The following is a 72,089-nucleotide window of genomic DNA, read 5'->3' on the forward strand; positions in this document are numbered from 1 at the left end:
CCATCTTCTGGCAGTGCTTCACTGCTTGAGGTATGAAAATTTGTTGAAAAGGAAGTATAGGGTCAATATACTGTTAAAGGTATTACAGGAGTGAAATGTTAAAACGCTGCAGTGGTATGTTGGAAACATTTAATTTTGATAGGCATGATGTATAGCTAGGGAAGTAAGCGTGCTCAAATAATTATGCTGTCTTTGAAAGACTAGGCAATTTAAAAGTAGATTATCCAATGAGGTTGAAGTAGTAGTTATCAAATTTTCAGGAAGTAATTAAACAAGCAGAGGTTCTCTCTTTTTTACTGGCTGTTTCTGGGTTGCATAGGGGTTATGAAGAGCGACAAGAAAAATGACAGAGCAGGATAAACAACACATCAAAATCTCCTTGAAGAAAACTTTTTATTTCCTCCATGGCTTTCTGACTTACAAATAAGTAAGATAGGTTTTTGCAATGTTTTTGCTACAGGTCTCTGACAAAACGTTGCCCTGTGGAAAACAACGGCCAGTGTGGATTATTATTTTTTTTTAATACCTCGCAATGAAATCTGCATTGCCCCCATAAGACCAGTTCCCTGCTTAGGGTTTTTTTTCTTCTTCTTTCCCTCCCCCCCCCCAGCCCCCAGGGCTTTTGTTCAGCACCAGGCCCTGCTGGTTGGTTGCCATCTGGCACACGGCCTTTCCTTTCCAAACGTCTGTCCGCAATCCTTTCCCCAGCTGCTGTCAGCACTGCCTGAGCCCTCGCACAGCCCCACGCTGTTCACAGTGAGCCCAGTTCTGCAGCTCCATCACACATTCAACATGCAGGTTACCACCGGGTTTTTTTCCCAGCAGGACTCCTGGGCCTTGCACCAGCTGGGACTTCGCCTGGGGCTGGCAGTGAGATGGTGGACAGGATGCATGGTCCAGCACAGCGATGCAGCAAAGTGACCCAAACACATCAGAAACACAGAGGTAGGGGTGTGCCTTTAGCCCCACCTATCCCCCGTTTCACTTAGATTGCGCAGGAGTGGACAAAACTGCCTCATTTTTTTATGACTGACAAACCAAAATACTCTGTGGAATATTCCAATGCCCATGGAAAGGTAACTCTTTGACTCCATTTCTTACTTTTCTTTTATCTACTGAAAATATGTTTTTTCCTAAAAAAAAAAAATAAATAAATAAAACCAATGTTATGCTTATTGTTATTATTTATATTTTCTCAGTCCCATGTGGGCTCAGGGTTTCATCATGCTGAAACAGAACCCAGTTCAAGGTGGAACTTCAAGGTCCCCAAACTACACAGTTATGAAATTGAAGCAATAAAGAAAAAAAAAATAAAATTGTAAGTCCAATTAAATATTGGAGACCAAAACTTTACCTCATAAATCCTAAAGCTGTTATTGTGCTCTACCCACAGTTATGGCTTTTGGGATTTGTCCCCACAGGCAGGTTTTAGCAGCCAAAAAGAAGTCACGCAATATTTAATAGCTTTGAATATTCTTATGTAGTTAACCAAGGATTCAGTGCTTGAGTATCTAGATGCCACATCAGAGCAATGTTTTCTGACTTCAGGGAGAGGAAAAAAGCTCTAACCTAACTGCTGTATGCATTCTGGAGCATCTCTACCAACACAGTGCACTGCCATACTTCTTTGCAGAAGTAGAAAAGTTCTGCAGTTTTTCCTTCTTGTCATCACTTCCATGCCAGTGCCTTCTGGTAGTGAGGGTAAAATGCCATCTATTGCAGGACAGAAAAGAGCCAAATTCAGGTTTGCCAGAATGACTGAATACTTTGAACTATGGCTGAGTTTTGGATTCTGTAACAGGATAGAAAGCACTGAACAATAAATCTAATTCAAGGGTGAGATTTGGCACACCGACAGTTCTTTGGAAGAGTTCGTGTAACTCATATATATTGCTTTTAAGTCAGATAGAGCTGAAATCTAATGCTCTTCAAAATGCAGCATAAATGTAACAGTGTTTATGAATTCGTAACAGTGAAGTAGCTAATTTTTGGCTCTAAGGCAATGTTCACTTTACTGTCTTAATAATAATAGTAATAATAATAATAAAAGCCACACACAAATAAAACATGTTATTTAACATGTTATTTAAAAGCAACTCCATTTCAGCTGTGTCCTGTTTTGTGCAAATGCCATCTCATCTTCAAAGGTAGATTCCCGAATTCGTGTACTTTGAGCTGCCCTTTAGGGAGGATGATAAATACACTAAAGCTCAACATACAGCTGTGCAATTGTCTCTGTGTTACTGCCTTTTCATTCTTTTTCATTCACATTTGCAAGGTTGCCAAACTAAGAAGCGCTGCCCAAGCAACAGAATATGGTAATTCACAGCTGGGTTCAGCAGTGCTGGGCAGGGCGCTCAGTTTGGGCAAGTGGAGCAGCTGTGCTGCCTGCAGAACAGCTCATGTCCCTGCACCTTCCCTCATGGTCTAGTGTGACAGGACTGTGCTCACCAGCCTAATTGTGTTCCAATTTTTGGTAACAGCTATCTTTTAAAAAAGGAAGAATCTGAGAATTTAGGTGCCAAGATTTTGGTTTGTTTTGAGATTTTTGAACCACACAGCTTGTGGTAGCTCCTCTTCCATACCTTGCAAACGGTTACATCTTATTAAAAGCTAATAAGATTAAACTTTTTTAAAAATTCTAATTAGTTCTGTATTCATATATCGAAACTGCTTTTCCAAAACATTATTTTCTGCAGTTGGAAATCTGAGATGTCATGAAGTCATGACCAAAGAAGAAAGTGAGAGCTCTTCCAGAATTGCACTATGTTTTAGGAGTGCACTACACCAAATGGTGTTAATGATACTGAAGAGGTTCTTTTCAACATCTCCATTCCTGGTAACCTGCATATCAAGAATATTACACCACGATTCCAAAGGCACTTCTGACTTGCAGCCACAATGCATAGATGTCAACAGGAGAGGTATCAGAATAAACACTCTTTGTTGTTAGAGGTATGGAGATCTGCACATCAATTCAATCTTAACAGACTGATTTTGTCTGTAATGGAGATAGCTGAACCGATCTGAGTGCTCTGCTTATGAAGGCAGCAGCCTGCTGGCTTTGCTGCAAGTGCTGCTGGAATCAATGTCCATAAGGTGGCTGACGTGACAGGGTGGGATTGCTGCTAATGGTTTCGCGGCTGGTGGGAGAAGCTGTCCTTGACGTCCTGGAGAGGGGTTACTCGGAGCTCATCGGGAAGTTCTCATCCAATTGGCTCAGCAAAACGGTAGGGAGAGGAGAATACTGCGCACTATTAAATTGAAGCAGTTAATTGCAGTTGTTATTAGTTACTGTGAGGGTTAAAGGAAGAATGTGTTTAGGGCATCCCCCAGTACCACTTTCTCACACCGGAGTGCACGATGCTGAGTTCGTCGCACTGGCATGGCATTGCTTCACAGTACCAGCACAAAGGGTTGTGGTACGTGTCAGCCTGCACGTTTGGGGAGGTGCTGGGCGTGATTGCACAGACAGGGAGAAGAACTTGCCGGTGATTACAAGAGACACCGAGCAGTCCTCTCTAGACATTCGTTGTCGATCCTTTACCGTACTTGCTCAGAAATAGACGGCTTTGGAGATGCCTCCGGACGATAAAGCTATAACCGATTTCGGGAACCTACATACCTTTCCAGCTTCCCCGCATGTCACTTTGCTCTTGTTTTGGGGGAGAAGTGCCCCTCTGTACTCTCCCAGGAAAATAACCCAGAAGCCAGGGAAGTTCCTCTGCTCTTCCTATAGCTCTTTTTTTACTCCTTTTTCAGGGGATGAGGGAGGCCGCCCTCAGCTAACGGGGGTCAACCTCCCGCCGCCGGAGGAGCCTCCCCGACGGCACAGAGCAGCCCCGGGCGGGCGCCGCGCTCCTCGCGTCCCCCGAGCTCTGGTTTTCTTCTCCCTGAAATGCTGTGTACACAAAAGGCTCGCTTCTGCCTTTCAATTAGGTAACCAAGATTTATTTACTTTTGCTCTTTCTCCCGTCCGTACACATCTTTAGCGTTTGCAGCCCCTGTCAGCTTTGGTCTCGGGTTCCTTTTCTCCTCGAGAAGTTATTTATTTGTGTTTCTCAGGAGACGTCTTTAAATCAAACGCCCGTGTCAGGAGGACTCCGTCCCGCCCGGCTCTTAAAGCGGGCCGTCGGCTCTCCGCGGTGCTGTGGGGCCGGATTAGGGCGAGCTGTCGGGACGCACCGTGTCCTGCGGGGGCCGACTGAGTGAGACCCCCCTGCTCGGCCGGGCCGTAGCTCTCAGGGTGCCTCCCAGGTCTCTCCTGCCTGACCCCCCAGGACACCGCACTGACGGGCGGCTGGGGAGCCTCGGTTGGGGGTGGGCGGCTGCTTGGCAGCGAGTCGGGGGCAGGACGAGCCCGGCTGCAGTACAGCCCTCAGGAAAGGCAGGAAAAAAAAAAAAAAAAAAAAAAAAAAAAAAAGGAGAGAGAGAAAGGAAGGAAGGAAGGGAATTGTTAGAAGGCGAGGGTTTCCCCGCGGTCTGGGGTTTGAGATGCGATGAGGGCGCTCAGGGGCGGAGGGAAGCTGCCTGGCATCAGTGGGTTGCGGGCCTCCCCCAGCAGCCAAAAACATGTGTGTGCGTGCAGGCTGCTGTGCCTTACACCCAACCTCGTGCCGTTGTTGGTGACTGAGGCGCCTTACCGGAGGAGCCCGGGATCCCCGAGTGCATCAGTCCCGAAATAAGGGAGAACAGCAGCATCGCTCCCGGCCACCAAAGGTACATCCTTTTCGGTCAATAGTATTTTTTTTTCCCACTTCCCATCGGTGTTTGCTAAAGGGCACGGAGCTGCGTGCAAGTCCCACAGCCGGAGGAGACGCGAAGCGCCTCTTCTAGCGGGCGCTGCTCCCCATCCCCTCCATCCTGCGGGGTGGGGGAACGGAAGGGGCTCGAAGTGCGGAGGGGGGGGGTGGGGGGAAGAAACAGGCGGATTCGCTATTTTCCTTGACGAACGGTTCAGAACAGTTATTATTAATGCATGAGCGGGCACCTGCTCGGCACCCTGCCCTCTTCTTGAGCGGTACTTTTACTGCCCGTAAGCAGCGAACCAGGGCCGGTAATAGGATCAGGAAGACAGGCGTTAGGCGGAATGCCGCAGCGGCACCACGCGTAAAGGCGCGCTCCCAACAAACGCCTTCGGCAGAGAGGCTGTAAAACGTTTTATGGGTAATGAGAAAGGCAAGTGTTTGGCACGAAGGGAGGGGGGCAGGGTCCCAGCACCCGCTACTGGACGGGGCCGCGCTCATTGCTGAATGCTGGCATGGGGGCTTCGGCCCGCCGAATGACCTCTGAAAGCAAGCTAGTAACTTTTACAGAGGAAAAAGAAATATTTAAAGTCAAGAGCTCCTCAAGTAGCTGAAAATTAACTTCTGACAACACGCGAGATTTTTCCCTCCCCACCGTATCAAAGAAACGTCTGTACGTTAATTTCACCCTGAAAGATTTGAGAAATAACAGCACCCCAGGGCAAATTTTCAGCTTCAGAAGGACCCTTTGAGCCAAAGCAGGCGCAGAGAGCACGCCCAAAGCCGCACTGATTTTGCGGCGGTGTTCGCACGCCCGTCTTATACAGAAGCGCAGAACCCTGAGCTCTTCCGACGAGATTTTAACGAGGAAATGGAATTTCCCGCTCTGGAGCTGTGCCTTCGGGTAGCAGGGGCATGACGGCTGGAAGCTGCCACTTTGCCGAGCGCTATTCAGCTGCAAGGGTTGGGTTGGGGTCACGGTGCCAACGAGCGGAGCGAGGCCGGGGCTGCCACAAACGGCGGCTCCCTTCCTTCCGTCCTCCGTGCTTCTTTTCTTCTTTTTTTTTTTTTTTTTTTTTTTTTTTCTTTCTTTCTTTCTCCCTTCGGTGTGCTGCTGAGAACAGAATTTCTCGAAGCGGGCCCCTTGGCGTTATCACTGCTTAATGCGAACGTTCCTTTCAAGAAGAAAGCAGCAGAGGCAAGGCGCTTGCCGCTAGTTCATTGTTACCGTGGACACGGTTCCAAGCGGTTCTATTTTTATCGATACAAAAGAAAACGCTGAAAATTGAGGTAAGGATTGGATTAGCTCCGTGTCTGCCACCGCAGTGCAATGTGCGCTGCGCGATGTGTACGAGCGGAGCTGCCGCTTTCTCAGAGCTGACCTTGAAAAAGAGAAGAGCATGGTGAGACGGGCACCGCTCCATCGGACTAAAGCAGATCTTTACATGTTTAAAGCCCTTCGTCAAGGTTATGGCGTTATTCCAAATGGTAAAACGCGGCTATTTCGCTTCTCACTGCCGCAAGAAAATAGACACCTCCACTTTTCCTTCTCTAGAATAACGTTTTAAAAGAACCTAAAGCATCACAACGTTTTTTATTTTTATTTTGCTTTCCCGATTCAACGCTGAGAGTTTACAAACGATCAAGTGTTGGAAAACCTATCGGAAACAGTGTGGCCACATTACGACAAAGCAGTAACCTGGCGCTTGCAAAACGGTGACAGTTGCAAAGTTGATTTTTTTTTTCTTTTTTCTTTTCCCCCCTTCTCCTTTGTTTCCTATCCTTTAAAAATAAACCTTTCGAAAAATAAAACAAATAATAATCCCAAATGCTTCCGCAGTAACTGCTAGTCCCCTTTCTCTATTGCAAGAAGCCCTGTCCGCTAATAGGAAGCTCATTTAATTATTTTCATTCTAATCTCTTTAATCCCCCCCCCCCCCCGCCCCCCTCTGCTAAGAGTAAATGACGCTAATGGGACCCATGTGGAGGAGCCCCGGGGTGGCGGCGCAGCTCCTCCCGGCCCCGTGCCCGGGCAGGTGGAGCCGGCGGGGCGGAGCTCGCCTCGGTCAGAGGCTTTATAATAAATAAAATACTGCCATACTTTGTCGGTTGTTATTTTTTTTTTCTGATCTTCTCCCTCACCCCCGCCGCTGACCACTGTCTGCTCTGGGCTGGTTCCGTTTGTCGGGAAGGAGAAATGGAAAACTTCCCTCCCCACCGACGCATCTCGGGATCCGTGCTGGCGAAGCGGCCTCGGAGCCGCAGGAACGCAGCGGCAGCGCTCCGCTCGGTGCCCTCGGGTGTTGGCGTCCTTGTTCGAATGCGGTACCTGCCCGCTGTTATAAACATCCCTCAGTACACAGCCAATCAATCACGCTGGCAAGCAAGCAGGTCGGGAGCCGAGAGTATATACAAGGCATAAATACAGAGATGTGAAACCCCCGTCAGCATTGTCGTATTTACACATAATTTTTCTAAGGCTCTCTCTAAGAAAAACCATATCCAGGGTATCGGAAGTTATGAAATCAAGATTAAAAAGTAGCAGACAGCGCTAAGGAAGTTTAGTTATTCTAATACTAGTGAGGGAAATGCAAGGAAGAGGAGGAGAAAAAAATGCCTGAAGCTGAAGACTTTTAAAAAAAATCCTATTACACTTACAGCCAGGAACACAAATTGGAGACTATGTGGCTGAAAAACATGAAAACCAGTCGTTTAAAAATACGATGCGATAGATATATCTGGAAAAAACATGAGTTTACCAGATTTTCCAGTCAGCAGAGCATTCTTTATGTTGCAGTCATTTCTAGTCTTACTTTAATTTGAAACATATTTACATCCAGGGATAGGTCCTTGCAACTGTGCTGTGTTTTTTAACAATCTCTTGATAACAAGAGCTCTGTGCAGCAGGGGGTCTGTGCCCCTCGCTGTGACACTGAAGCTTTGCTGGTGGAAGGACATGTGTGAACAGGGTGGAATCCCTACAATGAAGTATGCTGCAGATCCTGGGCATCCCAGTAATGTGGAGAGAAGGGTGACATATCAAAGTAGGGCAAAATTAAGTTCCAGGACTTAAAAGAGAAAGGTGTACATTATGTTGTGGTAATGTAGGAGTTTCACTGAAATAGAGAAATGGTTTGTGCTGCAGAATAGCAGGTTTGCTTTCCTGTGTTGCAGGATCCTGAACTATGCCCTGGTAGGCTCTGGGCTTTGGCCTGGTGGAAGAGAATGATCTCAGAAGGCAGGGGCTGTGTTTCAGCATGAGTTGTCAGCGCATGTGCCAAAACAGCTTGTAAAGCTGGGGAGCACAGTGTTCTTGCTCAAGAGAGGCCTTGTGACCACATCCTCTCTATGGAGTACCTCTCAGGCACATTTTTTTCTTGCGCTGCAATTGTTGTGTATGTTTTCCAATCAAGAATAAATTTGATGCTAAACTCACTTTCACTCTATTGTTTGTTGGTGTTAAATTGTATAAGAGGCCAAAACCAAACACTACTGATGTCAGCAGAGGAGTTTTTGAGGCTGCCCTGCAAGCTAGCTTGGTCCAATTGGCATAAATAGTATAGAAAGTTGGTTTTGTTGGCCTCTGAGAGATTTAAAATGATGTGTTTCAATATGTGTATTGCCAGCACAACAGGGATTGGATTATTCAGTTGCTTACGTTTCAGATGCCTCTCATCCTCCCCATTAAGAACTGTGTTTAAAATGGATTGGATTACTCACTTGCTTAAAGGATATTTCATGTTATATAGCCATTTCTACTTGTCATCATATAAGTGAGTGCTTCATCTATCAGAACTTCATCCTGCGAACTTGATGCGTGGTTTTCTGTAGGAATGGATTACGGAGCCCTTTGACAGAAACATGTTCTGATCTGTGGTGGATAACACTGACACAAAAAAGGGATAGATGCCTTAACAGACAATTTGCCACTGAAATAGTACATAAAATAAATAACAATGCTTAAATAGTTGATGAAGAGTCTAGAAATATTTAATAACTTTGACGTAAGTGGTATTTTTTGTAAGCACCATAGTCACCACAGCACCAGTTCCACGCTTTAATCTTCTGGGGTGGTAATAGTAAGGAGACTTCCATCTGCTCTCATCAGTGGATTAATTCAGGTTCATGTTAAGTTCACAGTCTTTTTTCTCAAAAACTATTGGCAACTGTAGGAATGGTATTTTAATGTTGTGAGAACATTGTGAAAGCTCACACTCTTTTCCGTTCTAAAGATTCACCATCATTCACTCCAATGATAAATGGTTGTTAAGAAAGATACAAACAAAGCAAGCCCTTGGAGTTAATTCTTTAAGCTACACATTGTGTTTTTTGATTTTGAGAGAAAAGCAATAGTTGGTAGATGCCAGCATTGCAAACAAAGTGAAGTGTTTGTCCAGTGACCCAGTACAAAGTTCTTACTTCAGGAAGAACCCTCAGCTCCCTTCAGAAAGCTAGGACAACTGAATACACACATGTTAATGGCCAAGTTTGGCTTATTTCTGTGTGCTTTCCGCTAGCACATACTTTTTTTTCTGGAAATGCATAAAAATCTCAACAAACCAACAACCTTGGTTTCTCCACATTTTGAGCATAACCTCTGAGTTTTGTGATACTGCTACAGACAAATCTCTGCCTGGAAGGTCTTCCAAGGACAATATTAATTGCCTTTCAAAGTCTTTAAGTGCCAACCAGAGCAATCCTACAAAGACCACATATGCGGATTTGTCAGCCACCTTCTCCTTTTTTATCAGCCTACAGACAGACAAACCATCCTCGGTGAGATCATGTGGTATGCCTGTACCCTAAGAATTAGAGGAGAAATTAAAAGGGCACCTTAATGACTACTTAAGAAAATTAGATGGTGGTTTGCTAACAGTGAGATGCCTTTTCATTCAGACCAGTATTCTGCTACTGCCAGTACACATGGAGGTCTTCTCTTTATTTTACAGACCTCCTACATATTATGGGCATCAAATTGTACTGTATCATTTTTCTATACACATTTGAAATGTACTATATGTCTTTTCTCTGAGGTTAAATGACTTTTGACTAAAATTACTTGTACTAAATAACAGCCTACTTCTAGTAAACATAAATTTCCAGTTTTGTTTCTCTTTATGGAGAGTAGGCTACCCAAAAAGATTTGAGGATGCTGCTACAGAGCAATTGATAACAGGGACATTCATCAACTCAGGCAGTGTGCTAAGCTGGGATGTGGATCTGGAGGTGAGGCATTAAAGACACTCCTAAGCTCTTGCTTCTTCTGAACTGTACTGACAGTCTGTCTCTAATTCTCATTTGCTTTTAACAGTGGTGGGGTCAGAATTTTACTAGGGTGTGTCTTGTTAAATGCACTGCAAGGATAATGTAGATAAGCCTCCTCAAGTGCTATATCTCAGTGATCTGTTTAGTCACTAAAGGATCCCATATTCTATATAAGACTGCTTAGATCAATTATGTAGTGAACAGCTTCCAGAGCAGTCTAGAGATTGTAAACCAGCATTAGCAGAACTGACTTGGGGATGAATTTGGAATGGGAGTGAGACTGAATTTATTGACATAAGGCTGTATGTTTGGCAACATGGGCTTCCTTTCCTATGTACAATAGGAACAACTGTTTATACTTAGAAAATATCAACACTCACTGAGAACACATTTTAACTGCTGTTATTTAGCTAGTGTTAAGAAATTCCTGAGAACACTTTAAAATGTAAAAATAACAGGCTTACACATGCTAATCTGTGGAAGGGAAGGCTGGGATACAGAGAAAGCCAAATTCTGGGCAGCTGTGGAGAGGAGTAGCTTTGCTGGAATGCTGTTAGCTCTGGCAAGAGAGAGGATGAGCTGTGAGCAGGACTGGGACCAGGTATTCTCTAGAAACTACTCTTCATTCTTTCTCAGTCTGTGCATAAGCAAAGAAAACCTAGATTTATCATTTAAAGATAATTTCTTGCTTTAGGCTCTCTGCTTCTCTAAATGTGTCTTTAGGCCCAGTCTTGATTTATATAAACTTAATATTACTGTGCAATACTTATTTAAAGAATTCTCAATATGTTTCAGTCTTCACCTTTTTAAATGAAATCTACTTCATATAGAAAGTCTAACTACTTGCTACTTAGATTTCCAAATTAGGCCTTTAAGTGCTGTGATTTTCAGTATATATTATGCAGTGCAATGTACATTGGCAACAATTCATACCAAGAAAAGGAAGTAATATATTAATAAATTCATATTAAGAAAAGCTGAAAAGGAAGTCTTAACAAAAGCTGATTACTAACCATGTGACATGCATTTTATTACATGTCTAAATGCTATACATAGGAAAAAGATTCAAATGTTTGTTACCATATTTCTAGGTAAGAAAATCTTTTGTATTTACTATGTTTTACTACTATGTCAGGAAAAGAAAAAAAACAACAAAAATTCAAGAATATATAGAACACATTTTGGTATTACAAATCAGAAATGGTACTGTCAGAGTTTAGACAGCATGCAACATTAGCAAATAAATTTATTGCATTTATTTTATTATTCATCAATTTATCAATTTATTCCTAATTGGAACTGATAAATAGAAGTTATATTTATAGGGAAAAATGCAGGACCTCAACTGTCAGTGAGTAGTATGCAAAGTGAGACGCACTTCTCCTTGGCAGATCTTAGTAGCAGTTCAGTGATAACCTGGCTTGTTTTATCATGCAGGTGATTAATGCTGCAGAAGGTAACCAAGTGAGCCTATTTAAATCTTCTCCAGTAATAAAAATATGTTTCTATTTAATTGTGTTACCCACACTGCAGTAATTATTCTGTGTTCTTGATGTGAAGACAGAGAAACAGTAGTAGTGAAAATATTTTTTCTAATATGTATGAAATAGCTTACATGGAAGTCATATGAAGGACACCTGAGGCACTGTGCCCAGAAGAAACATCTTCTCCCTGATGTGGCAGAGTAGCACCAAGTCTCTTTCACCAGCTAAACCTCCGTGATACCTACTGAGTTAGTGGATAGAACAGCTCTATACATAGGTCCACAGGACTGAATGAAAAGGGCTGAGTGCTGCTGGCAGTAAATTATCTGACTGCGGAAAGTCTTGTGCACTGCAGGCAGATTGGTGTTTGCTTGGAAGGGGAAGGCCTGCTTTTGGCATTTTCAGTTTTTGTATATTTGATGTTTGAGAAGAACATAGTGCTGTAGCTATAGTCCAGCTGATCATATTCCCACGGGTAAGGGGAAGAAGAAAATCATAAATCATTTTCAGTCTCTACGTTTCAAAAGACTTTTTTTCTGATGCCATGATTACATATTGCAGATATTGTGAGCAGATTAGCTTTTGGCTATTAGCATACACATGTACACAGATCTGTCTGCCTTGAGCCCAGCAGTGCATCCCTTGCAGCTCAGCAGCCTCTTAGCATGAGCAGGCCTTGGAGAATGAGAGCCTCAGGCTTTAACATAGTTGAAAATGGGACAGGTTGTGTGGATGGTCTTTCTCCAGGAAAAAACAAACAAACAAACAACAATACAACTTAACTGAACAAAACGTTTTTTGCTTTTTTTTTTTTTTCTTTTTAAATAACTCCTCAGCTCCCTGGATTACGAGTTTTTCCAGAAGGTTAATAACAAAGGCTATGCCTTCTTGGAAAACTGAAGTTTACCCTGCTATTCACTGTCAAATGCAGCCATTGAAATAATGAATGAGGTTCACTTCCTCAGAATGTGTAAATGTCCTGACTCAGAGTTAAGCTGTCAACAGCTGAAAGACAGTCCCATTGACATGTACCTGGCAATAGTTACTCAGGTTTATTTTTTCCTGGAAAGCTGTTTTGGGCGACAGAGTGGCGTCCGGGTTTCCCAAGTTGTTGTGCTGACAAACTGCAGCGGTGGTAAAGGCAGGGAGTCTGACAAAATCTCATTAATCATTTTAAATTAAATCCAACATTCCTCTCCTACACTGCCAAGAAGAAAGCTAACTTTTACAAATGAATACCCTCTATGAAAAGAACCAATATCCTGACTGTATTGCTTTCAGACAAATATTCCCAATTTCTGTCATGTGCACAATAGGTATTATTTTTAAACTTTAAAATAATGAGCTTGTTGGATGGCTAGAAAACAGAGAAGTGCTTTTTGCATGTTTTCTGTAATAGATGTTATGTGTGAACATTTCTGATAATTAGACTGGCTTCATTTTTTCAATGAATTGCAGCTTTTTGCTTTTCAATAACAAATACAGAAAAAAGAAAGTTGCTTCTTGATGGAATAAAATTGCACAGAGGGAATGGAAGTGTTCTGTTAAATATTTTATAATCTAAGCAACCTTTGATAAGAAATAGATGAATAAGAAAGAAAAATTGCAGATTCATGAAGACCTCTATCAACAAAAGCACTGAAGTGATGAAGGAGCAATATGGTCCCTGCAGCCTTTTACATATACATTCATTTGTATAACTAATGCTAGCTATCTGGTTATGGTGTAACTATAAACGCTATATGTTGTCTTAACATCTGATAAATAATATGAAAAGATCACATAAAATTTGATCTTACTAAAATCACTATTATATGTAGGTTATAACAGATTGTATATTATTTCTCTTTAAGACAAAACAAAACCATAATGTGCCTATGGGAGACACAGGAAAACCCCTAGTCTGTCCTTTGTCCATTTTAATAGCTTTAGAGATTAGTGATAGATTTTACAATGGCAGAGGACGAACCATCTACCCTAATGTTTATTACTCTCAGCATTTACATGAAAAATGTGAAAAGAAAGAATAACCCTTATCTTAAATTCTCATTTGTGATACAATACAAGGCAAGTAAATTGGACTTTTCTAAACAATTAACATCATTATTTTAACATGAGAAAGTTACTGCACTTCAATCTTTGCTTAAGTACTAAAAATAATTTAATACTTATTTTGAGAAAATAGAATTAGAAAAATATCAGATTGCACAGCCTTACACAGAGAACAAAAGTACTGCCACTTCAAAAAAGAACTATTCCTTCTCTTAAGGCTTATGTAATAGATGTTACTAAATTCCGGTATACTGCAGAGGAAATAGTCACATCTATTTGCTCATCTATTGGAAGTTTATTTTTCTAAACCTTTTTTTGAAGCTGTTTTAAATATATTATTTTCCAGTGTAGATTCGTTACACTCGAGGGAATAGGAAGGAGAGGTTGAAGAGAACAAATTTAATTTATTTTTCCCTAGTGAGAATTTCTTGCCCACTTCAAAACTGACAAAATTGTCTCTAGCCTACAACAATTTGGGCTCTCATTTGCTGAACAAGCTTTGTTTTATTTTGAGTAGTCAAACCAGTATAAATCAGTTTGGAGGGTGAGTGGAAACTATTCAAGTTTTAGAAACATGAGAAAACATAGAATGTCAGAAACTGATTATAACTAAGCCACATGAATATGCAATATACATCCTATTCTTTAAACAAATGAAGTCTCAGAATTTAATTCAGCCAAAAATGAGCTGTATAGTGTGACATTTGACACGGACTATGGTATATTACTTTCCTCTATATGAACAAAGAACAGTTGTCCTTTTGTCACTATACTAAACTATACTAAACTATACTAAAGTCAGCAAAATTTTAGAAATGGCCATTCAGAATACAAGTTTGGTATTCTAAGAGCAGAATAACTAGAATTTGTAGGAGGATGGGCTGCAGCCTCTTTCTTCAGAATGAAGTTATCCCATAGTTTCCTGAGGAACGCAGAGTACTGATACAAGCTGGTAAGATGCATGGCCAAAACTCAAAGGACATGCAATAGTGGAATCACACAGTACCTTGGGAGCATGATCATGCTCATGTAACTAAATCTGGGATCCTCTACCTAAATCTTCCAAAATGCTTGATCAAGTGACTATCGTCACAGCACACCAATGAACAGATTTAGTAACACCTGGATCAATGAAGTATCTATCACTATTTTCTTTTAAAACATACATGGAGAAAGTAGCAGTGCACTGAAAAAGAAATTGCCCAAAACTTCCATTATAGAGTACTTATGGAGCATGAGTAAGATAACTTTATGTTTGCCATTGGTGATATGCTTAATTTTTACATGCACCCTCCCATCCCTTTTAAAACAAAGCAGAAAACTGTCTAACTTTATGAAAAGTTGTGATCCTTAAAAATGAAAAAATTGCTTACTTACCACTGTACAGAACGACTCAAACCTCAAAAGAAAAAAGAACAGATGAAATGTTTATTGTCAGTTTTGGTTTATTGGATATTTCTAAAAGAATTCACACATGGCACGTTGAGTTAGATGCTTTCTATCCACTCTGAGTTGCTAATATAATGTATAACATGAGTTGGGTGCTAATCAATTAACACTATTCAAAATTTCTTGTGAAGATCAGAAGCTGTTATTTATAGGAGTAATTTCTTTTTTTTCCCTTCTGGATTTACAGAAACTTTAAGCATATTCTCCTGTTTCTAATTTATCTTCTTGGCTGTTACATGGGCCTTGAAGCTTTCTAAACCTTGTTAATAGATGTATTCAACTACTCCAGAAAGAGCACATTCTGCCCGCCTGGAGGCTTTGTTCTGTTTTAGGATAGGAACTGAGAGTCACTAGAAATTAAGAGAAATGTAGATTAATGAATTGTACTCTCATATCAGTGTAAAATCAAAACCACTATCTCTGATGTCAACGGAGGGGCCAGGAAAAAGAGAATTAAGACTCTGAGCTGCATTTGTGGTCCCAGAAGAAAACTTTTCCTGATAAGATTGTAACTTGTTGAAACTTCAGAATTCATGGAATTCCTATTTGTATGTATGTAACATCTGAAGAGTGTATTTTAGGAAGTGGTATTCTGCAGCCTTCATGTAAAAGTAGGAGCACATGCTTACCCTTCTTGTTTTCTTTTTTTTAACAACTTTTTTTTTTTTTTTTTAAACAGGACTAGAGACCTTTGCCTAAGGCAATGTTTAATATTATGCTTTTAACATTTTGTGTTTGACATTAATTGATGACTAATGATTAAGGAATGTATCCTTGAGCCTTCTGAAATATATGAAAGGACCCAGAATGAAGTGATGAGAGCTTACCCTGAGAGAGGGAAGCAATACTGTAAAACTTCACAGGAAGATTGCTGCAATACTGCTGGCTCCCGACTTTGGTTGTGTATGCCACACAAATACAAATTATGTTTAAATTTGATTAGAGGTAATTTACTTAAAAAATACAATTCTTTCTGGGTGCATTTTTGCATGTGGATGAGAGTGATGAGTATAACTGTTTTTACTAAATACTTGAGGTACCAGCAGTAGCTCTGTTTTTTCCCCCGTTATTTATGTAGCCCTTATGTAGACTGAAATTAGTATACTGTCAGTCATCATTCTTCTCACATCTGAAACAAATGTAATATCCATTCAGTGCCAAAAAGAAAGCAGCAGTGTAGGCAAAGTATATGTCTATGAGTATGAGCTGCATTCAGTTTCTGGCTCTGCCATAAGCTTCTTACACTAAAAACAAACAACAACCACCTCTACAGAGGCTTGTAAAACACAACTAAGAACATCTTCCTACCTCATCTCATGGTGTGGTATGTAAAAATGATATATCTATTAGTTATTATGATAAAAACAGATGCTAGAGATAGCTGAGTATTATATAAACAAATATAATCAGGAAGAGATTAAGGAATGGCTCTTATTTCAACTACATATAATGTCAGTTTATGAGAAGTACTGCAGTATGAACTAAAACAAGGCAAATGCTTAATAACTTCCTGCACTTGCACTGCAAATGCACGGCTAATATTCTGCATGTTTCAGAGAATATAAGACACAACCTGATTGAAACTGTTTTTCAAGTATTTTCGAAAGTTTAGAACTATTTAAAATCTAGCTACAGAAGATATTTAGGAAGAGTCTGAGTTGGCCAAAACAGTCTGAAACAGCTCCAGTCTTGTACAGTCACCATTCTAAGCTCACTCGGTCACAGCTCTTAGCAGCTTTAACAATGACTCATCTGCTATAAATTTACCTGGCCGTTTCCATCACTGACACTTCCACACTGCGGGAGATGGTTGAAAGCAGCAACGTTAGCTTCCCTACACTGCTTTTCCTGTTTAAGTTTTCTTTGCTTACAGGGCTGAATAGCTGATGGTAGCTGTTCTATACCACCATTAACTACTGCCAGCAAAATAAGTTTTCTATCTCTGTGCAACATGCACATTTTCCCTAGGCTATGCCTATGTGACCAATATGGTTATTCAAGTTAGTCATACAGTATTAAATATTAACTTAGATACTTTACAAGTGTTCTGCCATCTCTCAGGAAAAAAAAAAAAAAAAAAAAAAAAACCCACCAAAAAAACCCCCAGACTTTATCACAGTATTGAGATCTATGTTTCTCTAACTTATGTATCTGAGGTAATTAGCACTGTAAAAAAAAAAAGTTTAATGCAAAAGAAGGAAATACACTTTTAAGAGAGAGGAGCAATTTTAGTTAAAATATTTTACAATAAAATAATTATGATTATAAATCTCTTTAGTTAAATATATACACATTACACAGTATCTTAAAAAGAATGAAATAATTAAAGTTTCAAGCAAATCTAATGCACAAATCCACCACTTTGTCAGCTTAGACTGTAATGTCAGTTTTAACATTTGTAATTAGTTGTGTCAGACTAATGGCACTATTCTGTGCAAAATTAAAAAAATTATGAAAAACAAATCTCCAAATCCTTCCATTCCCACAGTAAATAGATAGAAAAGGTAGTTTACACATACATACACTTACACACAAACTTTGATTGCATACAGAGGTTAGAATGACCAGCACTAAAATAACCCCCATCTCTACAAAATAATCTATTTCTTGAAACTATGTAGTTTTTGAAAATTACAAACTGTGCTAGCAAATTGTGCGTTTAGGCAGCCACGTGGCCAATAAGGTAGATGTTGTCATAAAGGTGCCCTACAAAATCTTCACTAATATTCTGTGCAGCTCGTCGTGTATTCCGGATGAATTCTCTCTTTGACATTTTGTTCTTCACGTGAGGGCTGGTTAGATCAATGGAAAGAAGAATCAAAGAGTAACACAGTACATAAACTGCATCTAGACAAAAGAGAATAAAATAAAATAAAGGGAATTATGATCATTAAAAATATTGTTGCCTGACCAAAACTCTTATGCAGTCTTCAGCATTTGGGCCTAACATTGCATATATAAAAATATATTAGAATTCAAAGGAATATCCCACTGTCATAAAATTTAATATAACCATTTTCAAAGTAATAGAATCAGCACATTGCTAAATAAACTTTTACAAATCTCTCAATATTCCTACATCCAAAAGTCACTGATATCATTATACACATTCATTTAAATGGAATCCTAAAGTCTTTGTAATCTAAAGCCAACATCCTCCTAAGTTTATTTTTAATATGTAAGCAGTCCCACTGCTAAAAATTGGCTCCCTACTACCAGTTAGAAATGCTTTTTAATTTCAGTGAGGTCCAAAATTCCCTCTCCTTTCTGTGGGACTATCCATAGGGCAAAATATTAAATGTGCAGGTCTTTGCAGAAGGGATTTTAGAGATACTACAGAGTTTAAGCACAGAAAAAAAGTGAAGGAAAACTAACATGAAAATACCTCCACCCTTATCAACTAGGTCAAAGAAAATAAACTTTATGTTATTTATTTACCCATTTTCAACCCAAATGAGATGACGACTGACTACTCAACAAAGATTGAAGGATGCTATTAAGCCATGTTTGTACTTTGAGAAATATTTGTTTAGGTGCTGATTGTAAATCTATTGTGAACTGTAACATCATCCAAACATACATAGAAATACAGAGAGTGATTCATTGAACAAAAGCTCTTTTTGCTTACCAGGGCTAAGGCCAAGCTCTCTCATCAAATCAGGGTTACAAGCACAGAATCTGTGAGAGAACTTCGTTATGAGAGTCTCAAGATATTCCCCACGCTCCTCGGGGGCATGAATATGTCTGAAGAACTCTCTCAGTGCATTTGGCAAGAACTGATTTCTAAAGTTGTGCAGCGTCACAAGGTCATCCAAAACATCTCGCCTGGTAGAAGAAAATCTCAGGTAATTAGAAAAGTAACTTTTTTTTTAAAGCCTGTTTGATCATGAAAATGTAGGTTTAAAAATCAAAATAGAAGGTTTAGAATTGTTTTGGAGCTTCAGAGTGTTTTATTCTATTGTTTCATTTCTGTAGAATAACACAAAGAACAAATACACATCCATCAGACACTTGCAATAATAGCCATAGAAATTTCTTTAGAATAGAATAGAATAGGAATTTCTTTGCATGTGTATTCACTTACAGTACACATAAAGGCTAACAGAATTTAATTATCTGACGAAATCATTAAAAATGCAGTAAAGGGAATATATTTGTGCATACTGTACATATTCTGGTGCCTAAGTAAAAACTATTACAGCAGCATCTTGTTAAAAAAAGGTTTCAGTTAGATAAAATTTGCTCACAAAACCTCTTGAAAGGTTAAGTCCATCAGGGTACAGTTCTACCAAGTGTTTTCCACTGAACACAGGAACAACGAAGTGATTCAAACTAGCCTGTATAAACAGATGTGCAGAAGACATCTGAAGTAAATTTGGAAACAGAATATTTTGGTATGTTGATCCTTCCTATTATATATTTCAATACCATATGGAGTGTTTTAATGTCTAGAAATCTAATTTTTACTTCTGCCTGATTTCATTTTATGAAGGGAAGAATGATAGCAATAGAGGTTGCTAAATGTAATCATTAATTTGCAGTGTCATCTGGTAAATGGCTTCCTGTTTTTTCTATTGTTCTAAAACATGATGATCTGAAGTTTTACAGCATAGATCTCTCTGTGATGGTGACACCAAAAAATGACTGCTTTTACTTGTTTAGCAGTGAAGACTGAGGGGAACGAGATGCATGATAGGATTCCTGCTATAAGTGCTGCTGTTCACCTGCTCTTCCTATTTAAGTATAGGTATTACTTTCCTCCTCTATAAAATTTGTTTGAATTCGTAGTTTGTACTCCTCTTTCCTGATAATACTGCACCACCCAAAGCTGAAGATATCCTGATAGGCAAAAGAAAACACTCTGGGGAAAGGAAAACACTCTGGTACAGCAGGGGCAATGTACCCTGCTGCTTTCAGCCAGAGGGTGCTCTACTACCTCTTAGGGAGTGAGCACATCTCCTATTTGAGAAACAACGGAAAATCAAATAGTGGTTAGAGAATTGATCATGAGTTAAAAAGCTGCAATCACTTGGTAGAACAACTGCTTTTTCCTATAACATTCATACTACATATGAAAAAAAGGAAGACCACATTAAAAAAAAAAAAAGCAATAAAATATATATGAAATCTGAACATCATACAGTAGAGACTATCCTGTGCAGCTTAAATGCATGCTATACTTTCTAAACAATTTATAAGAAGAATTACAAAAATAGTGAAATAGTAAACTGTCTGAGAGTCATTGGTTATATGTAGTATTTTCAGAGGTTCCTGTATGATCAAAATTCTGGAACTAAGGAACTGTTCAGATTTAGCACCAGCATTACTTAGTTGCATTTCCATGTACTTTTACGTCAATAATATTACAAGCAAAATAACTATTGTCAGGGTTGCTGTGCATTGAAAACAAATAGTGGCTTTCTCCTCACAAGAAATTCAAGTTACCTTTCATCGAGATAGATTCTCAGCTTCTTCCAATTTAGTGTTCTTGTGCAAAAGATAAACTTAGCTATTTCCTTTGGCGAATCATCTAGTATGCCCTTGGACATAAAGTAGTTGACTCCCTGAGATAAAAAGATACATATGCATAAATATGTTTCATCTTCATACTATGGAACAAGCACTTTACTTAGCAACACAAGAAAATTATCCCACTAATTACTCACATTTTATTCTAGCAGAATAATTTCACTTCCTCTCAATCACATTTCAACATGCACAATACAATCTAAAATTACAAATCAAATGCAAAGGAACCTAGTTCGTTGTTATGGTTGAGATTTTACATATACTTTGAGTAGGACACTTAAAATTATGAATCTCACACAAGCACGGTAGTTCAACAGTATTTCAATTACAGTGTTTTAATATTGTATAATTTTTTTTTAACCATACATTTTAACCATAGATTTTAATTTCAGAACTTTAAAAGATAAGAAAATCTTAGCCATAATACGTTTTGTCTTTAATATCATTGACTAAAACATTAATGTTCACACATGTATGTGATGCATCACATTCAAATAGATGCATTAAATGCATTTGTTTAAATGTGTAATACTGCAAATAAACACAAGCACGCAGATTTCAAAGCGTAGGTAAATATAAACATATAAAGAGACATAAAAATATGCGTAGACGAAAATAAGAACGTTTCATTATATAAAAATGCTTTAAGAAAGACAGAACTAGTGTGTATATTTTATATTCATTTTATAATTTGTAGAATTTTCCACAGTTTGCCAAGCATACATTTCTTATGGAATACACATGCTGAATTTCATAGAAAACAGCAGCGAAGAATCACATGCTATTGTTAAAAGGTTGGTTTTTTTTTTTCCTAAAGTAAATACAAATCTGAAGGTTCCATACACTTAGGGGGAAAAAAAGAAAAACTAGCAATATTAGCCTCTGATTTTAGGAAGAATTCTAATTTGAGACAGTAGTGAAATGTATTGCATTATAAGCTTGCATTTAGGTCCAATTTAGATGATATTTAAGTCTGTCCGTAGTTAGGATGGGCAACATAAGGTTGAGTACTTTGTTGAATTAGAGCTAAACATGAAATTAAATCAAAATGAGTATAAACTGCTTATTAATTCCTCAAACACTTCGGTGGCAGTTTGCACATGACTACCAGCAGGACATCAGGGCTTCATCAGTTCTTTTTACTTTCAGCTTATCTATGCCTCCTTTAAGGAAATCCTGCCTCAATGAGTCTTCAGTATTTGCTTCAGTAATGAGCATTTGCTTAAGGTAGTACAAACTGAGGCCTATCAAGGGAGTGTCAGTAGCACTTCTAAAAGCATATTTCTGCTGCAATTATTTAATAAATGCATTTGCAACATATCTGGAAAATACCTGCCATTTCATAGCTGAAGCAAAATGAAAATAATGTCTGCTTTAAGATAGATGGTAGGTTGGTTTCTCTGTGCCAGTAAATGTCAAAAGTTATTTCTTTAGTACATTACAACTCAAGAAAGGATCTTCACCAGATATGCCACTGAGTCTCTGCAAAATGGCTGTGTTCCCTGTCTCTAACTCCCAATCTTTCCCCACCACACAACAGTTGACCATATATCTCCTAGTGAATACAGTCTCTTTATTCATTCTCCTTATCACTTTCACAAATAAACAGGGCGTAAATATACTTCAACACGCATCATTTTGAAGTTGCTATTTATTTCTTCCTAAGCAATGACAAATACTTTGCAACAATATAAATCTGATTTATTTTATAGTTCTTAAGTTTTAAAAATTAAATTTATTTTTAAGATTTAAGGCATGTCATCTAATCTATTTTTTGTAACTCCATAAGCATCTTCGGATTCCTCTCAGAATCCATGTTTCAAATAAATCACATCTGGTAGCTAACGTGGTTGCTTGTGACAGGTACATTAACTGAAATAAGTAGTTCTATGAACTATTAAATCCTATGCTAAGATTATTTTTCAGTCATCTGGTGATTCTCTTAGGCAGCATTTGCCTGAATTCATCTAGGCAGATCTGTGCCACTACCTATGAGGTCTGAAGAGGTGTTTTAAACACTTACGAAGTACAGCAGGATGAGCTGGCTTAGTTGACGAGTAATTAGGTGAAGAGCACAAGGGTGAAGATTTCCAGTAGCTCTCTGTGGAATTTAGTTGGCATTATAATGCTCTTAGCATTAGAGATTTAGGAAAGATGCCTTAAAGATACCTTGCCTTCCACCCAAGCCAAGAGTGCCACTGCTGAACTTCAGACATTTGTAGTTTCTTTTGTCCTTTTTATTTAGATATGCACACAAAACAAAATAACCGCATTCTAAGTTGGTGACAGAACTTTCTGAAATCACGTTATCTTTTCCCACACATATTTCATCTTTTTAGTATTTAAATGGAATTGGATGCCAAATCAGAATTAGGACACCACTAAGCTTTTTACCTAATGCATGTTTAAAAATACTACAGCAAAATATGTGCCAAATAAATTAGCCAATAAAGACAAATTTCACTTAAAACTTGAAATTTGTCAAACACCAAAAACTACAACTGCTCAATTTGGTCAACTTAAGTAATTTTAAAAGGCAAAACATTCTTAAAGCCTAGGAAATATGGGAATTCAAGTTTAAACACTAGGTCAAATATACAGATAATTTCTGCAGGTCCGTGATTATTGTTCTATGATGTATATAGGGCATCAATTTGTAATCAGAGCTCCTAGGTAATACTAACATGATTAGTAAACAATTAATTATAATAAGATATATGCAGTATTAATCATCACTTTTTAATCATCTTTTTTTAATCATCATTTTTTAGAGAAATACAGTGTCAACACGTTTCATGGTGCTTCTTCCAGAACAAAATATACAGTATCAATTTGATATTTTCTAATAGGTATTTATAAGATCGTTTTCCTAAGTTATGAAGTCATACGCTGACCATGTTATTTGTTGACAAATGTGAACACAGTGAAGAACATGCATGTTGAATGTCATTGTTTTCACTGTATGCCTTTTAAATGCATTCTCAGTGATACACACTTGTGATGCAATCTTTTATTTCCAGAAATATTTTTCATGTCATGCAGCTTCCATAATTGGTAATTTGGAAAACTGAATTTTTTGACTTTACAGTACAGTTTCCAAAAGGTTTCAGCTGTTGGGTCCATTCCACTTTTTCACACACTTAGAATGGAAGTTGGAATCATATAAAGAACTTCCTGCCCCTGTCACTTACTTTAACATTCTTAGGACAAATAACATAGTGCATGTCAGCTTTGGCTTGCTCAGTAGATCACTATGAAAGAGAATAAGTGTTCCAGAAATTTGGCTAACAAAACACAGAACAGTAAACATTCCATCATCTACAGACTACTTATAATTAAAAGCCAAGTAACAGTGCTTTATCTAAGCCACTACAAATTATACAATAACCAAGGACTGAAAATTATAGCAAAACTAAGGGCATCTGCTAATGAATGAGACAATTCCCATAAATCTGGAAAGTCAGATGTAGTGGAAATGCCATCATGGCTTGATGAGCATCTGGTAGGAAGGGAGGCTCAGGTGTATGCAATGCACCTGAGTGACTAGAAGGGGTGGAGCCAGGATCCACCCCTTCCCAGACCACGTTTAAGGGTTGGCAGCGGAGGCAAGGGGATCTCTCTGGAGATCCCTGTGTACCTGATGCTTTTTAAAGGTAAGTAGCTTCTTTCCTTTATTTCTGTGCCTGCTGCTGTTGTATTTGAGCAAATCCTCACTTATTACAGTGTGGGATCTTGCTGCTCTGCTGTCATTGTCGCACTTTCCATTGCATTACACTAGTCATACTGTGAGCACTGTCTCTGCTTACTGCTCTTTACAGTTGTTATACTATGTATGGGAAATCCTGATCTCATTGAAGTCTGAGTATTCTTGTACTGTCCAGATTCCAATAGATCCATACAAATAAATGCTATTAAACAATCTGTAAGAAATACTATTGCTAAAAATGAAATAAAAATTAGATCTTTTCTGACTGAAGTATTCTTTTCCACTTTCCATTCCAAACATAACTCCATAGCATAGACCCATGTAATTAACTTGACAGTGTATTTTGCAGGAAACTGGAAACTGTATACAGAACAGTGGAAAATAACTTCTGGTTGCTTACAAACTATGTCATAAGCATATATGATGTAGAATAAGCACTTCATAAGAAACATTTCACATATGTTATATGCTCTTCCAAATAAAATACAGCAGAGATAATGTTGGCAGGCTCAACAAAATATTCATATTCAAGTTTTAATACTAACTCTAAACTAGACCCTCTCCCAAACAAAAACCAATTTCCAAAATTTTGGCTACAGTGGTTCTGGTTCTGCCATTATGATAAAACATAACAACAAACAAAAAATCAGAAACCAAACATGCACTGGAAAACTTTCAGATCATATGTAATGTGATTATGCACATCTTTTTTTCAGCAGAATGTGAGCACCTGGTAAGAATTATACAAGCTCATGCACATAGTCAATACATAAATTTACAGCTGATATCACAACACCATGCACACAACAATGGCTAACCAGAGAATCCTACCACAAAGCGTGTAGATGCTCTTCCCTACCCCGTGAGCCACCGCTAGCTCTGGAGCTGTTGCTGTGGAGCCTGGTTACCCATTTTCATGACATGGGCGCTGTCCTTTGGAGAATCTTGCTCCTGTGGCTGTAAGTATTCCTATTTTTATAGTATTTGATCAGGTCTGTTATCAAATGTAAAGCAGAGTTTGGCAGGAAATTTCAAGACATAATTTGTAATAGTGGAATGTCAAATATTCCAGTCACAGTGTCCTTGTAATAATAGTTTGCCAACATCACAGTTGTAACAAGAAAAGCACTGATATCTATGAATTCTCCTGAAACTCAGGCCATGAATAATTCCTACCAGGCTATGGTGCTTCACAGGGAGAGAGGAACAGAAGGCATAGGAGATACCCTGAGCTTCTCATCTCTCAGCAGGCCTGATGCAGGCTGTTTGTACTGCTACTGTACAACATAACCATGATGAAGCCCTAAGAAGCATGTTTGTATAACAAATTTAATACTTAATTTAGGTATACTACAAGATAGCTTTAGTTTGCTTATCTTTGTTTTCTTGAAAAATGCTGACGCTTTCATTCAATGCCTTTTGTGAAGGATCCAAATGCTTTACACCTATTGTAATTACTCTAAGTTAGGTAAGGCTGTTGCCAACTGAAACTTGATATATTCTTGAGATACATTTTTATTTGGAAAGCTTTACAGTTATTACTAAACTCATTAAAATCCTGATGAAAATCAGTGCTAATCACTTAAGTGGCAGGTGCTAAGGTCTCAGCACTACATAACAAAGTTCAAAGCACAGCTCTGTGAAATTATAGAGTACTTATTTATGACTAATAGGAGTAATGGATTTCTTTATCAAACAAAATATGAGACAAAGCAAGAGTTTAAACAAAATCCCATTACTGCAATGATCTGTGTATGACTACTTTATTTATTTCACCCTGTAGCCTCAAGTTCTTGTTCTCTGCATCTTATCAGCAGTGAAAACTATTTGTTTCCTGAAAGTATATTTCTTCATGACTTTTTCTACTTTGGATTTGTCCAGCTATTGTATACTTATAAACATACGTAGGAAGTTAATGTTTATTATTGTTCAAAACTGTCTGCCATCTTTTCCTAATAAACATGCAGCATGAGAAGTCTAGTTTTATGTACAGAATACTGTCTTGATCACTTTAGTATTAGCTTTTGCCTGGAAGAGACTTAATTACCTACTCTCAAACATGTTTCCTCTTTGAAAAGCGAGAGAGGCACAAGCTGTCTTTTCCAGTTAGTTAAGCAAATTAATAAATTGAAACCTTTTAGAAAATAAATATGGTGTTACATACTACAAAGAAGATTCTCTTAACAAAGAACAAAAACACACAGAAATAAAATCAAACTGATAGTAGTTCAGCAATACATCCTTTTCACTGTTCTCCTTGACCACAGAAGTATTTAAAAATGCCTTACGAGAAACCACAATTGTCACAAAAGTAATTGCTTTCACTTTATACCTCATTCTCTTATATATATATAAGTCAGGTAAAGTGGGAGCAAACCCATACTCTGAAACAGCATTTGACTGCATTTGTAAGCATTTTTTTTTTTTTTTTTTTTTTTTTTTTTTAAATTTAAATACCCCACTTCTTCAGTTAGGAATCTCCCTCTTGTTCCCAAGTCAACACATGGTAAGGAATTTCTGGCATCTGTAGGTCAGACTGCTATACCAAGCATTTAAGAGGCAAGCTGTGTAAATGATGCGCACAGGTACCATAGCCAAAAAAAAAAGAAAATCAGGATAGGGTATAACTTAGTATTAACCATTTCTATAGAAGAAGAAATACTAAAGCTTAGCTCCTAATATATCTAGGACTATATAATAGCAGCTACAAATATTTTAATATGTTTGTTACTGTCAGCAATAGTTCACTTACCTCATCAGGGTTGGCATTAAAGGTGAGGCTGCCCTCATCTAGTTGCATATACAGTTTTCTAAAAGAAAATCCTAGAGGTGGATTCTTATTGTATATAGAACAGTGACCCCAAGTGGATTTGCACAACCTATGAAAATAGAATTAGTCTATTATCAAAAACCTTTTATGTATTTACAGACGCAAAACATAATTAACACTGCAAAGCCAAGTACTCAAACAATAAGGAAACTTGAAAATAAGATTGATTGTAACACTTCATTCTAAACTTTTCTGTATGTTTGTTTCTAAAGTCTTCAACTAATGACACTTTTTTTTGTTGTTGTTGTAGGTTTTGGCATATACTAGTGCAACCTCAAAATGTATTCCAGTAGGTGGCATTGTAGTGACATCTACACAGTTGGAGCCTCTAACACTCCTAGTATCTGAACAGTAGGTAACAAGTGACAAATAATTCTCTTGCAGTAGTATCAGATTAAAAATCTGTGTTTCTTTTCTTGTGCTCTAGTTATGTAGTGAGTGGAATATCACATCTGCATCAGAATATGCAACCTGCTACTTTCTATCCATCCTTTTCTCAGTCTTGATGACTCTGGGTTACCTGATCAAACCCCATGCCTGCATAAATATTTTATCGATATTTTTCATCAGTTCCAAGGTTGTTTCTTCTATCCTGCCTCTGACTCCATGTTTCATCAGTTTCTGTTCCTCGTCTCAGTTTCCTTGTTGATGCCATCTAAACTCCCCTTGAACTTTCACTTCCTAGGCACCTTGTTTCTTATCTAAGTTCCTTATTTCAGTTCTACTTCTGCTTTAACATATTTGTTTAAAAAAAAAAAAAAAAAAACTGGCCACAGTGGTTAGAATTCTTCAGATGGCTGAGGTAGAACACGAAAGAAACTTGTTTTCCTCTCAGCATCTTGGGTCTTATTTGAACTGAGTTCTGAAACACAACTGTAGAACTTGCTAAATTCTAAACTCAATATATGTGGATTACTAAAAATTAAGATGTTAGCAGACATCTATGTGAATTGAGACTTTAAAAAAAATACGCTAAACCAGGACAAACTTTCACAAATATATGCTTGAACTGAATATTAAGGAAGATTTCACTAAAAATGATTGAGCTGTTTCCCAAGGTGAATTCTGAGGGAAATATGCCTTTTTTTTTTTTTTTTTTTTTTTTACCCTTATATTAAGCATATATATTGTTTAATTAAGAACATAATATACTTGTGCTTTAGAACAAGAAATTTATTTGTATTTTGCACAGTTTTGATACCAAGGATCAAGAACAATATGATAACAAACTGCAAAGTTATTTTATGCACATAATCTTATAAGCTTAAATAAACCTTCACTAGAGCCACTACTTCTTGCCAAGATAACAGTCCTGAATGAAAGAACAGCTGTGACTAAGAAGTTATAATTGCATTATCCTCTTGATGAAGTTCATGAAGTGAACTGAGGAGAAGCTGCTTCAAATGCAGAGAAGTAAACAGACTGAGAGAAGGAAATAACTTAGAGCACAATAAAAGGAAAATAAACAGGACCTGGAACAGCAACCCACTTGTTACGTTAATACTACTCACTGTCAGTTAAATTAAAGGATAAGGCTGTTCTGTGAAAGACAAATTCTACTGACAACCTACTCTAAAGATAGGTGTGCTTTCGTAGGATTCTTTCCTTGTGTTCCAAAACACCAAAATGGAAGGTGGTGTTTTTAATTAAAATTTCATCTTGCACAATTTTATTTGATAGAATTTTCCTTTATTTCTTGGACATACAAACAGACAGAATTGCCTCTGCATGTTGCATAAATTTTTCAGTAGAAATTTTATGGTGTGCTTGCAGAACTGGCCTTTTCTTTCCCCCTCCCTTCTGTTGCTGTCTTCCAAAAAACGAGGGCATATATTGCTCTAACTCAACTAAAGTAGATGAGTTCTTATTCCTTTTTACCTAGAGCTTCAGCTGAACAGATTTACTTGCTCAAGCCGTGTATTTGTGTTATTTCTCTGAACTTCAAACATTTCAGCTGTGCTTTGATTTAAAACAAAAGTGAATGAGTCCTTGATTTTTTTTCACCAAACAACAGGTTTGTTAGTAATACATGCATGTGCTTATACCAGCACACTTGTGTATACAGAAACCTATTCCACTATCTTAGTAGTAATTAGAAATCCATAATTACGCATTTTTAAACTGTGTCCATTTTCTCCCCTATGCCAAATCTCATTTAACTTAGAAAACCTTTGCTAAAATTGGAATAATACAAAGCACAATTTGAGACAATTATTTTTACTACTCCTGGGTGATGCATTTGTTTTTGCTTACCCTTGCCAGAGGAGCTCATCATTAGCGAGATCCTGCCAAACACACGAAGCTAGACAGAGATCAGTTGCATTCAGATATGACAAAATGGTAAAACTAAGCTCTGGTGGCAGCATTTCCAAGTTAATGAATCCTTCTTGTTCTTTAGATTTTCTTGTCTTCAGCAGGTGGTAGATGTCAATACCTCCTTGGGCTTGTTTCCGGTGGCTTGTATTGGAGACATTGTTAGTAGCTATCCTCCTACCATGCTCTCTGGTAAGATAGCCTTGTCCACTGAATCCTTGGTGTTGCAGTTGCTGATTCCTAGCAACCCTCCAGAGTCCCTGACCCATCTGTGAGCCTGCTGGACATAAAAAGCCAAATTAAATGTTGTCATACTCACATTTCCTTTAACAATTAAATTAGTTTATTTAAAAACAATGAAGTGCTACAAAATAAAAGGACAGACAAAATCATCCAGAGAAATGGGGAACACACAGAAGCACGCTGTGGCTGACATAAGGAAAACATTTAGGAACTTAAATATATTGCTGCTAGAAGCCATTCCCAACTTCAGTGTATTTTCTCTTTCTTGCTTCTGAGCACCCAAAACACTTCCTTAAACATTTTTTTTCAAAGTCATAAAGGTTAGGAGTTTGTGTACATGTACTGAAGCCAGGACTCCAGCTTAAGCTATTTATCAGTTCTGTTGCTTGTTCTAGAAACACAATGTAGCAGTACATCTGAAACACAGTATCACTCTTTAAGTAAAGATCAATCCTGCTCAGTACATGAAGAGGCACTTAGGCCCTGAGACAGGAGGCATTACTACATTACTACTGTATTTCTTATGCAGTACTGGTCTGGACGTGTAAAGACTACTTTCAGACACTTCGGATTACAAAAGACCAATAAGAATCCACCAGGTGGTTGGTAGATCACATGTGTAGTAAGCAAAAAAGTTAATAGCCTCTTGAACTCTTGAGAACTGTAAGCAACACAGCCACCTTGTTTAACTCTTAATCTCTATGATGAAGAATAAAGCAGTGAAGGAACACAGAGGCTGAAAACACTGACATTAAATTCACAGTACAAATACGACAGGGATCTCTTGGAAAGAGTCCAGCGGGGGGCCACAAAGATGGTGAAGGGCCTGGAGCATCCCTCCTATGAGGAAAGGCTGAGTGAACTGGGTCTATTCAGCCTTGAGAAAAGAAGACTCAGAGGAGACCTGATCCAGGTCTATAAATATCTAAGGTGTGGAGGGCAGAATGTCGAGGCCAGACTGTTTTCAGTGGTGAGTGGAGACAGGACAAGGGGAAACGGCCAGAAACTGCAGCATAGGAAGTTCCGCACAAACATGTGCAAGAACTTCTTTACAGTGAGGTGACGGAGCACTGGAACAGGCTGCCCAGGGAGGTGGTGGAGTCTCCTTCTCTGGAGATGTTCAAGACCTGCCTGGATGCCTACCTGTGCGACCTACTGTAGGGAACCTGCTTTGGCAGGGGGGTTGGACTCGATGATCTCTGGAGGTCCCTTCCAACCCCTACAGTTCTGTGATTCTTTGATTCTGTAACTTTTATTAGTCAGACTAAGGAACACATTTTGCTAATATTTTTGCTATCTGTTCTTACATTAGTTTATATAATTTTAACAGAGCTATATTTCCACATACATTTGTTAACTGATTAAAAAATGAGTCTTTCAAAAATGCTATTTGGACATACTTTAAGGCAACAACAACAACAAAAAAAGACAACAACAAAAAACAACAACAATAAAATAGGTAATTTTGAAGGCTCTAAAGAACGTAAGATCATATTGCGACAAATTTCATAACACACCAGGATGGCAACACAGAGAGAACAACAGCATTATCAGAAACAGCTCATCAAAAGGCTGCACCCAGGGAATTATCAAGTGAACTTTATTCCATCAGGTAAGGATCTGGCAATTTTATAATAGCTTTCAAGCTTCTTCAGTCAGATTATCTTTCTGTTCTGAAGGCCACGCTTATAAACGGGGTCATAGTTGCAAAGGACCAAGTTTTCCTAGCCCTAAATCAAATATCCAAATTTCATTTGCTAGCTTAATGTTTTTATTGCAATACCTAGCTAGTAGTTCCTGTTTACAAACTACATTCTGTTGAGCAATACCGAGCTAACATGAATACCAGTGTTTGTTGCTGGTGCTCACAGGGTTCATCTTGCCACAGAATGCTAATTGTGACACATCATTTACAGCCCAGTCACTAATAGATTACTTAACGTTATGGTTCCAGGAAAAAAAAAAAAAAAAAAGAACAACCAAAAAACCAACAGTGCTATGGTATCCAAGAAATTAGACTTCTTACAGAGTTCTCGCATACTTTTGCAGAAAGTATCAGTAGAGAAATCTCTTAGAAAGACTTCTTAAAATAAAACATTGATTTTAAATGCATATTTCTATTTTAAGCACCAACTGAATGAGTTTTGGGGATGACAAAAAGCAAGACTCGATTCAAGCTGACTGCTGGGAACATAGTGTGTGGCTGCTCAGCAGCAGACATGCTGTTTGCAGAGCCAACCTTCTTTTCCCTGTCAAGCAAATGCTTTCAGCTTTGCAGTAATCCAGGATAACGCTTTGAGATCTCACTCATAGAACAGAGAGAGTCAGTGCATCACGTTTTCACTCAGAGGGGGTGACACACTGGAACAGGTTGCCCAAGGAGGTTGTGAATGCCCCATCTCTGGACCCATTCAAGGCCAGGCTGGATGTAGCTCTGGGCAGCCTGTTTGGCAACCCTGCACATAGCAGGGGGGTTGAAACTGATCATTGTGGTTCTTTTCAACACAGGTTCTTTTCCAAGCTTGTGATTGATGTAACTTCAGCCAGTACCCGCAACCTTCCAATGGCTTGGCTGTCACAACTCTCACAGGAAGAAGTGACACTAAGCTTTTTTGCTGACTGCTTATCTCTCCTGGCACTGCCTGGCCTATCCCAGAACCAGGTCTGCTTCTTGTTGCTGTGTTCCAGAATAATCCTTTTTGCAGTGGAGCCCACGACAGAAAATTACAAGCTAAATGCCATCTCTGTTAGGACAAAGATGCAGTGGCTCTGGTAGCCCCGTCACCAACAAAGCACACGCGGATGCTCCACGCGAGGCCTTTGCATTGCACCGAGCCCTGCGGTGCAGGGGAGTCCATCTCCGCGTTTCGAGCTTTTTCTTTCCCCGTAGCCGCCCTCCGCGCGGCGGCCTACCGGCGCCCTGGCTGTGACTGGCACAGCCGCCCCCAGGCAACGAGCACGTTCGCTCCACAGGCCGCACCGGCCCCGCTCACGGCAGGACAGTCCCCGAGCCGGTCCGCGCCGAGGGAGGCGGCGACCCCGGCCCCTCTCAACACCACCGGGTGGTACTGCCCCCGAGTGCCATTGGCCCGCACCGGCCAGGCCCGGCCTCTGATTGGCCGCGTCGCCCGTCCATCATCCCCCGGCCGCTTGCTCGCCGACGGAGCCCAGCCGCGGGAGCCCTCCTGTACCTGTGCGAGCTCGGGTCCAACCGCCGCCGCGACGAGCTTGTTGCGGGTCGGTGCGTGAGCCTCACCGGACAGAGAGGGGCTAGGCGGCCCTAGCGGTGGGAAGAGGCGGTGAGACCCCTCCGGCGCGCAGGGAGCCGCCGCCGCCGCCGCGCCTCCTGCCAGGCGGGTTTGACGTTCGCTGTTGTTGCTGGAAGTGGCGTCACCGGGGAGGGACGCGCTGGAAGCGGAAGCGGCCGTTGTGCCGCGCGGCGGCAGATTTGGGTGTTTGGAGCAGGCGAGCGGCTCCGGCCGCGGAAAGCGTCGGGGGTGAGTGCCGGCCCCTCTGTAGGGCTTTCCTAGCCCAGAGCAGGTGGACGCTTCTGGCCAACTTGGTGTCATCTGCAAACTTACTGAGGGTGCACTCAGTGCCCTCATCCCAGTCACCGATAAGGGTATTAGGTGGGACAGGCCCCGATACAGTCCCTGGGGAACGCCACTCCAGACTGAATGCCAGCTGGATTTAATCCCATTCACCAACACTCTCTGGGCCCAAACCTCCAGCCAGGCCTTAACACAGCAAAATCTACAGTTTACAATTGTGGCAGTTGATCAGAAGCAGATCTCAAGGATGTGAGAAATGCCCTGAAGAAACTTTATTTCCATAACTCTGAATATTGTGTCTAACACGTTTTTGTTGGTGCTCTTGTTTGTTTGGTTTTTTTTTTTTTTTTTTTTTCACCCTTTCTCTCAAGTGTTTCAAAGTTGCTGAGCTGGGCAGTTTGCTAATAGACTTTCTCAGAGTCTAGCTAGGATGTAGGCTGTTTGTTGTGAGTTGTAATTTGGGGGCTGGGCTGTTATCGAGTCTATGCTTTTAAAGTTCTGTGTTGGAGAAGACCTGGCATCATTTGCTTACAAACACGTGCTTGCAAGATACACTAAACAGTGATCATAGAGTGTCTGTGAATATGATGTATTTTTGAAGGAGTATCAGCTTTATGCTTTTCTTTTTACTTAGTTCTCCAATTACTTTTTTTTTTTTTTTTTTTTTTTTTTTTTAAACTTGGTCTTCTCCTCCACTTGGGAATTTATTAATCAATTTGACCAGAAAATAACACTAAAAGTAAAAGCTTCCTGTGCTTCTTTATGCCTCTGACAAAGCTGATTTGGATGTTGATGATAAAATGCATTATTGATTTTTTTTCCGTTGCCTTTTCTTCTTTTTTTCTTTCTTGCAGGACAGCTCTGCAAAGAAAGGGGCACCATTTTGTAGTTTACATTATGTCACTAAATGAGTCTCCTGTGAACGATCAATTAAAAAGCAGATTTTTGACTTGTGTGTTACGATGCAGAGGTTAAAACTGGACCTTTTGGCTATAGTGCCAATAAACCTAGACCTACCTTAAAGTACATAGGCTGCCTAGTTTGTTGCACCACTTCTGCTTGAACAATTTTAACTGGATTTAGTGGATTGTTTAATGGAGAAGCATTGTCTCCTTTGAAATATCAAACAAGCTTATTCAATCCTTTCTGTTTGGTTTAGCAGCCTTAAATTCTTTATTTGCATTCACATCCCTATCTTTAAAGGTCTTTGATAGTTGATGGGATTAGGCATTTCTACTCAGTCCTTATATGGATGGTATGAGGGAAATAACTGGTATTAATTAGTATTGAGCCCTAACTCTTTGCTGTTTTGTTAAGTCAGAAATAGTCGCCTCTAGAAAAGAGAAATTTCAGTGACAATGATATATATTGTAATTTTAATGTGCCTTTTTTTTTTTTTTAACAGACAGTATTATAATATAACTACCTCGTAATCTGAAAGAGCAGTGTTTGGAAGAATGACAACGGGAGACCTAAAAGGAAGTTTAAGAAAAATAGAACAAGGACTTCGCATGTTAAATTATCCAAGAGATGTGGATTATACAGTGTAAGAAAAAGTGTTAATAAATTTATGCTAATACAGGGTGACAGCAAGATACTGGCTTTGCATCGAGTGATGAGTAAGCAGAGAGGGTATGACTGTGTGAAGTTAGGATTTGATACACATGGAATGGAAAGTGAAATAATGCAGTTTTGCTAGTCTGAGCAGTTTTTCCCCCCCCTTGTTTAATCTCTCTTTGTTTCTTTTTGTGAGTGCTGACAACGCTTTCTTCAGGAATTTTCATCTTGTAAAGATGGTAGAACAAGATGTTTAACAGTGAGCTTTTGGGCTTCAGACCTGACCGTGTTGGGATCATGTGGGGGGGTCACAAAAAGCATTGTTTCAGGCATTTTACAGATGACAGTAAAGACTGCTGAATGAGATATGCATGGAAAGGTGCTTGCAATCAAGGGAACCAGAGAAAAAACTTGAAAATGAAGGGGTAACAACATAATTCAGGTATAAGATGCTTGCTATATCAAGGATATGTAATTTGAGTGTAACATGTATGCTATATTAACGTTTCAAGTTAAATGTTTGCAATTGTGCAAAGTCTTTTATTCCCTTTTGCTATGTTAAGTACTTTTGTTTCTCAATAGGTTAGCGAAGGGTGATCCAGCTGCATTTTTACCCATAATTAGCTATTCCTTTACATCGTTCTCAACTTACATCGCAGAACTTCTGGTGAAATGTGATGTGGAACTTACAGCAAAGAGTGACTTGCGCTTTATTGAAGCTATTTATAAGGTATCTGTCTTCATGTTCTTTAAAAAAGAGGCGCAATTTTGTGTATGACCTCATAAAAATGCCTAATGAGAGTGAGCATTTTTGGCTGTGAATAAGAACTGTAATTTGGTTAACATTTAGCATCGGTAGTAACTAAGGATGTGCAAAGTATTTGGCTTCCTTGTTTTCAGGAAAATCTAAAGGAATTTCAATTTTTAGAACAGTCACAGAGTGAGTAATGTATTTGCATTACGTATTAGGAGTGAGGAGTACTGAAATATTTGTTGAACGAGTTATGCAGTCAGAAGTAGACACAGAGAAATCATAACCAGCAGAAGAAAAAAGTCAAAGTAACTTTCCATAATTATGACGGAAAAACAACTAATAAATTAATTTGGCATGATATTTTAAAATAATTTTATGTTTAACAGTTTATAAATCAGAATCAAATCAAGTGCTTTGAGCTGAATAAGTGCAGAATAAAAGAAAGACTGCAGAAGAATAAGAACCTGAGTGTGTTATTTCTACAGTAGGTTTTTAAAAATGATTTTCAAAGCAAACTTTTTTTTTTTTTTTTTCAGCTTCTCCGAGATCAATTTCACTATAAACCAATCCTAACAAAAGAGCAGTTTCTTCAGTTTGGTTTTGCAGAAAGAAAAATGCAGATTGTTTGTGACATTATCAACTGCGTGGTGAAAAAACATAAGGAATTAAGTAACCTGAATAAGGTACTGATCAAATAGTAACTTCATTGTGAGAATGCTATTTTTGATGTAGTTTTGGTCCTTGAGGTAGAAGGTGAAGATCAGATTATTTTTGTCAAAATAGGGGGAAAATTAGTATAAATTTTCTTTCAGAGATTCTTGAATGCTGTTGAGTATATATGTGACATGAGCTGCCAGTGTGCTGTCATATAAACAGAATAAAATTACTGAAACAAAGATCAGTTAAATACTTGCTATCTTTATGGGTAAGTGGACTTTTCTGGTTCTTAACGCAGTGAGTGGTTATGTAACTCAGACATTACAGGTAGATATAAAAACAAAATCCTCTGCAATATTTAAGTTCTGGTAACATTTAATTTAAATATGATAAATAATACAAAGTTATATTTGTGTTTTGTTAGTATACATCTTAAGTCTGATTATTTTTATTAATCACATTTGGTGGTACTTTAATAAAAGATTGTCTTCATATTATATTTCAGTTGAGTCTAAAAAATCTTGAGAACTTCTCTTTGCTTTATTTCTAATTGTACATCTGAAAGTGACATTTTCATCCTCTTTGACATTCAACCTTGCAAGTTCAGTATTTGTGATCAATTTTCATACAACGTTGTGTAGGTGTTAAGAATGTGTGTGGTATTCACTTTGAGATCTATTTTCTCTGTTAATTTGGGATATTATTTAAATACATATTTATACATACATACTGCATTTCAGAGATCTAAATGCCTTTGCGTGTGTGTTATGCAATTTTCTTGCTTGCCAACAGTGGTTAGACGTAGTGTCTTCCTTTCCCTCCCAGAAAAATGTATTAGAATGAGGTTTGTTTCCTCCTCTTTATTCTGAAGGTTAAATCCCAAGCAAGAAAGAAATTCAGACCTTCAAAACGTGAAATATGGTCAAACTGTGGTGATGTTCTTGTTGATCTCAGTGGCAGCACTCTGAATTCCAAACAGGTATGAAATAAAAGTTAGTCTCACTTGTAGCAAATCAGGCTCTTCCTGGAATATGTGCTTTTGTGTAGGTTTTAACATTTGATCATGCTTGATATGTTTTTCAAAATGCGGTTGATGGAAATAATGGCTACTACAGAAACTATTACTTCTTTTTTACTGAGTAGTTGATTGAGTCTTGGTGGTAACGATCTAGTACTGTTATCTGTTGAGTTATACAAAAGAAAAATGAGAGGCAGTAATTAAAATGAAGATATAATTGGAAAAATATTATATTTTTTGAGACGGAATTGTATCTGACCTGACATTATGCTGTTTTGAAAGCTACATTTAAAATACTTATTGGTTTTTTGCTGGAATCTGTTCAGCAAAGATTTCTTAATGTATCATTCCTTTTGGCTTCAGTTTCTGAGCATAATATTTGAGCTGATACATTATGTTTATCTTGTGCTGTGGAGGAAACAGTATTCCCCATTTTTCCTGGTTAAAGTAAAATCCTGCAAAACTTTCTTTAGGACTGAGCTCAATAAAGGTTCATGATTTCTATTTAGAATGACAATACTGCCCTTAGCAGTGAGGAAAACTTCACAAAGAAAGCACTTGCAATCACTGTTCATCAACCATGAACTGCCAGATTAGTGGAATTAAATGGGAATGTATGTGAGTGTATTAAGAATTCTCTTGATGAGAAGAATTTCAGTGTCACTTTAAAACACGTAATGTCTTAACACTTGCAGGTTACTACTACACAAAACTACTAATTGTGGGTTCTTAATCATTAGATAACATATTTTGCTTTGTGAGATGTAGCGATGATAAGACTTGCTCCATCTGCAAAGAAGGGCATAAATTGTCTTTTGTTCTCTCTGAGGGAAATATTCAAAGAAGGGGGAAACGTTGATAACATGCAGTACTTTAGAAATAGTGAAGGAAAATAGATTTCCAAATTTCCCCATTAAGCTCTTTTTATTTCTGAAAGGTTGAGTGGTAACTTCGTTGTTGGATCGATCCATGTGTATGTTATCACATAGGAAACTAGAGAGTTCTAATCCACAATTTCAAATTTCACAACCCTAGACAATGTTCTTGTTTGTTTGTTTTTTTTTTTAACATCAGGAAAGGCCATTGATGGTTTCAGCACTGTGTATAGATGGGAACCAGTATACTCAGTAAACATAGTAATTTGTGTGCATATTTGTTTTACAGTTCTTCCATGTCTATATGGCTTACTTTTTAAATTAAACTGCTTTTTGTGGGTTTCTGTGTTTTGCAGCCAGTTGTGGTAAAACTTTTTTATTTTAGTTTAACAGTTAAATGCTAGAATGATAGATATTTTGTGTCAGTTATCTGCCTGATGCATGTGAATATTCTTGTACTGAGAAACATCACGTGTTTTTATTTATTTGTTTTTATTTTTAAGCATGCTCAAAAGGTGCCTCTTGTAGAACGACACTCAGGAGATGAAGTTAGGGATGACCTTCCTCTTGCACCTATTAATCCAACACCCCTTAATCCACCATCTCTTCCAGAAGAGGGAGGTAATGAAGAAGAGTTGTACTTAGATGATGATGTTGTGGAAGAACAAGTAAGAATATTTAAGTTTTCCACATGCATTCCGAACTTTTTTTTTTTTTTTTCCACAGGACCTTTCTTAAGGGAAGAGATTTTAAAATAATAGTTGGATTCTCTTTAAATGTAACTAGTAGATATATATATTCAGTGGTTAAAAGTGTCGAATTGCGTTGACCTTTCAAGTGCCAGGTCTACTAACAGTTTCTGTAAAAGCTTGGTTCAATGAATAATTAGTTTATAGTAATTCTGAAATATAATTCTCTAATGTAACATAATGTAATGTAGCATAAACTTAAATTGAGGAAAACTGCATTTAATTTTGTTGATCAAAGGATGAATTATATCTATGCCAGAATTAGAAAATGTGTTTTTATCCATGTTTTCAGGTCGTAGAGGACAATTCTCAAATGGAGTTCCTAAGGAGTCAACTTGCTGATTGCCAGGAAAAGCTTAATAAGCTGGACTGGATGGAAGATAAATTACGTGTTTTGGAAGAGAAACTGAAAGGGAAGGTGATTATAGATGAGAAGGACTGGAATAATTTGTTGAGCAGAGTTTTGCTTCTTGAAACAGAACTGTTGCTGCAGTCCAAAAAGGTATCACACACATCAATTTTATTTCTATAGTAAAAGCAGATATCAGAATAATATTTCTAGTGTTTCAGTATAGTGGGTTTTTTTGTTTTTTTGGTTTTTTTTTTGTTTTTTGTTTAGAACAATTTTTTTAGTGTTTCCCAGTTATTACTAGGTGACAGGACAGTTGCCAAACACAGTGCACTCAGCTTGCTTCTGTTTTTCCTACGTCTTGATGTATGTCTTTCACTATTCTTAATGGGAGGGTCTGAATGCCAGTGTTGTTTGAGGATTTTTTTTTTCAACGTAATTGCTATGTTCTGTTGCTTCCTGATATTCTGTAGCAAACTTCTCCTTTGGAAACTTTCCAGCAGGTGTAGCTCAGTATATTTTTCGAAAGTAATGACTGTGTGATTTTATATGACAGTGAGCTCGTTGAGATAACTTCCACAGACTTAAAATTGTGCTGTCTTTGAAAGCTTACCATATGTGAAGTGGAGAATTTCCTTGTGATGGGGGCACATTTAAGGCTCCTTTGCCCACGCAATTTTGGATTTCTCATTCTGGGCTGCAAATGTTGTTTCAGTAGTCTGGAGTGGTACTTTTGCCACTGATACAGCCAAACTTCCTTTTTAGTTGTCCAGACTGATCTTTAATCAGATGCTTTTGTTCCCTTTGTGAGATATAATGAAGTCTTAATCTTTCAGTAATTATATATGTGGCATGTACAATGGAAAATAGAGGATTAATGGAGAAGTTGATTCTTACTTTAATCATGCACTTACTTTATGATTATCTTCTAAATATCTAGTCTAATTGATGGCTCTTCTCATTTTTGCTTTCTCTTTCCTGCCTTGCCTGTGGTATTCATTGTATTTTTGAAAGTGCGACGGTATTACAATTGTGATGTGGCTGTATTTCAAGTATTATCAATTATTTATCAATTATTAAAAGCTTATCAAGTATTTATTTTCATGCTGTTCAAAAATCTTTGCTAAGTAAACGCTATTTTATTTCACATATGACTGCATGTTTGTATTCTAAAATAGAGTAAATCATAACATCAGTTTTGTGATCATATGCTTAATTTCAAAATGTGTTTGCACATGTATCCAAAGGGTGCTGTCAGATTCTTTCAGAAGTTGAAAAACCTATTGAAAGGTGTGAGGTTTTTGTTTTTTCTTCCCTGTAGTTGTAAGAATGTTGAATTGTGTCATAACCTGGAGCTTAGAACGTTTTTCTTGCCTGAAAATTTGAAGATATCACTAGTACTCATATAGAATAGTTTTTTAAAATTGCTTTTCTTGAAAGTTTGCTAGTTATGCTGAGCTTAGAAATGGGCAAATTTTCAGACTGACCATGGGATTCTTTGAGCTACATCCTTCAAAAGTAATAATGATTGACATAAATCTTTTTTTTTTTTAATAGTCTCAGGTCAGGAATGGCTTAAAGGATTTACCATTTGAAATCAATTTCTTGTGCATAAGTGTTGTAATTTAATTATCAGCAGACGTATGTTCAAGTGAGTCAGCCAATATTATTTTTTTTCTCCTCTGGTCAGTTTCAAGGGCCCTTCAGCTACACTGCCAAACAGATTTGAGTCTTTTTCAAATGTATTGTCAAGAGGTGATTACTACATGTGTGGTGCAGAATGGCTTATAATTCAAATGAAGCTTTTTTTAAAAAAAAATTCCATCTATGTTTGGTTTATTATTACTTTGGTAACATTTATTGAAGTAGTTCAGAGGTCTGGAATAGTATGGAATATTCACTGTGAATATACTTGACGCTGGTGTCATTCAAAAATTTACTGGAAATGAGTTTATTTCTGCAGTACCTGTTACTGTTAGTAGTTGTCACAGAAAGAAGTTTGAATTTAGTTTGTGCCTGGCATTGTTAGCACTTCTTTCAAAGCAAAAGAAGCTGGGTTTTAAAAAGAGTCTTTAAAAGTAATTTTTTTTTTTATTTTATTATTATTATTATTATTTTTGCAATAGACTTCTGAAAACTGCAAGGAAATAATTGTTTGGGCCAGAGAATTGCTGCTGGTTTGTTTTTTTTCCATCCGAGTTGCTCTTCATAGATACAGAAGCAACTTAGACTTACTCCTTTCTTCAGGATTTTTCAGGGAATGTCTGGCGTCTAGCCAGCATAGCAGGAGCACTGGTTTGCAGTGCTGCCACAAAGTAGCAGGAGTGCGTTTAGCTCAAGGAAAATCTGAGAGACTACCAAGACTACCAAATCCCTCTCAATGAGACAAGTTGGGCAATAGCACTCAGTGCAGTTATCTTCCCCCCTTTCCCCCCCCCGCCCCACCTCCTTTCTCTTAGAGAAACACTCACAAATGCAGTCTTTCTTAGCTTTTTCACTCACAGCACCTACTATTTCTCCCTTATCTACTTACTTGGATATAATCCCCTCTTAAGTGATACAGTTACATATTCCAGTATATGAATTACTGTACTTTACTGAAGGGTAAGATTTCAAACGTAATAACAGTTTGTTGGTTAATAAAGGCTGGATATTGCTCAAGGCTTTTTTTTTTTTTTTAAACTTTGAGGTCAGGAAATTGCATACATTTCTTAGTGGAACATCAGTTTTGTTTTCTTGTTTATGAACAGCCTTTTTGAAGCTAGGTTGAATGAAACTGAGAACTTTTCTAGAAACATCCCTCTCATTTAGGAGTCTGGAAAACTAGCCTTAGCTAGGCTTGACCTCTAAGCATTTAAGTGGAATTAATTTCAGTTCATCTGTAGGCTAATTCTTAAGACTAAAATGCTACATTTCTGAATAATATCTGAGTTTGGAAGGTACACTTTATTAAGGTTAATTGCAGCCCAAAACAAGATGTAATTGTCAGCACAGGTCAAGAATATTATGGCTGTTCATTCTGCTCATACCAAAGTTTCAGAAACTGTATTTGGACCTGCTTTTGACACAAAATCTTAATAAAGCCTCCATGGAATGCATAGTCCTGTGAAAACATGTGTGCAATGCTGACATAACTGGATTGTTGTAGAACAAGTATTCATGTTTAGTACTTAAGTATTCATTTGTTCAGTTAGAAGATGTTTTTTTATATATGACTAAAATGCAGTAAACTTGTATTTCAGAGAGACTTATCTGCAGAGTTCAACAGTGTAAGTCAAGATGATACTTCCAGTATAATTCCAGTCTCTCCTGGTGAGTGTTAATGACTTCTTTAATTAAAGTCATATGCTAAGTGCTTCTTGCTGACTTGATTAAAACAGTCTTCTTAAGTGGACAATCTATTGCAGTTCTAATTTAAATACATGCTTTAGATAAGAAATGAACCTAATAGCAATTTCATATTAGTAAATACAGACACTAAATAAATTACAGAAATATATATTTTTTAAGCTTTAATGGATATACATAGCATGATAATTAATTTACAAATCACACTTGACCAAAAGTCTCAGATGCTAACTTAATTAAGGTGCACAACATACATTTGTGGCCACAGTTTACTGTATTTAAAATACTGGCACATTTACATTGCTTACTTTTATAATGGGACTTGGGGAAAATTGAGGCAAAAACAAGTTCATAATTTGTGCTGAACATTCTCTGTAGTTTTTCCCTCTTGAAACAGCAGCTATCCAACTAGCCTTTTTGCTGAGCTTTCTTATTTTGAAGAGGTCAACAAAATCTTTCTTCAGTTTCCAGATGAAGTTTGGTAATATACCAGACATAAATGAAACAGCCTTAAGAGGGAAAGAAAAAATTTCCCAGCTGCCTTAGTAACTTTTTTTTTTTCCCCTCAATGGTAGCTGCTTATCCCTTATGTTTCATCACTTATTAATATGACTTGTCTGGATGATGGCAGCTATTATTCCTACCACTATTAGTAAGGAGGACATTGTCATTTATCAGACCTTTTGATCCTGTGTTGCAATGTTGCATAGGAATTAGACAGGAAGTGAAGAACCTACTTCTTTTATCTGAGTAATCCAGATTCCACATAAGTTAGGAAGGCCATTTCTTGATTATGTCAAAGGTTTATTTTTATTTTAAAGTCTTAGAAATTGGATCTTTATACAGACCTTAAAAAGCTTGCCATGTTTACTTTCCTTTGTATGTTCAATAATACTTTACTGACATTTGAGGACTTCATACTCAGGAGATAGGATGATGGTCTTTTATAGAGAATTTTCATGTTTTCTTTCTTCTAGAATTCTTTTGAATTCATTATTCTGGTTTGTGTGATCCAAGTCACTGTAAACTTAATGATTATGCAGCCAGGTTTATTTGTATGTTTAAGGCTATACAGTACTGAAAATGTTGGTGTTTCGTGGGTTTCTTTTGTATTTTTTGTTGTTTCACTCTTCAAGAATCACTGCTGTTCTGGAGGAACACTTTTAAATTTAAACTGATTAGAAATAATGTATTTGAATTACAAAATAGCTTAGCTGAACATGTTCCAAAGGCGTAATCTGAAGATGCTTATATTATTTAAAATAAGGTCACAACACTTTTTTTATGTTATAGTTTTATGTTTATAGTTTTACTAGACTATTTCTTTTCCTTGAAAAAATTGTAAAAGATATAAATGATCTTTTTTGGATTTGTCTTGTTTGTGTAATACCTAATATATTTCATTTTTCTTGTCTTAAGGAATGAGAAAACTATTTCAGATCTTCATAAATAGTTTGTTTTTTTTCCTTTCTAAACAATGCATTGTCTTTTGTTTTTACATATGGTAAATCAAGTTATTTGATAGCTGTCCTTGTAATGAAAGAGGAAAAAGGCAAAGATCGCATAAAAATGAGCCTTTCTCTGTAGATGCAGAAAAGAAGGAGGAGATGGCGGAGTGTCCTCGTCAGTCATCTGGATACAGTTCATCATTATCCACAGTCTCATCTCCCAAAGCCATGATAATCAGTTCTCATTATCTGACAGAGATTTCAAAGGTAATTAAAACTGGCAAATGGTTCATTGATTTCCTTTCTGATATTAAGAGAACAAGTAAGCATTAATATCAGTTGTATATGCTACTGGTGGAAAAACAAGGAAATTATGCAAAGCTGTTCTAGATCTGTCTCTTAAAAAATCCTTTTGCTATGTAAACTGTGCTTAAAGTTGCATTCTCTACGAATTTTTCAGATTGAAAGTCCATCTGAAGAATGTGAGCTTTGAAGAGTTCACTAAACTTGTTGCTTTTAAATTGCAGGAGACAACAAGACAAAGAATGGAAAGGATAAGTAAAATGTAAGTAATGGGAAAGGGCAGCAGGAATTCATTTCCCAGGAGAGGATTGTACTGGGCTAAGACTTATAGAGAATGTACATGTGTTCCAAACCTCAAAGGTCTCTGCATCAGGTGTGGCATTTCCTTATGACTCCACTGGATAATAAATCCACCTACAGTTCTGTATTTGTGGGATGAGTCATTGTTTTGATTTCTAAAAAGCAACAGAAGCATTCTTAATAGTATCAGCTAAAGATCAAAGGGTGTTTAGAATTCAGTTGACAAGGAATAGCAATGTTATTTATCTTCTGATAGGAGTTCCCCTTAGGATGAGCAACTTTTCTTCCTGAAAAGTATCTAATAAGTTTTAGCTCTGCTGTTTTATTATTTAAGAAAAATTAAAAAAAAAAAACCAATTTCAGCCTAAGCATTACATTAAGGTGTGTTTAATGATATTACTGAGAATTATAAGTAATTTTTTTTGTAAGAAATACTTACATTACAATTGATTATTGCTAAGGAAACAGCAATGCATTTAATTCCTATTCTATGAATGCCTGTCCTGAGTAAATTGCTGCCTTCTTTTGTGATTTAATCTTCTCTACTTATGTGTGGGTTACTTCTTTCTGTGTGTACTTGAGGCTTTTTGATATTTGATAGACATTTTGTGTGCAAACCAATTGCAGAGGAAGAGGGGCATGAGAGATACGTAGTTTATTGCTGGATATTAGTATTGTGGATCCATTTGAAGGTAAATAATTATTTGCCTTTTTGTGTATTTTAGTAAGTATTTGTGACTCTGTAAACAATTTATTTTCAGCATTGAAGAAACCTCAGAATTGTTGAAAACCTCAAGTAACACCTCTGAAAAGGCCTGAAAGAGCGGCTCTTCAGGCCTGTTCCCTGTAGATGTATGGATATAAAAAGTAATATGTATGTTTGTACAACATTAAATTTTCAATATATCAAATTTGTAATGTTCACTGTTTTTTATATTCTTTGAGTAAATATCTTTGAATGCATCTGTGTATTTATGATCTTTTTTTTAAAATTTACCTCACTGACTTTAACTTTGTAAAACTGTTGAAATAGCTTCTCCCTCTTTCGTTTTGTAGAACAAAATCATCACAGCAGTGCATTTTTGTGTTGACATTTGTTAGCAGTGTGCTAAGTAGTGTGTTTTTTAAAGCATGGGCTCGAGGACTATGGTTTACATCCTGTTGGAAACACTCCAGCTGGTACTTACATATTGTACCCAAGAGGCTTTATTACGTACTATCTTGCTATTTGTGCTGTTGAATAAGTTTTAATGAAAGCACACTTTTAAATACATACCTTTTTTAATATAAATTTTTGTATGCACCTAGAGAGCACCAATGCATTATGGCTTCCATTAACACAAACATAGTGTGAGTCAGTTTGATCTTAAACATTAAAATGTGTGAGTAAGTCCACAGACTACAAGAGATGTGTTGAGTGTTTTAGTACTCTTACCCAACACGTTTTAAGACTAGCAGCACAGATGGAGACCATCCAGTATACAAAGATGCACAAGACTTTTATGGTTTGAAGCTGCATTAAAATTTCTCTTTAGCAATGTAAGATGCAAGACTTTCATAAACATATAATCAAACAAAAATATGTTGAGTGTGACAAGATTTATTTCCCTTTGTAAATTAGTGGCCTATCATATCAGTATTTCTTTGTGCTATAATGCCCTCTTTACATAAAAGATTTTGGGAGTTTGATTCATAAAATCAGTGTTTTGTTTTGTTGTTTTTTTTTTATAACAGTTTGCAAATGAAGGAGAAAACCCAGCTGTTCCATGTTATGCTGTAGAAAGTAATTTGTATTTTAACAGTAATGATTTTTTTTTTCTGTAATCATACAGAATTTCAATTTATTTTACATACAAACAAGTACATAGCTTGATCAAACGTGCTGTATAAACTTAATCAAGGATTTTTGGAATTTTTCATTAGAACTTTCCATTTTCAATATATTTGTTTCCAGAAAATAAAAGAACTTAGAGAGTACAAAGGCATGAACTTGTTCTTTTTGCTTAAAAATAGATCTTGGAAATTACTTCATTAGTTTTACAATAATGTATATACTTTTTTTCTAGATATATGAAAACAACTTCCAAAATAGGACTGCAGCACCATCTTGTGGAAATCTTTATACAAAATAATAACCAAAGTAGGAAGAAATAAAGAGCATTCTATACAGTTAAAACCATTGCTTTAAACTAGCAATGATAAAATATTTTGAATTACCAACTCCTTTTTAACGCTGCTTCTTTGCATTGGCTTGGAAGGGGGAGGGCAATTTAGTTAAAATAATTATTAATATTTAATCTTCATGGCGGGAACCTGGAGAGCAATGAATCTGTTTATGTTGGTATTGTGCTCAGTAGGGGAAATGCTGGTAAAAAAAAAAAAAAAAAAATGATAAAAATGGTTCAAGTTGCAGGTATGAATCCTTTAACACGTGTGAGTGATGCGATGTTAGGAAGAGGTGTTTTTAGTCTGCAATTTAATATCATCTATATTCACTAATGCAAAATCGAGAATTCAGAGTAGTTCAACTATTTCCTATTCTAGTGTTTTTGTCTATATGATGTGATGCAACCTTTTGCTTCACCTGTTTCTAGGACAAAGCAAGGTCTCACTTCATTCAAAGTAAAGCCAAGTGTGTTACAATTAGGGCAGTGCAGCTGATTTTCTAAAGATATTTTCTGCTTTTTTTTTTTTTTTAATGAAACTTGTTTTTTGAAGATTGTACCATATTCTGAGAAAGAAATATTTGCAATGCTTTCTAATTATCTACATGTTTGAATGATACTTTAAAAAAAAATCCATTTGTATCACTGCAAACAACTAGAATGGCTCATACTTGACCAAAGTACTGCAGTGATAAGACTCGCATTTCAAGGAAGAAAATAGCAAAATTTTTTGAAAATTACTACAATGCAACTTTAAGCATTGTTACAACAGTTTAGAAATAGACATTGTGTGTATTATCAGATGCAGTAGTCGGATCTTGCTGACAGGAAGTGTTGGGATCATTCCAAAACACAAATTAAATTCATCCAGACAGTATTGTTTACTATATTTTCCATCATGCCTAACTCTTTCTAATGACTTGGAAAAAATTCCTGTTGTTCAAGAGATATTATTCAAGATAAATGTTCTATGATTATAGCTCATCACTTGAAGCACTATTATTGTGTAAGCTTACAGAATTTAGATATTTAAAAATGTAGATTATTAATTTTAGATCCAAGAATTGTTTTGAGAATATCTCCTTAAACTTCAGTAGAGTAATTCCACCATGTAATGCACGTGTAGATTCAGTTATATGTGGGATAATAAAGTGTGATATCATTTTAAGTAAAAGACTGAAATTCAGATTTGGTTCTACCTAGGAAAGGCTGAGTTCAGTTAAATACCAATATTTAAGTGTAACAATACAGAATGTGTGTTTTCTTGAAATGAATTCCATTAAGGTGAAAATCTCAGAATCTGCAGAACGAGACTGTGGGGAAAGAGGTTAGTTGTTTTTCCTTCACTCTCAATAGTGATTAGTAGGGCCCCCATCTTTGAATTATAATATGAAAAAATAATTTTGTCACTGCTTTTAGTCTGGTAATGTGGTGTGTTAAGAGTTTTGCATCTTCATTACAGTTTAAGAACAAATCTCAGAGATTCCTATTTTTTTCTGTTAAGAATACTTGTATTTTGGTGGGTTTTGTTTTTTGTTTTAATTTTAGCCGTACATTTCAGTGTGATTTAAGCCTAGGATGCATTTCTTATTTTAGTATGCATAAAAATAGAAATGTAAATACAGCAGACTTAGGTTTTGCTCAGTACTGATTTCTGGTCAAACATTACTGTATGTCTTAGTGCTGCTTTACCTCTTTCAGACATGGGAGGACCCCACAACTAAAACAAGCAAACAGATAACACAAAACTTTCTATCCTTACTTAGATAATCCTGTGTTGCAGGTGAGGCTTTAGAGCAGTTGGAGGAAATTAAAACACCTGTGTCTTCAGAATTCCAAGCAATGAAAAGCAGTTATTAAGAACTGCATGACATTTCTTTGCTTGGATATCGCACAACTCATTTCAAAGTGTAGTAAACAGTAATTTTGCATATGCAATTTAAGTGTAGCAGATGCTGTGTTTTTTATTGCAAAATTATCATTTTCTTTAGACTGTATCCAGAGCAGATACTTGATGTGAAATCAGGAAGGCTTTAAATTATCTGGGAGAAAACTGCTTTAATTAACAGCATTAAATAGTAGTGTGAAGCAATGGTGTTCCAGTGTAGAGTTCTCCTTTAGCCTTCCCATTATTGTAAAGGAAACTTCTTAAGCAGGAAAAAGAAATCAACTTCAGATGATCAGATTAGATTGAGGGCTATCAAAGGGGAATTGAGGGCAGTTAGTTGTTGGAGCAGGAGTACAGATCATATTTTCCTCTATCCTTTCAGTGGCAGTGAGAAATACTGAGAGAAGCAGGAAAACCCATATCCCAGCTGATAAATACATAGCTGAGAGGCTGGTGCCATTGCAGGAATTTCGGCTTTTTCAGCTGGAGGGCAGTCTGATGTGTCTCCTCTGTTTCAAAGAGGGAAACTGATCCTAGAGTAGGAGCTGGCAGGGCTTGCTGGGAGGGCTTTAAACTAGGTGTGAAGGGGAAAAGGGATAAATAAAATGAGGCTTGCTAGAAGTGAGCCTGGGAGAGCAATACCAGAGTGAGGAGTGTGGCAAATGGCTCAGTTGCATTGCAGCTATGATAATTCACACAACATGGGCAGCGAACTGGAAGAGCTGAAAGCCATCATGCCCCAGGCAAACTGTAACTTAGTTGCTATTACTGAAACATGGTGGGATGGTTGCCAGAATTGGAATACTGCAGTGATGGCTATAAAGCTCGTCAGAAGGGATGGGCAAGGAAGGAGGGGTGGTGATGTGCCTATCTGTCCTAGAAAGTTTTGATATTGTTGAGCTTGGGGCTGGTAATGATAAAGTTGAATCACTATAGTTAAGGATCAGGGGAGGGCCAACAGGGCTGACATCTTGGTGGGGGGTTTGTTATAGACTGCCTAACCAGGATGAAGAGACAAATAAGGTGTTCTATGAGCATCTGGAAGAAGTTATGTGGCTGCCTGCCCTTGTTCTTATGGGGGGGCTTAAACTTCCCTGATATATGCTGGAAATACAACACAGTGCAGAGGAAGCAGTCTAGGAGGTTTCTAGAGCATCTGGAAGATGACTTCCTTCTGCAGCTGGTAAGAAAGCCTACCATGGGAGGAGCCCTGCTAGACCGCTGTTCACAGGTGGAGAAGGACTGGTGGGATAGGTGGAGGTCAGAAGCTGTCTAGGGCAGAGCAAACACAAAATGTTAGAGTTCCCTATTCTTGGTGATATTGGGAGGGAAGTCAGCAAAACTGCTGCCTTGGACTTCTGGAGTGCAGACTTTGAACTATTCAGGACACTAGAAGGGAGGGTCCCCCTTGGGATTCAGTCCTGAAGGGCAAAGGAGTCCAGGAAGGCTGGTTGCTCCTCGTGAAAGAAACCTTAAAGGCACAGGAACAGGCTGACCAAGGAGGGGTTTGAGTCACTGACTCTAGAGGTATTCAAGAAACATGTAATTGTAATACTAAGGAACATGGTTTTAGTGGGCAATATTGGTGATAGGTGATCTTGAAGGTCTTTTTCAACCTTTATGATTCTGTGATGGACTCTAGAGTCAGCAGTGTATAATTTTGAAGGGGTTTTGTTTTTGTAATGATTAATTTATACTACAAGTAGTGTAAAAGTATTATACCTCAGGGTATTTTAAAGAATGATACTGCTATGTTCCTGCAAGATATTGTGAGAGGAGCTTAAATTTTCCACACTTGCTATTCTCATTTTACCTGGCGTTGCTGTGCTTCACTGAGTGTATGTTGAAATATCATATGGGATTAGGAGAATTCCAGTTAAAGAGCCTAGAATAATTTCCATGAATGGTGAGAGTAGTTTAACAAAGCTGAACATTTTGGCAGTACCAGTTTAAGGGATTTCCTCCCACCTTTTCTCATTCCCATCTGGCTCTGCTATGAACGAGTAACTGAATTGACTTAAGTGTACAATACTAAAAGCATGACATGCAGGGTATTTTTTTTTTTTCTTTTCCATCCACATTCTGTAATTTACTTTACAAATCCACATGTGAACATTTCTCTGAACTTCCAGTTGAAGCATCTTGATGTGGTGACAACAGGGTGAGAGAAAGAGGATGTGTCAGGTTAGTGCTTTGCTGTTGAAGGATTTGTTCTCTGAGTGCACAGTGAACTAGAAATAAAGAAGTTCCTACACGATGTCTCAGTGTATACATTCCTGAAACCTGTTTATTCTGCATTTGTTTAACTTATGTCTGAATTATCAAATGAAAGGGCAGGATATATGTCTGAAAAAACACATAACATAAAAAGGAATCTACGTTTCAGAATTGGGTCAGTTTTCAGGTATTAATGTAGCTCTGTGTATTACATGTGCTTCTGGTATTTTTTCCCTAATCACTTTGGTAGGTTTAGCCTATTGCTATGTAAAGTGGATGTAAAAAGTACTGTCAAATAAGAACCAAATTCACAAAAGACATGTTTGGAAACATTTTGTGTTTAAAACAGTATTTGTTATAGATGGTCACACAGTTTTACAAAAATATGAAGATCTTCTCAAGCTGAGTTTGATTCTGAAGTGGGAATTTGAATATATTATTAATGTAGTTTGAAATATTTAATTACTATCAATGTAAGTGAATTTTACAATACATGAAGACACCAGGTTTGTTTCTTTTCATGTACTTTATTGTTTCTTAATTGAGAAAACTGACTGTCTTTCCTATCACACTCAGTTATATTCTGGGATTACATAGAATCTGCATCCCAATATTGTTGCATAAATTATGTATAGTAACTTTCCCGGCTTTCTCTAACTGTAAAACGAGGTGATTCTTGTTGTTTTCCTCCTCTGACTGTTACGTGGTTTGGTTTGTTGTTTATGCCCACTTTTAGGAATTACTTAGGAAAGGAGTTAATGGAAAAAAATTGTAGTCTGGTGTCAGAAGTTTTGTTAATTGAAACCATTCTGTTGGAAATTATGAAAGGAACTAAAGGGTGAGTTCATGAACTTACTTGAGCTTATGTCTTAGTAGTAACTTAAACTCCAGTTTCTTGTAGTTATAAAAGTAGTTCACAGCTGTGATAATTTCAGATAAAGTAGTTGTGGTTTTGTGTGAGCTTCAGAAAAATAGGTGCTGATACGGTGGGGAACTGCTAGACAGAATACTTCATCAAATCTCTTTGCAAGCTGTGATACAACAGTTTGAATCTCATGACTCAAGTTGTTTTTTTTTTTTTTTTTTGTTTTTTTTTTTTTTTTTTGGTACACCACTATTGGAATGCTGTTCTATTCTTAGTTAAAGTAACTCCCATACCTGAACAGTAAGAGGACACGTAGTCTCAGTTTTTAGTATTAAAATAATAATAATAAATTCTAATTATTTGAAAGTGATTGAAAGACATTGTTTGTTGTTAGTTATTTCATAGTTGGTTTCAGAAACTTGGCCTTCAATGGAATTTTTGTTACAGACATGATTTTGTTACACTGTTAGAATTTTTATTTAGTGATCTATCTGACGGTCTTTCTCCCAGCATAAAAGATTGATCTAAGTATGTACTAAGACTGATCTGTAATCCCAGGAAGCTGTGAGCTATCTCTAGGTGTTCTTGAATAGGTTATGAACTTTGCTGTAAAGGTACAGTTTCACTGGTGCCTATGGTAGTTTAGTGAAGGCAAGCTAATTGTTGTGACCCATAAATCCTTTCTTTTTTAAGGAGAGAAGTTGTTTTGAGTGAAAAGCAAGCTGAGATCCTAATAATGTTTATGGACTTAAAAAACGTATTCAGAATATGAAGGTCAACCCTTGTTAAATTGAAGCCCAGTTACAGAAGATTCTTCTGGATGAGCTAAAAATGAAATTACAAGGGAAGCAGAAAAAAATGTCCAGGTTTCACTTACCCTGGGGTATCAGCAGAAAACTTTTTTTCTAATAATGCATAAGAAGATGGGTTCATAGTGTGATGTGTCGTACAATCAGGCAACACAAAATACAAACGGGGCAGCATTTAATTAAAACTATGCTAGTACTGAGAACTGTTTAAAATTAAAACTGCTCAAATGAGTAGGGAAAATTGGTGCTGGGAAAAAAGTAATTACTACAACTTTGTCTTCAAAGGTGATGTGCAGGAGAGGAGATAGTTCAGACCTGTATGCTCCTCAAAAGTGCAGCAAACGTTTTACTGAAGAACTTCTCTAAAAATGTGGATGTGGTGAACAGTGGCATAAAAAATGAAAATGTTGACATATTTCTCTTCTGTACTTAAGTGAAGAAGACGAATGCACTCTCTTTGGAGAGGGGTGGTTGGCCTTGGGTTTGGAATCAGTGTTTCTCTTCAAAGCATTTTTTTGTTTGTTTGTTTTGTTTTTTAAATCTCTTTTGTTATTCTCTTTGGATTTAATTAATCTCCTCTGCGTTTTTCATATTTTTATCAGAATGCATTTAGCTTTCTGTTGTCTCCAGTGTACATATGATTTGTGAGTATATCAAAGGCTTGTGAGTAATGGAACGGGGAAAGAAAAAGAAAAAATTATATAAATCCAATATTCATTGCTAATATTAATTTATGTTAATATTTCAATTCAAATTTAATTTCAAGTTTATTAGAAATTGTTTTTTAATATGTTTTCCTTCTGTGATGACAGCTATACTGCCAGCTAGTCAGCTTCAGATTTCTCCCTTTGACAATGAAGGTGGAGTTTCAAAGATCTGAAGTATTTTACTTTCTGCTTTGTATTCATGCTGCAGAGAAGTTTGTTGAAGGAATATCATTTTTTGATAGGCTGTGACCCTATGACAATCTGAATGAATTAGTTTATTTATTAGGAAGCTCTGTACACATAGCCGTGTGAGCTGTGCCAGGGGAGACTAGAAGCAAAAGAGAAGCAGAACTCCGTCAAACTGCACTGGCTTGGCACAAAGCTAAGCCAATATGGGGGAAAGAGGATGAGAATATGCAGCTGGAGTACCCTGAAGTGAGATGGGTTAAGGTATCCATTTTTCGCAGTATTTTTTGCATATCACACTTGGTTTCTTGGGACTAAAATTCCCTTCACTGCTAAGGGCTTCCTTGTTAATAGCTTGCCTGCGTGGGTCAGTTTCCTTCTTTTATGATTTACGAGGTGAGTGAAGATTTTGGTACTTCGTCTCCTCTTACAGTACCTCCTCAGAGAGGCTCTTCTTGACCTCTGTTAGGTCTTCTGTGTGCTTTCTGAGTGCCATTATGTTTTAGGATATAGCTGAGGTCAAACCTAGTATCGTGAATGTCACAGTCACCTTGAATACAATGAAGACTAAAACATTGTTTTGAGGTGTTGCTGGCCAGCTAGAGTTATATATTCTGAGATAAGTCTTTTTTTTTTTTTTTTTTTTTTTTTCTCCTGTCTTGAAAAGTCAGCTATGACTACATGGCTGAATAATAATAAAAACAATGTAGTCAGAAGTGCAGCAGAATTGATGCTATCATTGTTCCTAGTAGTATCTTTAATCACTGGTCTGGTAACATTCAGTTACTTCCATTAATCCTTTAAATACCCTTCAATGCTTTCTAAACTGTTTGATTTTGTAATGGGGTGAGAAAAGAGAAAAAAAAAAAAACAGACTAAGGTAAACCAAACACTGGCACAGTAAAAGCATACTTTGAAAATAGTTAAACGAGAAGAAAAATGTTCAAAATTTAATATAGTTTATTAATAGCATCTAACAGAATTAGTATTATCATCTGTAGTATAATTCTTGCTTAGTAATACCTTAAGATGAATGAGTTTTTGCTAACCTAGGACTAATTTGAACTCAAGATTTCTATTTTAAAATAGGCTCAGTACCCTTCTGTTAAAAATTTAACAGAATATTATTTGGAGTGATTTAAAGAATAATATCATTTTCCATGAAAAGGAAGCATGCTATTAGTGCAGGAATAATGCTTTTCAATCTTAGCTTTGAGTCAGATAATTTACTGAAGGATCATTCTTTTGTCACTGCTCCAGTGTCGTCATTATACAAAAGAAAAAGTGGACACTTACTGCAAACAGAACCTTGGAAATATAGCATGTTCATCTAAATAAAGCACGTAAATTATGAAACAAGTTTTCTATTTCAGTTTAGTTTATTGGAAATTGTAGACAGAAATGTCTACTGTAATATAAACAGTTTAGTCTTTAAGCTACTTTTTTTCTTTTTTTCTTTTTTCCTCTATATAAGACTGATACTTGCTGCGTTTTCAAGATAACAGTAGCTAACATTGCCTTCTCAGGAAAAAGGTCAGCTACAGTTCTGCTGGTCACGGTGAAGATAACAGCTTTGAATAATGGAGAGACCGTGTGAGTTGGTAGCAGGATCTTTGTGTCTGGGAGAAGGTTTAAGACAAAAGAACATCCCAGTAAGCTGATAATCTTTTCCACATAAAAATTCTCGACAGCTCCGGACAAAGATTAAGTTAACATTTGAAATTATATAATACTTATTTTAAAAAGTTCTAAATCTTAAAAATTATAAAGCTCTCTGCAGTATAGAGAGCATTTCAGAATTACAAGATTTTCTTTTTAATAAAAATTGAATTTTATATTCACTTTTTGTTCTTTGAGCACTTATTTATAACAGAGCCAGCGTTACATGTAAAATCCTAATAATTATGTTTAATTATTTTCTAGCTATAAGGCTTGATGCCCAAGAGCATTTTCTTAAAAACTCTACAGAAATTGTTGTTCTGCATTTCTTGCATCTGTAAATGTGTACTTTATCTGTTGGTGAGAAATATTTTCCTGATATCAATGAGAAATTCAATTGCACATGGTGGTGGATGGGCCCAGTTACATCTAACTCTCTTTTTATCAGTATTACCAGGTCAACCACGTAGTCCTCATAAAGATCAGCTAGAACTAATTTTTTGCCTGAAAGGGAGATTTATTTTCATTTCTCCTTCTCTCCTCCGCTTTCCTCATGTCTGGCTGGCTGTTTTTCCTTCTATGAGTTGAAGCTATGGTTTTCTGTTTCAGAAACTGCTTCTTGGATTTAATGTCTGGCTTGTTCATTCTACTACCAGAACTAAAGTCAGTTTTCCTTTGGTTCAATCTTCCTGTATCTTTTTGTTGAAAGTTTAAAAAATAAAAAGTGAAGAACAAAGGAGATCAAAAATGACCGTATTTTAAGTTCAACTAAATTTATTCTGTTTGTTGGAGAGGAGCAGGTGGGGAATGGAAAAATAACCCATAAGAAAGAGCTTTACAAAACATCAGAGATAGTTTCCATATTATGGTTATGAGCACATCTATTACTTTTATCCCTTAAATCATCTTTGACGAACATTATACTTAAGCTGACACATTTATTGTCTCTAGTAGAAAGAAATTGTTTGTGGTGTTTACTAATTAATGAGGTATCTTACTTACCAATACTTTCTTTTATGCCTTGCATTACAGCAAAAGAGGGCTATTAATGCAATGGCATCTGTGTTAGTGAGTATCTTCAATAAATAGAACAAGTAAACAAGATTAGTCAATTTCTATGGCTAAAGCATTTCTGTTCTTCCCTCATCCTATTTTACTGATGGAGATTCTACACCACTTAGGATATTTTTAGAATAGGGAAACAACTGGACTTTCTGCAAACTTCAAGAGCAGGAACCATGAGAGATGTGATGGACTAGAGAGATAAATACTGGGAAATACATCAGGGAATCTGTACTTGAGTATACTAGTAAAATGGTAACTACATTTGAATAAACTGCAAGACTGGAGAAAGATAAAAGAGAGTAAACTCATAGATAATAGTCTTCCAAACATGAAAACAACTCTTACAGAACATAAATGTGTCATCTGGAAACTAGCACAAGTATTTTCAATATTATTTATAGAGATATTAGTCTGGGATTCTTCATAAATCATGCTTTTATCTTGGATTTTTTATTTTATGTTTGGGTCCTAGAATTCTTCATAGCAAAGTTTAATATCTCTGAGATTTCAAACTGGGCTATTTTAATTCCCAAACCCCTCTGTATGTTCCAGATCTCATTTTTGAGTAGGCAGAATCAGCTCAGGACTATCAATGCAAATTAGAATTATCATTTATCCTCTTTTCTATTTGTCAGCAACTCTTTTTCATTCCGGGAGCATTTTCAAAACAGATTCTCATTCCTTTTTTAGCTTTTGTAATCTTATCAACCTTGAGGTTAACTCATAAAAATATCTCACCAGATAGAACATGTCAGGAACTTTTATGCATACATTTGAAGTTGATGTTTCTACTTTCTAGCTTTGACTGCTGAGCTGTATTGGTAAGAAGGATAGTACACATTAAATCTTTGTCCTAACATTCACCAGCCTTCTTGTACATTTTACTTCATTCTTATGTCAGAGGTCGGGTTCTTTTTAGCATCTTAGGTGTAGATGAACTGTGATCAATTTGGAAGGAATATTGGCAGAACAGTATATAGAATGTTGGAAACAATTTCTCACCAATATTCTTTAAAAATTAAGATGCTCAAGAATGCCTATTTCATGGTTAATTGCAGAAACTGCAACTTCAGAACAAGTGCAGCACCCTTCAAAAGGAGCTTGGTTTCACAGCTTCAGTGGTATAACTTATTGTTTGGCACTTAAAAGTTGCTTAGAGGAAGTGATTATACATTTTAAATTCCTATTAAAAAGATAAGCACCTTTAAAGAAGAAACTGACCCTTCAGTTCACTTAACCATGGGATCTGCTTAATACAAAAGACGTTACGCTTTTTTCCTTTCACTTCTGGGTTTCTGAGGCCCTCTCTCCCTAAGTTTCGGCATCTTGTCTGCCTGAGACCTTAAGGCTACCCAGAAGTCTCTTTTGAAATTAAGGAAGATTCAAAGCTACTTAACTTACATAGCTGAAATTATGTCAGATGACCTGTGAGAAACAGGTAACATTGCAAATTCAAGTTACCATTAAGGTTCCTGTCAGCAAAGGCAACGTTTCAGCCCTTTCTTACAAAATCAACCAGATAAAGTATTATTCAAACGTCTGTCAGCAGGGACTTGAGGGTCTAACCCTCAGCTAAGCTAGAAACTCATAATGAAGCACAGCTGGTCCAAACCGCTTCTGCTTACATGAAGCTTCAGCACCTCTTTGATGTACAGATAGGTCACATTTATGACAAAATAACTTTCTAGAAATAATCTTTTCGACTTAATTTATGCAGACTAACTCTTCTTCCTTAGGCTACTTCGTTATTTATTTTCAGGTCCTTAAAATGCTTTGCATACAGATGTATCCAGGTGTGTTTCCTTAAAATTTTTTAAACTCACCCTATTTTTTTTTTTTTTTAACCTCTAAAGCAATTCTGCCTTTCATAACTTTCTAGGTAAGCAGAAACCTTCTGATCTGTATTATATTTCCCTGTCCTGCAGCAAGCCACTTATTTGGTTTTCTAAAATGGAAAATGTTCTGATGCTTATCCGTAAATCCATAATATTCCCTTTGGCTCCTTCCTCTGCTTTACTCCAGTGCAAATACCTGCTCATCAAATCTCTTATCAAGGACTTTTTTTTTTTTTCCTCAATAGAATCACCTTTCCTGTTGCTTCCAGAAATGTTTCAAAGCTCAAGGTGATTTAAAAGTTGAGAAATAAGATAAATTTTTAAATTTTATTTCCAAGTGGTGTAAAAGGAGAAAGGTGAAGGGCTTTTTTTTAGCAAGGTAGTGGATGACAGCCAAAGAAACTGCTTCTTTTGACTAATGATGGCTCTCTTCCTTTACTCCGAAAAGGCATGATAAAGGTTGTTAACAGTTGTGCATACTGTATTATAGTATCCAGTAATTAGTCCTATTCTGCTAGTAATTGGAAGATTATTCTTGCTTTGAGGAAAAACTTCCTAATGTCACACATAAAACTAGGATCTTTGCCTCATTTTTTCTACTTTCAAATGGTGTTACCATTAAGAAGTTTAAAAAGAAATACCTCATAATTAAAGCTGTTGCTGAATCAAAGTTATTTTACAATGCAGTTCATTTCAACTGAGGGTTTTCTGAAATATTTTAAAAATAATTTTATTTATATGTGCTTCCAACCTAACATTTCTTTTTGCATATCTTCTGTTTGTTTAGATTACCCTGAATCTTAGCTTGTGTGCATGGGACTCCTACTGAAAACCTGAGAGTTTCAGTATAAGACACATCTGAGGGTTTTGTTTTTTTTTTTAAACTTCTGAAGTTGCCTGCATGGATTCTACACAGGCTTTTGTGTTAAGTGTAGTTTTAATTGGGCTTTTTGTATTGTTTTTGTTCCTGAAAGTTAAACAAGACTTACATGAGTTATGATGCGTGTTTTTGTGTGGTGTTGCAGTGTTCTTCTTGGCTCCTGTTGAAGAAGTGCCTTAACCTATTCCAAACTTTGCTTTAACAATGACCTTCTTTTGTGCTTGGCTTATTCAACATTTGCTAGTGTTTACTGACATACTTCTCTTGATTTCAGAATAGAAAATACCCGTAACTGTAGACTGTTAGGCACACATCTTTTTTGGAATGGTTGTTCCTATTTCTGTAGATGATGCTTTATATCCTTACTGATGCAAAATACGTAAGTTTAACAATATGCGTGTTTTGACTTCTTCCCCATATGTGTTTGTAAATTTTCCACCGTTTAAAATATAAAATGTCACTTTGCAATATAAAATATTTTTCTCGCAGGTAATGCTCCCCTTCATTTGGTTGCTAAGCAATGTGTAAATCCAAATAAAGGCTTTTTTTAAAGTCATTTTCAGACTGCTGGTAGCCCACCAAATTACTAATGCACAGTGCTCCAATGTATTTTCTCTCTTTAATGCTAAAAGCATAGCAAAAATGCTACTAAAGAATGTGTTTCACATATTTACCATAGGTTTGCAAGACACTTTATATTGTGGTACACACGTGATTGACTCATGTGAATAATAAATGTCAAATTTACAGCAGGACTCAATCTTGCTAGTTTTCAGTGCTGTTAAGAAAGAAGAATCTTTAGAAGGTACTGCTGTTTTTTAGTATGTGCATATGCTCACTATCAGGCTTTTAGACCCAGAAAGCCAGGTCCAAAATCTGAAGTGCAGTAGCAAAATTGGATGTTAAGGTTATTTAGAATTGGAATTTACTGTCCTAAGTATAGCATAGAATCAGTGACAAATTATTGGTAGATAAAGTGGTGTCATCAAGCATCAATAAAAGTCATTGGGTGCCATTTCCTCTGCACGGAGGAATTCAGTGACAAAACTTTGCTTCACATGCACTTCCATGTCAGACGTCATTCTGTCAGACTGTCCCTCTTCTGCCATCTGTTGTGTGGCAACAATGCATTGGAATATTGATGGGTTCCTACACCACCAACATCCACCTCTGATGTTGTAGATAAACATAATAAAGTAGGAGGCATTACTTTTGGAGCCGCACTTGCATCTAGAGAAACCCATTTATCCATGAATATATAGAGAATGAATCTGTGGTCAGGGAGGGTCTTGGGTGGTGCTAATGTTATATGAGAATTATTCATGCAATCTACCTTAGCACCATGTTTACACTGTGTTTTAAGTTAATTTTCTTTCTAATAAAGTAAACTGGAACTGTATCCTTGAACCTTTACATTCCTGGGAATGAAGTGTGAGCATCTGTGTTTCTTGTTAATTGAAGCATTCAATCAAGATAACGAGGGAGGACTTTCTAGTGAATAAGGAGGGAGGAGTAGGAGTTAGTTTCAGAATCTCATTGAAAATAGAAGCATGAATGGTGTTAGGGCCAGCCCTGAAGAAGGTTTACACTCCGTGCCCGGGAATTGCGTTTGAAATGACTACTGCTAATATTTATTATCCTGAGCTGTTTTACACTCAATAAACATGCTTTTCTGATGTAGAGCAAAACACAGAATAGCTGTGTTTTCAACTGGAAAAATAACTGCAAATTCTAATTTAAACTGAATTGTTAGTCCAGGTTGTGATTTTTTTTTTTTTTTTTTTTTTTAAACTGCTTACTGTATTTCTTCTACTTAAATTTGTGATCTGGATGGTGTTGAGTCCTCATTTATCACTTTTGTATATCGCTTCTGTAGATGGATTTTCAAAGCTGGTTTTAAAATCCATTTAATATGCATTCCAGAAACTGGATATGGCAGTAAGTTTCAATTTATTTTACGTATCCCATCTTAAGATAGCTCAAATTCATACAAATCTACTCATACAAACCACTCAAAACTTAGCGTTGGACAAGAGTAGTTTCACTGCCCATTATGGAAAGTGATTCAGGAACACCTGGAGCTGAGATTTATATCTTTACCTAAATTATGAAAGCATTGCACTTTTATGGCTCTTCAGAGGAAAGGCAGGAACTGCATTTGTACTTGTTAGTGCGGCAGTTAATGCGATGTTGACTAGAACTTAAAAACCCAAGATATTAGGATCAAAATCTTTTTAAAGAGGCTTTAATATTTGATCTCTTTGATGGATTAAATTGCTTTCTATTTGTTTTATTCTTTTGGAAAAAAAAAATAAAAATCAGCAATGTGAAAAAGATTCTTTATTCTCTGTTGATTTGGCTTTCCAAAATAGAGATCTCAAGTCCGCTGAAAACGATTTCAGTGGAATAAGAGCATGGAAACTTTAAAGTCTCACAGTTTGTGTACACTGCTTAGAGGCTTGGAACACTGATTTATTTCTTAAAGAATTGAAAGCTCATTTTTACTAAATCTTACCTTTTGCTTAGCTTTTTTTTTTTTTTTTTTGGTAGTAGAGAGATTCAGACGCAGCATATTTTAAAGCTGTTTTTCAAGTTCGAAGGATTTGTATTAATCAAAGATATTGGCCCTTTTTAAAATTTTCTATTTTATTGAGTGGTTTTGTATGGCTATCTCAACTGGAAATTTTATATCTTCACGAAGCTGTGATGTTTAAATCTTTCTCCAGTGATGATGAAAATCAGACTGTGTGTGGCCTCAGGCCCTGTAATCTACTCTATATAATTCCTTTGCTTATAGTAGGTGTTGGATGGCCGCTAGTTATAGGAAGATCTGGCAAATTTCAGCTCTCCAGACTGCTTTGTGAGCTTTAAGATTGTACGAAGATGCTCACTTTGTTGTTCTTAAGTAAATTTCAATCAGCTGGAATTGTCATTTATCCCTGACAGCACTCCAGTCAGCATTGTTTCACTTGCGTTAGGGTGATAAATCCCACGATGCAATTTCTCCAAAGAGTATGAAACAATCCCAACATTACATCTGCTAAGAACATAGCACTAGTCTTTCCCAGCAGCAGAATAGTGAGGGTTTAATCATAACAACACCATTGAGAAATGTGTCCATTAATGTATTTGTGTGTGGATATTTCGTTTAAGAAAGATGATTTGCTTCCTGAATGAGAAACAAAAATATCTTGAGTTAATCTCTTCTATCCAAGCTATTTTCTATATGAAATGGAGTTTTGAAATATATTTAAAATGCTTTCAAGATCCTGATAGCCAATAAGTGCTTCCAAGTATTTCAGCAGCTGTGTGAAATGTTTCGTATGCAGAAATGGTGATTAATAACAGTTTCACAAAATGGGTAATAAAGTTTTATTAAGACTGTCAGTAAAAGCTGTTTTTGTAATTTTTGCTGAAACAGGTTGGTGGTTTTTTTTTTTTTTTTTTTTTTTTTTTTTTTTTTTTTTTTTTTTTTTTTTTTTTTTTCCCAGTTAAAATATCACTAAAACTTAATGAAAATTTTCTATTTGATTTTCTTTATATGGTGATACTGCAGTGTGTTATTCCTGTCTGCCTCCCTAAATATGTTCTGGAGAAAACCAAATTTCTTCAAGTATTGAAGGAAACCAAGGAAAGTTGACAAATTCACTTCTAAATAGGCAATATTGTCTTCTTTTCTACTCTTTAAAACCCTAGCACTGATTTATACATACTTTTTTCTCCCTTTCCTGTATCTTTTTCTCTATTTAGACTAGTGTGTGCACTAAATACACATCTTGTTCTTTGCAGCCAATTTGACATCAGCTCTGTTTTGAGTTAAAAGTACTGGTATGTATGTTAAGCCTTATTTTGTTTACTGAAGAAAATTTTAAATGCCTTATGTAGTATGTAATTCTTCAGGTACTGTTCTTGAAAAGACCAAGGGGGGGGGGGGGGAAAAAAAAGCAAACAACCCTCCTTGCTCATTTCAACCCCCATCAGAGTACAAATTTTAAGACTTACTGAAAAGCTTAATTTGGTTACTACCTATGGTAGTGTGAGGGTTTTTTCTCACAAGCCCTTTTTCATTGTACTGCACTGCACTGCAGAGTAACAAGGTAAGCAGTCCTGGGAAAAGTAGCCAGAATGTCACCATCTCTCTGACTGCTAGACCAGACTTTCATGTTTGTTGTCTGCTTTTTGTGTCCCAGTTTACTTTCTCTAGATTACATTATAGACAACATCACTTGTGTGTTTTAAAAGAAAAAAAATCGATCCCTTCCAACAGTATCTAGGAAATATTAGACATAAGTCTGGAAAGTGTTTTGATTTGTGAACCTATGTGGAGATATTTTACTTCAGGTAAAACACCTGCATCCTAAATTAGTTATCATCATTCTTATTTTTTAATAAGTGCTCTCTAAAATTGGCTAATTTCAGGGAGCAGCTGAAAGAAAGGAAGGAATGGTTGGGATCAGTGAAAAAAGGTATGGGAACAAACTAAAAACACTTTGCTGTCTGGAGACAAGACAGTGTATCATGTAACTACACTTTAATACAGATGTTTGGATTCATTTAGATTCCTTTGAGAGAGGAGCTAGTGCTTAAGAAGTTCTGCAGTGCCTCTAAGCTTTTTAAAGTGGAAATATAATTAATTGTATTATGCAGTTCTTCAAAATTTTTGTCAGACTTGAGTGCTCCCAGGAACACAAAGGAAATTCATCCTTGTTATAGTTTATTTTAATACTTTTACATATATCTCCAAATATTAGAGATAAATATTGCCCTGACTACCAGCTAAGATATTAATATATGATTATATGTAAAAAACAATAACTGAATATCTTGAAAACAAAAGCAAAAATGCAACACCACTGGCCAAAGTTCAAGAAGAGAGTTTTGTTTGGAATTAACTTTCTTGCTGCAACTGTGGATCTCAAGTGCATACCAGGTGTTTTCCTGAACTGGCACTTCTGTAAACACAGAGAAAACAAGTAGTAGTATAAAAATGGTTTTAAATAACATCTAAAGTAAGAAGAATGAGGGAAAGTTTGCTTAAGAAAAGCTTATTGTAGAGGAGACACACAGTGTTTGTGAATTTTCTATTATTCAACTTGGGCAATAGATACCAAGAGAGATTGAATCAAGTTACTTTCACATGGTTTCCTTTGAAATGAAACTTATATTCACTTTGTCGCCATTCAGGTGGTGTGCATGCAATTAAAATGTGCATGCCTTTATTTGCAGAGAGCATGCCTTGTTCATTTATTTCTCCGAACCATTTTATGTCTTCATAACTTTTATTTAATTGTATTTTGAACACACTCTCCTGCTTCAATGGATTCAAACCTACTAATAAAAATGTGCCTAAATATGTAACAGATGCAGAAGTGAATATAAATGGAAACAGTTGAATAAGAGAAGCAGACCCAAAGCTGTCATCAGACTCTTCACAATCACTAGATTTTTTTTTCACCTGCTCACGCAGTGCTTGCCCACGACCTATTGGCTGTGACTGTGTATTTCATCTCTATTTATTTTTTTTCCCCTCCACCTCACAGGCGTCTTTGAAAGTCTGTGACAATATTAGGGTGACCCTTAAATCCTGCTAAATGTGCTAAACAATGTAGAGTGGTTGCTGTTAAAAAGACGAGTTTATGTATTGCCAATATTTTAGCAAGTGCCTCCTAAAGTTTTTCCCTTGGAGACTCTCTGGAATTACTCTAGACTGTGAGAACCTGATGTGTTAGGATACATGTGAGTACCACAAGGAGAACATTGAAGGCATAAGTAGGAGTTTAACGGCTTGGTTTGCTATATAATCCAAGTGTATTTTCTTAAGAATTGGCAAACATTTCATGCAGCGTTTCAAATTTGAGGTGTGATACTCTGATATATGGAAAAAATACTGTACCTACCATGATTCCCCGTACAAATGTGGGGGCCAAAAGCAGCATTTATCTTCCTTTGGGAATGAATTTGCAAGCAATGTACTCTCGCTGATCTCTGACACATACTACAGACAACAGTAGTGTTTGTAGAGGTTTTCTAGTCATGTAGGGAAACTAATGACATTAAATAGAATGTGAAAAAGTTTTGATGTGGTTTTGATGTGGAATTCCAGAAATCAGAATTTTGCATGTGCTCCATTCTTTCCAGGACTGTTCTTAGATCACAATTAACACGCAAGTTATGCAGTTTGTGATTCCAGAAAAAAAAAATTATCACTTTTCTACATAGAAATAGTGTAGGACAGTAGTGAAAGTCAGTTTGGTGGCAACTTGTGAAACTGCTGTTCTTCCTGTACTTTCTGCTTGCTTTTCTTGTCTGGGTATGTCTTTAAAGGTGAAGTTTAATCCAACACTGCTATATAGATGTGTTTCTTTCTGCACAGACAAAGCAGTATGAAGCATATAGGCAAATTAAAAATAGAGCTTATACTCTGTTTGCACAAACATCCTTTCTATATGAATGCAAAACTTCAAATTTGCATAGAAATAAGTATGCATTAAAAGCTATGAAACCAAGCGATGACCTCAGTGACATCACTGTAAATCTTGGCAGAAAAATGTTATCCTCTGGATTTATGCTAGTACTGTTAAAATAAATTGAGTGATTTATTAGAGATGAGTGAAGTTTTTATGGTCATGTGGGTCTTGCACAAATGTATAAGGTTGTTTGAGTACCAATATTCACCAGTTTAACTTTTCCTTTAATGTGTAATGATATCTGTGGCAGGTCTGCACAATAAGTATCTAAGAGTATGTTAGTTAAAAGCTATGTTACTCAAGGAAATATCTTGCTGGGTTTTCTTTAGAGATAAAGTTGTAGAGATGTGGATGTGATTCAAAAGGATTCTGGAAACTGTGGATGTTAAATGAGTTTGGCACTGAGATGCATGCAGCATGACTCTTTTTCATCTCTCAGTTACTAATTTTGGACCAGCTGCACTTAAAGCTGCAAATTCAGTGTGGATCTATCCTGTCCTCTGTATCTTAGAGGAAAGTTAGTTCAAGGTAAATTACAGTGTCGCATTGAAAACTAACAGACTTCCATCTAAACAATAATAAAATTCCATACTACTCCCACAAAACGAAAGAAAACAATAACAACAACAACAAAAAAAAGACACCAACTCTCACATATTTTCAATAAGAAACAGCACCGTACTAAAAGGCAGTTTCCTTTTGATGAGCTGTTCGATCCAGCCAATGTCCAATCAATGCAAAATTCATACTGCCCACAAGATGGCAGTGTATGTGCATTTTATAAACTAACCTCTAAACTACTCTGCAGAAACCAAAGCATTATTGTGATAACTTTGACGTTTATAACCGAGATAATTAGAGAGTAGGTGTTTTATTATTGCAGTTAGTTAAATCTTGAGAGATAGAGAATTTTAGTAACTTCCATTAACACTGGGTTTTGGCATTATTTATTTAAATACATAACAACTTTCTTGCCTTCTTCATTTTATGGTTGGAAGACATAAGCACGCTGAGCAGTGAGGTGGCTATTTCTATACTGTAGAATGAAGGAACACCAAAGATGATGAGAAACTTTTATGCCTTTTACCCCAAAGGGAAAACTGGGGCTAAGGCTTCTCATCAAGACATACACAGTGTAAATTTCTGAAAGGAAAAAACATTTTGGTTTTCTGAAGAAGAGACTGTGATGTTAAGAAGCAAACAAACAAAAATAACCGTGCTCACAGCATTGGTTTTGGTCCTTGAGCATAAATTAACTGCTTCTGTTCAGTAATAGGCACCTTGCCTATTAACAGTGCTTGTACCAGTATGAATTTTGCTGCGTGTACTTCATTTAACACATTGGTCTCTTAGACTTACCGGAATTAATGAGCACTCACAAATCTAATTTCTGATATTTAAAACTATGTAATTATGGAAATACAGTATCTTATAAGGAATTTCTAGAAAGCCTGTACTGCACATAGAAATCCATCTTGGAGAATATTAAATTCATAAAACTGTATTTTGACAAAAGTACGTTTGTGGGCTTTTTTTTTTTTTTTTTTTTTTTTGGGATATGTATGTGGTGTTTTGGAAGATGTCCAGTGGATTTCTTTTGAGACTGTCACCTTTTGCTAAACAGCAAGTGCTGCGTCTCTAAAGGACTGGAAAGTGCATCTGGGAGGCTTTCTGGAGACAACTGTTAGCTCTGTTTCCCAGAGAAAGCTGGGCAGAATATCTAAGAGATTCTGTGATCAAGGAGTACCAAGAAGGGCTTTCACAGTGCAGATAGATATTCTGAGCAGAGTTGAGATGTATCCAAAGACTGTAAAGACTCATAAGGCTACTTTAGAGAAAGCTTAGACTGTTGTTTAAGAAATATTAGGAGTATTTGTTTTAATGCAAAAATCTACCTACATTTCTGATGTAATACTGCGTTCTACTCTTCCTCTAAATCTTCAGGCTGAAAAAAGCATGTAAATAATGGTGAAGTTATTATTTGTATCTCTGATTGTAGAAGAGTTGTATGAAATGCAAGTGGAATGTGGATTTCAAATGCAACTGTGCAAATTCTTGAACTAAGAATCTATCTGAAGCTATTAGGAAAAGACATTATGGAACATGGAACCACACTGAGCAAGTAAGCCAGAGAATCATATAAACCTGTTCTTTATTTAAAGGAGGAAAAAACAAAAAGTAGGAAAAAGGAGTAGATTCAGCTTTATCAATACAGAGTCTAGCCTACACTGACCTTAGGAAAAGGGAATTGGAAATATTCCATTTTGAGAGAAATACTCTGCTATTCTAAACTTCAATTTTTTTATAGGTTGTTCCAAACACAAAGGGATTTATCCTGTGTGCATGGGGAAGTGAGAAGTTGGAGGGGCAAATAAGATCTCCTAATTTCCACATTTCTTCTATTTGTTGGGGGTGAGTCTGTGAGTTACCAGTGCAAAACTGGTGCAAAGATTTAAAATAAAATGAAGGGTTTTGAAAACACTTGATGTAGAATATTTTGAAGAATTGGAAATAAACAGTTTAAAAAAAAAAAACATAAAGCAACAGATGTAATATAATCTTAAAGCACTCAAACAAAAAATTCTAGCTATCTACATCATAAACCACTGTAATGAAATTGTGATGCAATGTGTAATCGATGCTAATATTCACATTATGCGTCTTAGAGCAGAAAAGATAAATGATTCTTCCAGTCCATTTATGAGGATATAAGGCTGCAAATTGCATGTGGCTGCCTGATCATAGTTCTTTAGAAAAATGATGAAGGAACTTTCTCTAACTACAAGTGGAAAGGTAGGAGAAAAAAAACAATTATCATACAGTAATGATACACCTGGCAATTTTTACACATTGCCTCCCATGATATTTCACTGTAATCTGAATTACCAGGCTATTGATATGTACTCTGGAGGGGTTTTACATACAATGCTTGAGACTTTTCAGTTAAGATAAACAATCTCGTTATTTTCAAAATGTTGGTTGATTCATTTTCTTAGTTTAAAATGTTTGTCCTACCACTCAAACGTTCCTCAGTATCTGGAAACAAGAGGACATAGCTGGAAAAGAATGAAGGTCTAACCATCATCAGTGTGCCTTGCCTAAGGAAGGCATTAATAGTATATTGAATCTACAGTATATAATTTCCATAAATTTCAGTTTGTAGAACTATCAATTAATAATCTATAAAGTAGAAGAGGTTTTTTTGTTTGTTTGTTTTGAGAAACAGATAGGAGCCATGAGTGATTACTGTGTAGTGCAGCCTATGGGTTGCCAACAGATACACATTTAAATATGCTCTTAAAATGTGATTAATTCATTTATAACCTGTATTGTTTCTTACTGAGTGTAAGGGTAATGAAAAGCAAGAATGTGAAAACTTGGACTTCCTACAATTTGATTTGACACCAGCCATGGGAAACTGGAAAAATTGGAGTGGTGTTTAAGTGAGAAAGAGCCATCTGTCATCACCTTATAAAATATTATTGTGTTTAGCTGTATCTACTACCCTACTGTGTTGTAGCAGTGCACAAAAACTACTTTACAATCTTGGAGGCATAACAAGCTTGTTTATCTTCCTCCTCTTGGCCTCTTCTTATCTTTTTGGCACAGCCAAATCTGTATGGCTTTCAAGGAAGTGTTGAGGCTTTTAGTGCTTTATACAGGTAAGTTGCTTATTAGTGATACAGAAGTTTCGTGTTTTGTGTGTGACGGTCAGTATGTTGGTGTGGAATGAACAACTTGCCAGGATATAGAAGGTAGCTAACCAAAAATATCTGTCAAAAAGGTCTTCTGCAAAGATATTTCTTATTTTGGTGCCAATAGGATTTATATTATATTGCACTGGCTATTAAACAGTTTCAATATGCTGCTTAAACTTAAATTGGCTTTCGAAGTTAGTAGCACGTTCAAGAACTTCCGTAACTGGCTGGTAATTGTTGTCGTGAAAAGTGTGTTGCAATCAGTGAAGTCATGGAAACTTACTGTACAGGTTAACTACTGATGTTTGTTTAGTAGATTTCAGTACCTGTTGAGGTCTCAGTCACTGCCCTGAGGCATTTATAATCAAAGATACTGAGAGATAACAAACTCACATTGAGTTTACTTGGCTGAAATTGATTAGCCAAGCCAAAGATGACACATGAGGCGTGACAGATAGCATATAACTCTCATTCCAGTATTAATGAGCCAATGAAAAACTGAAGTATTCAAGCAATGTTTGGAGTAATAATGTAAGAGGAATTAAGTGGGAATTAGAGATGTCTGTGTTTGTTTCCTGGGACAATGGCATCCGGTCTCGAAGCTGAATCACTACGTGTGTCAATAACTTGGCCAGCTGACATCAGCCTGTTCCATGCTCAGTTTGCTCAATTTCAAAACATTTTACTTCATCACATCAGTGACGGTACTTCGCAGAGCATTCAAGTGCAAATTTGCGTACTTATATGCTAAAATTAGCCACTGAATTTCAATCAGTCTTAAAGCTGTCCTTTCTTATCTCATCATGATAGTGACATTTTCTATCACTTTAAAGAACATTGCTGTACAGAAATCTGATGTCTTGTCAGTGAAACCATAGTTATAAATAATACAGTTGTTACAGATCCATTCTCAAGGTCACTTCATTCTTACTTCGTGTTACTGAAGAGATTTATTGTGGCTTCAAACATTTAGATGAAAAGATAAACAAAATGAAATCTTGTTTCTTTAATTTCAAGTTTAAAGATGGATAAGGTAGAGGAACTGGATAAATCCTAATTTGCTTTATTCACTGTCTATTTAGTTTGAAATCTCACAACATTTTTATGTCAGTTGTGAGCTTCTTATTTTGTTTTTCTGTATTAATATTCACATTCATAGAAGTATTCTACAATACTGCAAGATTTGACTGTGTTTACTGTTCTATGCTGTTTTGTTGCATTTAACAATTTTCTTTTTTATTCAACAACACCAGGGTTTGAGGGGGGAAGCTGTGCACTGGATAAGGAGAGAGGCAATAATCTTTATTCCTCAGATCTTGTAGAAAAAACTTTGGATTAAGAACACCATCACACAGTTGTTATTGGGAGCTTTGAAGATGTGAACTTAAAAACACAAAAGAAAATAACTGAAAAACTGGTAAGCAGAAAGAAGAGTGAACAGGATAGTTAATGAAAATAAGAGTTGAACTAAAATGAAGATAAGGAAGGCTTAGTGAGCTTTTTCTGTGGAAAAGCAGTTATTGTGTGGTCGGGAAAAAGGGAAAGATCAGAGGCACTTTTAAAAAAACAGATGCATTAGTGGAAGTGTGTTAGGAACCAAAGGTTTAAAAATAATCGTAAGTCAAGTTGTTGAGATTTTACTTCTTCAGAGGGTGAAAATATTCTCTGCTTTGAAAAAGATTACATCTAAGTCAATTTCTGTATAGATTCTAATTCAGAAGGTAACAAAATGTCCACTGTTCTTTCTGACATGCTTTCTTATGTTAATATTTCTACGCAGAAACTCTTCATAAACAGTTCTCTTATCTGACTTATCTAGCCTGTAGCAGAATATAAAGAACACTGAACATAAGCGATTACTGATCAAGCACTAGAACTGGCTGCTCAGGGAGGTGATTGAGTCACCGTCCCTGGAGGAGTTTAAAAAAATGTATAAATGTGGTACTAAGGCACACAGTTTAGTAGAGAAATGGTGGTGACAGGTGGATGGTTGAACTAGATGATCTTGGAGGTCTTTTCAAACTTTAATTATTGTATGATTTTTTTTTCTATGATTACTGAGTGGTTCGTAGTATGAGATGGAATCCATACAGCCTTTGCATAAGACACAACATTGAACTCAATGACAATTATTTCTTAAAATAAAATAAAGTTTGGTTTTGATTTTGTGAAGTAAGGTGATTGATTACTAGTAATTAAACATATTATCTAAGAAAATTGTGACTATTGAGTTCAATTATGTAGGTGAAATTTCCTATCTGAGAATCACACTGTGTTAAATTGAGTAGCAAACTTTTGACATTTTATTTACAAACGGGATGTATGAGAAGCAGGGAAATGTCTTGATTACTTACTACAGAATTGAGATATTTCTCCTCTCTCATAGACTACCCAGCTTCATATCCAGTACAAATAAAATGAGGTTTTATTTTTTTACATTCATTAGAATAACACTTTCAAGGTTTCTGCATTCTAGACTAAAGAAGTTCAGGTATATCCTTTACAGTCTCTTTAACTTGCATCTTGATAGACCTGTGGATTATTCTCCTATTCAGTTTCCAAGAGATAAAAGCTGGTGAGAGGAACAAAAAGGGTAATATCATTTGAAGGAAAAAATATGATCTACTGGACTTGTAAGTTGCTTTATATTAGAGGCAGTAGACCACATAATTGATCTGCTATAGAGTTGGATGGGAAATGAGGAGTTGAGACTGTATTACCTGTAACCTGGATATCAGCTTTGTACTGATGGGAGTCACAGCAGGATATTTATCACTTGAAGCTATGCTAGAAGTTATGCGACTACATTTCACTTCTCCTGTTGCTAAAATCATTCACAACTGCGTGTTTAACTGATAGGTTTATGAAACTGCACCTTTTATTTCTTTTGTTTCTAGGAAGGTATTTCTGGAGTTTCCAAGATTTGCACTGGAGCTCCAATTTACTCTGGATCCAGATACAAATTCCTATCACATGTGGTAGTGATAGGCTCATAGCAACATTCTTAAGTAGAGAATTACCAGGTATGTGCACATTTATAGATAGATTTTTCGAAATTCTGGAGAAACCTAAATGGTGGAATTGATTTCTGGAGGTCAGAGATCCCTGCACTAATTTTATTTT

At 36.7% G+C, this 72,089-nt stretch overlaps 2 protein-coding genes and 1 long non-coding RNA gene across 4 annotated transcripts; 2 read left to right on the forward strand and 1 right to left on the reverse strand.

The window, feature by feature from the left end:
- The first annotated feature begins 4,461 nt into the window (after positions 1–4,461).
- Positions 4,462–6,801, forward strand: LOC125691993 (uncharacterized). The gene is made up of 3 exons (XR_007376391.1): positions 4,462–4,719; positions 5,870–6,035; positions 6,121–6,801. It is a non-coding gene; the product is annotated as an uncharacterized LOC125691993 (long non-coding RNA).
- Positions 6,802–12,431: 5,630 nt separating this feature from the next.
- On the reverse strand, positions 12,432–32,920 carry FBXO8 (F-box protein 8). Of its 2 annotated transcripts, none has more exons than XM_048941987.1 (6): positions 32,808–32,917; positions 29,314–29,653; positions 26,983–27,109; positions 20,441–20,559; positions 18,624–18,820; positions 12,432–17,842 (listed from the first exon to the last, which is right to left on the reverse strand). In XM_048941987.1, exons 2-6 carry the CDS (start codon positions 29,640–29,642, stop codon positions 17,655–17,657), a joined length of 960 nt encoding a protein of 319 aa, XP_048797944.1. In that variant the 5' UTR covers positions 29,643–29,653; positions 32,808–32,917; the 3' UTR covers positions 12,432–17,654. The 2 variants fall into 2 exon arrangements, with proteins under 2 accessions (XP_048797944.1, XP_048797945.1); XM_048941988.1 differs by having other exon boundaries at positions 12,433–17,842; positions 29,314–29,650; positions 32,808–32,920.
- A 78-nt stretch (positions 32,921–32,998) lies between these two features.
- Positions 32,999–46,500, forward strand: CEP44 (centrosomal protein 44). Its single transcript, XM_048941985.1, has 11 exons — positions 32,999–33,113; positions 34,573–34,713; positions 35,307–35,454; positions 36,015–36,161; positions 37,007–37,114; positions 38,532–38,696; positions 39,070–39,279; positions 42,369–42,438; positions 44,062–44,189; positions 44,450–44,487; positions 45,287–46,500. Exons 2-11 carry the CDS (start codon positions 34,625–34,627, stop codon positions 45,342–45,344), a joined length of 1,161 nt encoding a protein of 386 aa, XP_048797942.1. The 5' UTR covers positions 32,999–33,113; positions 34,573–34,624; the 3' UTR covers positions 45,345–46,500.
- Positions 46,501–72,089: the final 25,589 nt, after the last annotated feature.

Source organism: Lagopus muta, chromosome 4, assembly GCF_023343835.1.
Source record: "Lagopus muta isolate bLagMut1 chromosome 4, bLagMut1 primary, whole genome shotgun sequence".
In the NCBI taxonomy this organism is placed as follows: Eukaryota; Metazoa; Chordata; class Aves; order Galliformes; family Phasianidae; genus Lagopus; species Lagopus muta.

What these genes read in the sequence shown, in the direction of transcription:
- CEP44 (XM_048941985.1), top strand. Translation starts at nt 34,625, where the DNA reads ATGACAACGGGAGACCTAAAAGGAAGTTTAAGAAAAATAGAACAAGGA. An exon ending in TTATTGAAGCTATTTATAAG is followed by an intron (nt 35,455 to 36,014) that starts GTATCTGTCTTC and finishes TTTTTTTTTCAG; the next exon opens with CTTCTCCGAGATCAATTTCA. An exon ending in GCACTCTGAATTCCAAACAG is followed by an intron (nt 37,115 to 38,531) that starts GTATGAAATAAA and finishes TTTATTTTTAAG; the next exon opens with CATGCTCAAAAGGTGCCTCT.
- FBXO8 (XM_048941987.1), bottom strand. Translation starts at nt 29,642, where the DNA reads ATGGGTCAGGGACTCTGGAGGGTTGCTAGGAATCAGCAACTGCAACAC. An exon ending in GATGAGCTCCTCTGGCAAGG is followed by an intron (nt 27,110 to 29,313) that starts GTAAGCAAAAAC and finishes CTATTTTCATAG; the next exon opens with GTTGTGCAAATCCACTTGGG. An exon ending in AGAGCTTGGCCTTAGCCCTG is followed by an intron (nt 17,843 to 18,623) that starts GTAAGCAAAAAG and finishes TCTTTTGTCTAG; the next exon opens with ATGCAGTTTATGTACTGTGT.